This window comes from Pelecanus crispus, chromosome Z (assembly GCF_030463565.1).
Source record: "Pelecanus crispus isolate bPelCri1 chromosome Z, bPelCri1.pri, whole genome shotgun sequence".
Taxonomy (NCBI): Eukaryota; Metazoa; Chordata; class Aves; order Pelecaniformes; family Pelecanidae; genus Pelecanus; species Pelecanus crispus.
In genome coordinates this window covers 85,990,218-86,051,165 of record NC_134676.1, presented here as the reverse complement: position 1 = coordinate 86,051,165, position 60,948 = coordinate 85,990,218, and the positions used below count along the sequence as shown (strand labels likewise).

Genomic DNA, 60,948 nt, shown 5'->3' with positions numbered 1-60,948 from the left:
CCTGCACTGCTACTTCTTGGCACAGCACAGACCTTGCATTTTGCTTTGCTCAAAGAGTGCATTTGTCTGCTTGTAAGTTAATTAGAGCTCATCGTTTCCAGAAAGGCAGCACTGGTGAAAGCTGAGTGCCTCCCTGCTGCGCCTGTCCTCCCGCTGTCTGTGCGGGAACCAGTTGTGAGACAACGTGCCAGCATCACAAAGAGAAGGTGACTCCAACCCAACACTGTCCTACAGAGCCCTGCGCTCTTAGGTGTGAGAGTCTGCACCCAGCCTTTCATGGAACCTTTTATCTGGTGGCCAGACACCTTATCAATAAGACTATCACAGAATCATAGAATCGTTTAGGTTGGAAAAGACCTTTAAGATCACCCAGTCCAACCATTAACCTAACACTACCAAGTCTACCACCAAACCAAGGGTAGAGTAATAATTAATTTCACGTTTCCTGGCTTGGTGGCTGGATTATTTTTTAATGAAAGTAAAAAACTAGGAATCATTAAGGTTGGAAAGGACCTCTAAGATCATCAGTCCAACTGTCAACCCAACACCACCATGCCTACTAAACCATGTCCCAAGGTGCCATGTCTACACATTTTTTGTACACCTTCAGGGATGGTGACTCCACCACCTCTCTGGACAGCCTGTTCCAATGCTTGACCACTCTTTCCATGAAGAAATTTATTCTAATATCCAATCTAAACCTTCCCTGACTATAATGCCATCTGTAACCTAGTGAAGTACTGGAGTGATCTTGGGGTGGTGGCAGAGAATGAGTGGGGAGAGCTTCTGGTCACCTTCAAACCAGGCAGCCATGGGAGCCACCCTGCTCCCACAGGAACGTTCTCCCACTCAGACAACGATGCAACCTGTTGTAGGTCCTGCCTCATCTTCCGTGCTAGCTCTGGCGTGCCAACTGCTCCCTGGCTATGGCACACACTTGCACTACGGCAGCAGTGGGCAGGGGTGGTGTTCACAGCTGGGGTCCTGCACCTGGGGAAGACCAACCCCATGCACTAGGACACAGTGGGGACAGCCCAGCCAGCAAGCAGCTTGGCAGAAAGGGACCTGCGGTTCCTGGTGGACACCAAGTTGAACATGAGCCAGCAATGTGCCCTTGCAGCAGAGGGTAACAGTGTCCTGGTCAGCATTAGGAGGACCGACTCCAGCAGGTTGAGGTTGGTGATCCTTTTCCTCAGCTCAGCACTGGTGAGGCCACACCTGGAGTACTGTGTCCTGTTCTGGGCTCCCCAGTACAAGAGAGATATGGACATACTGGACAGAGTCCGGCGAAGGGCCACCAAGATGCTGAATGGACTGGAGCATCACTCCTATGAGGAAAGGCTGAGAGCTGGGACTATTCAGCCTGGAGCAGAGAAGGCTCAGGGAGATCTCATCCATGTCTATGAATACCTGAAGGGAGGGTGCAAGGAGGATGAGCTAGGCTATTTCCAGTGGTGCCCAGTGACAGGACCAAAGTCAATGGGCACACACTGAAACACATGAAGCTCCATCTGAACATCAGGAAACACTTTTTTTACTGTGAGGGTGACCACACACTGGCACAGGGTGCCCAGGCAGGTTGTGGAATTTCCATCACTGGAAACATTCACAAGTCATCTGGACACAGTCCTGGGCACCTGGCTCTGGGTGGTCCTGCTTGAGCAGGGAGACTGGACAAGGTGACCTCCAAAGGTCCCTTCCAACCTCAACTATTCTGTGATAAAAACATTTCTAAGGTGACCTCCAAAAGTCCCTTCCAACCTCAACTATTCTGTGATAAAAACATTTCTATCTATTATCTGCTGCCTGTAAGTCCCATGGCATTAATTATCCTCCACCCAGAAAACTAGATGTTTGTGTCACTTCTAATGAGAGTGGTAAAGAGTGCATCATTAAGGCATGTAAAAAATGATGTACTAAACCCAAATTACTATCTGGAGTAAAGACACCTCAAACAGAAGACTGGTCTTGACATCCCATGCTCCTCCTGTTTCACACAGGCTTTTTCTCTTGCAGGTGATCCTCAGCTTTTCACAAGCCCCCATTTCCTACAACCTTGCTTAGTAAACAGGTGCAACGAGGCTTACAGCCCACCAGCCCAAGACTAGAGTGAAAACACAAGAGAAACTAGCACAGAAGTCTCTCTCCTAAGGACTAAGAATCCACAGCAGTGGATTCAAACTACTACTCCTTTCTGAAGACATCAGCTCTGAGTCAGCAGAATTCTCCCTCCTCCAGGCCAGAAACCAGGATAGGGAAAGTGGCAGAAATATTTTGTCTGGGTGTCATCTTTACACTTTTTCAACACAGAATTACACTGAAACTCTACAGAAACAGACACACACAGTGCCAAACTTCTATGTCAGTAATGCTTTGCTTGGTCTGTCTCTTTCTATGCTTTCTACTCTGCATGTGTGAAAAAAGGGTAAAACAGGCCATGAGCCGACAGGTCACTGCCAGAACCAACCAGACAGCAGTCAGTGGAAGACCTGCAGTTTCAAACCATGTCCTCTTACTCCAGTACAACCTACATCCTTCTTCCCTCATACAGACAGGAAAAAAGAAAGATGTTTTATTATAGCTTTTTCTACATAAATAGAAAAAAGAAGCATTGTAATGAGGTGAACATCTGTTCCAGCCCAGGCTTGAGACAGGGTTTCAGCAGGGTCATGTGCTGATGCTGGACAGCCAAATCCAGCAGACAAAAGTATCCCCATGATGCTCTGTGTGCAGAACGGCAGTAGAGAAAGGAACTGTGTCATCCCTGCTCAGACCTCCCAGACATTTTAGTCCATTTTCCTGCGCTTCCGTTGGTTCCCTGATGCCTTCGGCACAGGCAAGGGGAGAGAGAGAGTACCCAGCTTGTGGTTCTGATCATTCTCAAGTCCCAGCAGCCCCTTTGCCTTGGAGATCTTCAACCGCATGGCCTTTGCAATGTCCATCATCCTGGAAAACACCAGAGAAATACTGTGTCAGTGGTGCGCACAGGTCTTCTGTAGCGTGACACTGCACAAAAGATCAACAGCCTTGTGCCGCAGGGGAGAAGCCAGGAGGCACCAGCGATCAGGATGCATTTTCTGCATCTCAGGGATACCATGGAGACAGAAGCTGGAAGCATTCAAAGACTACAAGGTAAAGCCTTCCTGGGGAGGCTAGAATGCTACTGAGCTGTGCATCACCACCTCAGAGAGCATTATAAACCTATGTCACCTTACTCAATGGCCAGCTGACTTGAGAAAAAATAATGCTGTTCTCCACTTCCCTATGAAGAAGAGAACAGGCGTAATTTGTGTTCAGCTGCTACTGCTGGCAGCCCATGTTTGCTTCCCAGTGCACTCATCTCCTGTGGTGTGGTACAATGAATAGAACCTAGTACAGCAAAGCATCTCCTCTTAGCCACTAAAATTCAGCATCCTTAGCTCTAAGAGGGGCTTGTTTGAGGTGTGCATTCTTGCTCAAGCTCTTCATCCTACACAAGCCAGAACACACCTGGAGGCTTGTCAAACAGAGAGAACAAAGTGCATCTGAAGGGAAGCTAGCAAGAAAATAGATGTGCCAGCCTCACCTGGGGTCCTGAGAACACACAAGCCCCAGAATCCTCTAAGCTGACTATATTATCTTTGATATACAAACAGATTCAGTTGGGAAGTGTTCTTCAGTCAAACCTCCTACTCCAAGCACGGGTCATCCATCAGGTGGCTCATGGCTATGTCTCTCCTCAATTTTTCCAACAGGTCCCAGCCTCCTCAACCCTTTTCTCAACAGCATCCTATGCCCTATGTTCCCAGCTCCAGTACAGCAGTTAAGAACAAAACCTGGGCATCAACTGTGAAAACCAATGTAGCTTCCTTAAAAAGCTTAGTTCCAAAAAGGAGAAAAGGGGGGGGGGGGGGGGGGGAAGGAAAGAAAATGGATCGAAACCAACAGCAAATACTGCTGTTGTGTTAAACCCACTACTACGCATCAAAGAATAAAAAGCGTAACTGGGGACAAAATCAGAAGTCATTGCATGAAGGCTGACTGGGGAGCCTGCAAAACCAAGAGGTCACTAAGGGCTCTGATAACTTCCAGTTATTACCAGACCTTAACATTACATCCCTCAGCCAGAAACCCCAGGATAGTCCACGTTTTTCTCAGTTGCAGTGAAGGGTTTGTGTCCTTCTGCAGTTCCTACCCAGCCACATGACCTCTAAGCAATCCTGTTAAGAAACACCAATGTGACTGAGTTAGGAAGCACATACCTTTGCTGTCACTATTGCCCACAGAACAGGACAGGGTGGGAGAGATACACTAGAGCATGGCTGAACAGTCACTAATGGGGCCACCTGACCCCTTCCCAGACAGCGTTAACAAGCTGCCTGCTGAGCTGATGTCTGCTTGCTGGGAGACTTCCCAGCAAGCACAGTGGACTGGCTGACCGGAACTGTTCAATTCCTGATCTATTCTGCAGGGGCCAGAGACAGCACAGTGCAAACAGCTCTCAAAGCTGGAGGAGCTGGCAGCAGGCTCTGGCTGACACCTGCTGGGAAAAGCAGGTCTTGCAGCTAACAGCAGGTGCACACCACTTACGTATTCTTCTACGGAAAATTAAAATACAGAGAACTGCCTCCAAAAGCTAACACAGCAAGGGTTGTTTGCCCTGAAGCTTCCTCTGCAAGCTGTTTTCTACCCATTCACCTTCACTAACCCTGATCTGGCAAATTCTTATTTCAAATACTATGGCCAGCAGTTCTGCCTACAATCTCTCCCCATGATGCTTCGCTGCAAAGTCAAGTCCATCAGTATTTCAGAAACAATCTCCTCAGTGCCAAGCCCAGAGTGGGTAAATTTCAGGGGCCTGGGATTCCTCCATGTAAACACCAACTACATGCTCATAGTGTGATAGTGAGAAAAAAATCCCTGTTCCTAGCTTTGCTGCTGCAGTCAGGCACAAACCTTCACTTACACCCAGACCGGTACCTAACAAGGACTGAAGATCTGCAGGAAGAAGGCACACAGAGGACAGGAAGGTGAAGAGTGACATGATTTGTCAGGCCAGAAACGGGGCTGGGTGGCAGTGGATAGGTCTTGCCCTGGAATCTGCCCAGGCTGCCCATTTTGGTGCTGCCTACCTCAGTTTCCTTCCCTGCACAATAGCTGAAGAGCCTCTTGAAGCACCTGAGGACCTCGTTGCGATAAGTGACCTTTCAAAGTTTGAGACGTATAACCACCCTCCTTTATGAACATCAGGGCTTCAAAATAAAGCTTCAACACACTCACAAAAGAGTCCAATTACAACAAAAGGGACTCACTGGCAGGTAACCCAGCTCCCAGAGAGACTCCAGAGCTCTTTCCCTAGTGGCTCTTTGTAGGAGGATCACAGCATATCTCAGCAGGTATGAACAAACATGACAACTCACCTGCTTTCTTGGAGCTTCATGTCATTCTGCAGGACGGTGAGGTCTATTTGGAAGTTGTTAATGTGCAGAGCCAATGCAATGACGTATGCTGTGATTTTAGCCTTCATTGATGCAGAGATCAAATTCTGCACACTGCATGGCAAGAACACACAAGATGTGGAGTGTCAGTGAACCCAAAACACAACCCCCATGAGATGCAGACAGAACTGGAGCCCCAGTTAGACATGACTAACTTTTCTGAGACGCCAAAAAAGAGCTCAAAGCAACAGAGACCTCTGATCACAGGAGCCTACCAGGCTTCTTTGTCCTCCTCACATGCAGTGAGACAGCACTCAGCACTACACAAGTGGCTCTGACACTGCTGCAAAAGAGGACCTTGCAGTAGCTTCCCAGCCTCTGCTCCAGTCATGGGGTGGTGGCTTCTCCTCACTGACCTCCACAGCAGGACCAGACCCTACCTTACTATACCAAACTTTGTCACTGCTGGTGGGCCAAGCCTGGGCAAAGCTTAGGCAGAACTCTTTGGCCTATACACATATAGGTGCAATGGTGTGGGTGTCAGCCCGGCACAAGTTAACCAGTGCAGATCTTTATGCATTTTTGTCTGTGTAGGTTTTAATGGAGAATCCAAATAAGTCAAGTCAGGTCTAGGTTCTTGTAAAAGCGCCCCTGTTACGCTAATTAAACTATGTGAGTGTAAAAAAAAATCACCATTATTTAGCCACTGCACTGTGGCTAAACAGTGCTAAACAGACAACCTCTGTCCTGATCTGGGATGGTGGAAGAGCTGACACATCCATCTGTCAGCTGCCTTGGTTCACAGTGAAAATGTATGTGCGGACAGCTGCCCGTTAGCTGCACAGTCGAGAGTCAGCTGCAAAGCAAGCACCCATTCTGCTGTCCTGCATCCAGAAATGGTCAGGCAGATGGCTGGGCATCCCACTTGGTGGCACTAGCTAACTCCACAGGTGCAGGCTTGCTTTTGCACACATGACCCTGCTTCTCCCAGCCACATTTTAGACCCGTACTGTCTAAAATGGACTATCACCAGCCACAACTCAATGTTCTACAGAGCCAGGGGTGTGAAGCAAGAGAAGCTACTGCCATCTTCCATTTTGGTAGGAGGTTTCCTGATAACGTGTCCATGGCCCTTCAAGCTGAACTCTGCCATATCTCTGCGTCAAGAACATCAAAGCAAACACAGTTCCTTACCTGCCATTGTTGTAGGTCAGTGAAGTGAAATTCTTCATGAGTTTCCTGCTAATAATGTGTGGGCATTCAGGACCCAATGGATCTAGGACAGAAAGGCGTTTTGCAGTGAAATGAGAAACACATACTCTTCCTTGTACTGACCATCTCCAGCTATCATAATAGTACATTTACTACCATGATATTTATCACCTCTTCCCAGGAACAGACAACCTAAAAGGAACCTGGACAATTGATTTCTACGTCTCATCATTTTTCAGGTCAGAAAGAGGCTCCTAACACCTTTTATTTTCTTTACAAATGGGATCTTCCACTTCAATACTACACAATCTGAAATGTGTGCATGTATGCCTACACATATATTTCTTTTCCTGCCTTTTAATAGATGGTCCTGTCACAAAATATTATTAAAACTGAAACCACACTAACAAATTCCTATTAGCACCAAGACTAGTCATTTCCACATCTTCCTTGACTAAGTCCTACAGGGTGACTCCTGTGTCTCCAGCAATGCAGGAAGATATTTACACACAGGCTTGCCACTTCCTCCTCCATCACACCCCTGCCATTGAAAATGCTAACAATGACATTTTCAGCACTGACAAGGAGACTTGGATACACAAGTTCCATAGAAGATGGCAAGTCTTGAAAATCTCAACCAAAATATTTTATGCAGTGCTTTTGAGAACAGCAGTTCCTGCTATTTTGAAAGAAAGATCCTGAAGAGAACAGAGGTATGATCACTGTGATCCACACATTGAGCTAATAAGCAAAGGATGATGAAAACATTCTCAAAAGCACAAAAGGAGATACAAAGGATGTATTGTGTACTGTATAGCTCTTGCACCTGGAATATGGAGGCTGGATGAGGGAGAGAGCTGATAGTTTCCAGCCTCTTGGCTTAGGACTAAAGTGTGAAAATATAAAACAAGTTTTAAGTACAGAACTGTTGATAAACTACAAAGAATCTCAAAATTTCCAATGTAAGCTACCCTGTCTCCTACCAAGAGGATCCCATGGTGCCATCCTGATGCATGGCAGCTACAAAGGGACTGAAAAGGATTAACATACATCTCCCAGCAGACACAGATGTAACAGCCCTCAACAACACGGAGATCCTCAACCTCAGCATGAAAGAGGCTGAAAGCAACTGCTGCAGCTAGCTGTTTGATCACAGCTTGTTCTGCGCAGCTTTAATGTTTTCTACTGCAGTTAATTACAAATCAAGTCTCAACAGGTAGCTTAGAAGTGGAAGAGCTGAAAACTCTCTTACGCTTCTTCTTGATGACTTTCAGGTAGCTGAACTTAATAAGGGTGTCTAGGAACCAGAGGCATCGGGCTTTGTGATCTCTGCTCTTCTCAGCAGGAGGCAGGAACTTCAGCTCCTCTAAAACAAAGGAGCAATGGCTGAAGGAGAAAGAGGGGGAAGATGAGGCTCAATCAACCAGGAACCAGTTTACATCATCAGGAGGACAGGACACACCTGTAACTTCAATGCTCAGCTGTTTGAATATTCCCTGGACACCTATAAAGGATAGCCCAGGAGGCTGCTTTGTGAGTGCACCATGTTCAGCCAGCCCCTTTCAGTGTGCAGCTACTAAGAAAGTCCCTGCACTCCAGAAACTGCAGGCTCTCTACATAGCACACAGACACACTTCTACTCCAGCAATGGCAGACAGGAAGCACAGGTGTGGTTTGTGCTTTTCGTGCTCACTTCAGCCCCTCAGCACATGGGCTTAACAGCTCTAAGTGCATGTCTGTGTCAGCTTGCCAAGCCACAGCAACTACCACAGCAAGTCAGTACTTGGCTGGGACAGTGCCCAGCCACAGGCACACCATGCTGAGCACAGCTCTGCAGTCCCCCTTCTAGGCACCTGCCTTCAGACCCCACTCTGGATTTCTCCACTCTCTTCCTCTGCAATCAGTTCCCCAAAGAGCAGCCATGCTGCTGTGCACACAACTTCCTCACATGTAAAACTATACCCCACATTCCCCAAGGTAGGTTGCTCAGCTGTGTTTGGATCAAATGTCCTCCCTCTGCACTGAAAAGATCAGCCTGGGTATTGTGGAGCTGGCAACACTAGCCATCCTGCCCCACAGAAAAACTACAGTTTCACAGGGCCCACCTCGACTGTAACAAGGCTGTTTGCAGCAGCATTACCTTTTCTCTTCTGTTTTCTTGGTGATTTCTTCTGGAGTGATGTTAACAAAGACTTCTGCTGGAACCCGCAATGCTTCATACTCTGCTGGGGACAGGACTGGAAAGATTTTAAAGAAAAAGAACACGCATGCCTTCGCTCTCCCTTCTGGTCTAAACAGCCTGCAGCGAGGTAAGCTCTATCCATTCTTGCTTTAGGAGGTGTGGGGCAGGGAAGGAGGGAAGGAAATTATAAATAGGCAGGATGTAATGACAAGACTAGGAAGCTGGCCAATAACAAAGGTCTCTAAAGGACTGTGGCTTGACCACAAGTGACTTCTCCTGCATAGCTGACCTCATTACTATTCCCAGACAAACTGCTGCCAAGGAGGAGGCACAGCATCCTGCTCTCTGTAGGAAATAGGCAGGATATGGGAGTTGCAGGCCCAAAAACCTCAACACAGCATGTCCCTGCTCCCAGTTTTTGGCTTGTGAGGAGAGAAGGCTTGGCTCATTGACACGCCTGTCAGCACTCACTCCCACGTGCCAGACCACTGAAATCGAGGCTTACAGGTGTGGGAAACCACTCTGCCACAGAAAAAGATACTGTCCTCAAACTTGTAAACATTTTCTGGTTTGTCAGCATCTTCATTACACGGTGGGAGGAAGATGGAGATGTTCTGTACATCATCCTGGGCCACATCCTGGATCAAAGCTTTGGAGGGAAGCAGGAAAGAAGAGAGTATTTGGACCATGCAAACAAAAACACAGAAAACATGACCGCAACCCAGACCCTTCCTTTAAACACAAGTCTACTCAATGGTGGTTCTTGGGTTAACACCAGTTTAGTCACAGCTGGATTTTTAAAGGTTTAATATACCAGTTCAGTTTATCTCACTTGGGACAGTAGTAAGGAAAAGGCTACAGCTCTTCCCTATTTTGTTTCATTACTGCCACATGTAGGTGCTGACTCTACAGAAAGCATTCCAGTAGGCACAGAAAGGCCGAGAGCTTCTGATATGCCTGCTATGTATTGAGCATGCGGGGTTTTACACTGGTGTCATCACTTCTACCAAGAACTTTCTGCTCTTTAGAATTTAGAAAAGCCACTCCAGGCTAGAGAAGAATCTAGGAAAGAAGTGCACCAAGACAAACTGGTTGCTGCTGCTGCATCTCTTGTGCAGAATATGGTTTTGGCACCCTGGATTCCACTGGACGTCCATTTGGCACAAAGCAGCTCTGAGAGCATAGTCAATATCCAACCTGGAACACAAAGGATGATTGCTGACTGGTTCCATACTCAACAAACGTGTCGTCTCCCATTCATAGCCAATGAAACTCAGAATCCCAGAAGTGCTGGTGGAAAGGAGCTCTGGAGGTCTCCTGTCCAACCTCCTGCTCCGAGCAGGACTGTCTACAGCACTAGATCACGGCAGCCCTGGCTTTGTCCTGCCAAAGTTTGAAAACCCCCAAGGATGGTGACTCCACACCTCTCTGTGACGTGTTCCAGGGCGGCAATACCCTCCAAGGCAAGAAGGTTCCCCCAGTATCCCATGTGGACCTCCCAAGGTCCAGGGACCACTGCAACTTGTGCTGTTGACCTTTGTTGGCACTGCTGAGGTGGCTTTGGCTCTAACTGCCCTTCAGGTAGCTGTGGGCTGCTGTTAGATCCTCTTTGACAGACTAACCAAGCCCAGCTCCCTCTGCCTCTCCTTGTCAGTTGTGTGCTCCAGGCCCCTGCCTATTCTTGTTGCCCTGCCATGACTCCTCTGTCATTTCTCCACCTTCTTGATCAGGGCAGGGGCACAGCGGGGTGGCACAGGCTGCACAACATAATACAGATGCAGCCTCACCAGCACTCAGTAGCGACGTTATCAACTTTCCTTGAAATATCACCTCAGTGTGATGCTTTGGAGCGTGAACTTTCCCTGCAGTAGTGACAGTAACTAAGGCCACGGCAGACTCCTCTTTGCTGCAGGCTCCTCCATAGCAGAAGCCTAAGTCAGCCTGGCTCACAACAGCACTGGGGACGGCACTTGATGGGGCTGTGACCTGGTTTAGGGTATGGGCCAAGGTACAGTTCACCTTAATGAACATTCAGCATCTCAGTTCAGACCAGGTGAATGTACTGCCTTTGTCCCAGTAAACTGATATCCATGGACTCCCAGAAGAGCTCCCAACAATGGGCAGGGATGGACACTGATGCCACAGGGACCTTCCCTCATTCAGGCAACACCCACACTAAGTCTAGCAGAATCAGAAGGAAGCAGTTCCTTTTCCATCAGAAAGATCTGCGAGTTCCTCCACATGTGCCCTTCTCAGCTGTTAGACCAGCTGCTTCCTTGGTCACTCGAAGAAAACCCCTTTCTTCTTCCTACCATACTTGGCAAGCAACAGACAGAAAAAAAACATTTCTGGTTACCTTCATTAAACCCTGAGACAACATTCTTACCTGTTACTCCCTTTGCACCTATAATGTTTGCTGCTGCTTTTGTCACAGCAGTATTCAGAATATCATTGCCCACAGCATTCATTCGCCGAGAGTTCAGAGCTCGCTTCTGCTTACTGGTACCAAAAGCCTCAATGCACAAATCCATCTGTGCAAGAGAGAAGCAAATTAAAACACCTGTTGAACTGAAGACACTTTGCATTTAAGAGGAAAACTCAGCTAACCACCACTTGTTCCACATTCACAATTCTCTAAGAAAACTTCAAACATTTCACTGGGCACAACCCAACCATACAACAAGCACTGATCTGCAAGGGGGCAGGCAATAACTGGGCTTGTAATGAAGTCTGAAATAATTATGAAAATACTGCCAAGTTAGGCACTAATAATGCACTGTCTCATAGACCTCCAAGGCACAGAGAGATTGTTGAACCTGCATAGGTTTACCCTGCAGGAAACCAAACATCACAGGTCTCAGACAAGTATCATCTGCCACTGTTAGCTGGATAATCACAGTAGAACATGATATGGGGTTTCAACTTTACCTTCTCCCTGTAGGATTTACTCTGATAATCCTTCGTGTCATCAGGCATTAAGTTATCTATAAAAGAACAAAAGTTAGTATGCTTGGCTTGCAGCAGCCAGGACAGCATACATATTCGGTATCCCTTTAGCTCTAATCCATTACTGAAAGACTTGGCACAACACTTCAAGATATCCTCCATATGACATGTCAATTAAAGAAAGAACACACTGAATATAAGAGTACGTACCTAGAACAAAAAAGGAAAAGCAGGCCAATTTTTGCTATAAAGCCTATGACTGTAACACAAAGATTGCAGCAATACTCAGGTCCTGCTGCACAGGTTAATAATAAGCTCCCAAAAGACCATACTCTTTGGGCTATGCTCCTACGTTCAGTAACAAGAAGCGTTTCTGCTGAAGAAAAAGCAGTTTTGCTTTTCAGTGATCCAGTCCCTTGACCTGACAATTTCCAGGCTTCCCTCAGCAGAGCATACCCAGACAAGGCTGCAGTTATTCTGGACAGTGACAACTTTGTTACTCCAGCACTTCCACCCTCCCACCCATAACGCTCTCTGCTTAACCTTCACCCTAAATTTCACCTTGTTTCCTTCTCTCTGTTTTTCACATCGTGCAGTGACTTAGAAGGAGGATCTAATGCTTTAGATCCTCTTTCCTCCACATGGAGAGAATAAGGCAGAAACAAGGAAGAAAGAACAGCCAGTGAGACAAGAGAGAGCACTGCTGTCAGCGACCAAGCAGTCAACAGATGAATGCATATACAGGTCTAGCATACTGTGACTCTGGTGCTGGGGTTAAACACAGTATCTTCCTACCTGACAGCAAGGGCTGCATGTTGAATATTTCAGCATTATAGACTTCCATTTGCCCAGAGTCCTTGTCTAACACACCAACAAAATACCTGGGAAGAACAGGGGCATGCGATTAGCGAGAGACAGTCCACTGGAAGTGAAGTTTTAAAGTAAAAGGTGCAGAGTCATGTGTATTCCCCATTCCTTGCCAATTCTTTTGCCTTGCAAATACAAGTTTTCCAAGCACATTCAGAATGTTACAATAAAACAAGTTACCTCCAAGGCAAGCACTATATATATAGTCTTGTTGCTTTATATAAAATATAGACTTGTTGCTCTAAGTAAATATAGAAGTCTTAAGACAACTAAATTAGCTCCAAAATGCACAGACAAAGTCTACGTGCCAGAGTGCTAGCTGCTACTCTCTTTTGTCTTTTCTGATGTGTCAGGACTCATTGGTTTCTCAGTGCTTCTATGCAGTTTCCTGTGTTTTTAAAACTTGGGGTCCCTGTGGCCCATTCTCTGCTTAGTACTAGTCACTTTAAGTCCTCAGACCTTCTCAGAAATGTGAATTTATTGTCTCTAAAATAGAATAATTTCTCTTACATAAATTCCTTTTCATCCTACATTTCAGAGGGGCAAGCCCAAAACGATTTGTGCTGCTCCTCACCGTGTCTCATGACCCACCGGGAACAGGCTGTATGTCACCCTTGGCTGAAGCTGATCAGGGTTTCAGCTGCACCAGTTTCTTATGCAGCCAGAACAGTTCATGCCACATGATCCCTTCTGACTAGTGCCTGAACTTGCTCTGCTTGGTAACACATCTTCCTAAAACTCAGGACACACCTTCTGAAGACAAAACCCGCTTGCACGACAGGCTGCTTATTGCAGTGGGAGCAACACTCTCTATGCAACTGCTCTCAGAGGAGCTGCCCGAGTACAGTGGGAATCACAGCACCCCACTGGCCAGAAAGGATCTCTGGACAGTTCCTGCTGTCCCAGGAAGCCCAGAGGTTTGGCAGACTCATTGACTTTCCACTCAGAATAAACTGGGCTGTTTGCTCAGAGGTGGTTTCTGCTCCCTGTTAATACCCACATTAGCAGTTGTGAGTGCACAGTTTTAGGCCGATAGCTGCGAAGAGCTTTGGGAATGGATCCACTGGAGGAAATCCTCATGCATGCAGCTGAAGCAGATGTGGGAGGAACGGGACAGAAGGATGGGGTGGGAAAACTTTAAAGAAAAGCAAGACATGACTTAATTGATTCTTGCTTGCATCTCTGGAGATCCTGAGGCATGTGCACACCTAATGCAAAGCTAATACGTGAAGCTGAATGCGTATCAGCAGTTAGCTTGCCTTGTTAGTTTCCATAGCTCAGGATCTCCAGAGGTGCAGGCAAGAACCACTCACTCCACTAAAACCATCTCTTAATCAGCAGTGTGAAGTGTTCAGAGATAAGAGTGCTAAATCTGCCTAGAAATAATACTGCATTGATACCTGTATTATACATATTCATTAAACTAAATTTGTCTCTCCAAACTCAAGAAGAAAAAGCCCCTTGGTGCCGTTTTTCAGCTACAGCATCTTAAACTGAAGACCTACATCTGTAGGTCCAGCTCTCCTGGTTCCACTTCTCAGAAAGAGGAACAAAGATTAGTATTAGCATGTTTTGACATACTATTTGCAGAGGTGAAACCAGTTTCTTTTACAGAACTATGGAACACAACAGAATAGTGTATTTCAGTTGGAAGGGACCTACAGTGATCGTCTAGTCCAACTGTCTGAACAATTCAGGTCTGACCAAAAGTTGAAGCAAATTATTGAGGGCATTGTCCAAATACCTCTGAAACACTGACAGGCATGGGGCATCAACCACCTCTCTAGGAAGCCTGTTCCAGTGTTTGACCACCCTCTCTGTAAAGAAATGCTTCCTAATGATAAGTCTTATTCAGAACATAGGACCATCAGGGCACTAACATCCGAAAGCACCTCCTCTTCCTAATAGTTTTACACAACTCAAGTTTGCTATTCACTTCCTCACCCCACCTGTATTTTAACTAGTCAGACATGATCACGTCAGGGCAGTTGAACTAGAGAAGAGATGAGCTATGTAAGCAAACTGCACGCAACAACTGGATTGGATCTACAGAGCAGAGCACTTGGTACCAAGAGCTTGACATGCACTCTGTGGAGGCTAGTAGGAGCAGTAACAGGCATCAAAGGAGAAAAGATACTCCTCTGGGTATAACAAGGCAAGATTATTTCACATTGGCTCTCCACCCATTTGGTGGTTCTCCTATTAGAGAACAAGAAAGCTCTCACATACAGAATACTTCTTAGGAGGCCAAGTGGGATCTGCCCCAATGCGACAAAGGTCACATTCTTAAACCAGGACATGTAAAGGCTGGTGGTTTCACCAACACTTCCTTTTATAGCACGTGGCACAGACAGTTTATTAGTTCATATAGCAGCATCACGCTGTGGCCCTGAAGTTAAATGGTGATTAATGACCCAAGGATTTCCTGGGCAGCAGATGATGATCTTGGTGATTTCTTAATCTTAATTTCTCAGTTTCTTAATAACAAAGCTGTTATTCCTAGGTTTCGGCTACATCAAATCACCTCCTCAACCTTTCCTTCACAAGACCTTTTCAGATACACTCTATTTGTATGTAACATCACAACTTCCAAAGGGACGTAATGTGCACAAACAATGCAGCTGCCAGGTGCTGGAGTCTCCTGTCAAAATCCTCTTGATTCAAATCATGGCCTCAGTGGGACCTTCTGAGCCAGCTTTAAGAAAGGCTACCAAGAACTTTGTATCTCTATATGTACAGAGCAATTCCTCTACTTCCACCTCCACGTTCCTGCTCCCATTTTGCCAGCAACCCATACCTGCATAGGGAGTTACACTTCATAACACCACTGCCGAAATTATTCCCAACATATGAAAGCCTTTCAGTTTCTGAGACCTGAAAAACAAAGAAAAATTAATTGAATACAGGGCTGTGAAAAACCTTCTCTGCATCCACTTTATTTTCCCTGGTGCCACAAAGCTCTATATTCCCGGGCATCCGACACTAGTCATGCGTAGGCAAACTTCACTTTGCCCATTTTGGGTACATTTTGCATCAGCTCAAAATCCTTAAAAGACAGACAACATTTCTTGAAGCTGAAACTACCCATGATATATAATTCTACCTCAGCTTTCACTGGGCCAGAGAATGAGGAACCATTGCAAAGAAATCATGGCAATCACAATTTAGAGTTTATCAGTGTAGCAAACTTGGGTGTCACTGCAGTTAAAATGCCTCGCTGTGTTGATGACCGTACTTTAATCCAGAAGCAACAGTCTGTGAAAGAAACTGGGTTTACTCACAAAGTCATTAGTGAAGACAGATCAGGCCTCTCTACCAGTCAATCTAAGACACTATTTCTAATGCTTTAGGGTCCTTAACACAGTTGCTCAAAGCGTCTCTAAGCTTCCAGCCAGGACAATCCTTGCAGAGTTCAGCCTGGGCCAAAGGCACACATCAAGCAGAGCCACCGCTACAAGTGAGAGGAACTCAGTTTAAAATGTAATTTTCAATGATCCATTTAAAGCTGTAGTACTGCCAAGGGAAAGAGCTAGCACTACTGAGAATGGCTCAACCACCTAAATGTATTTCAAAATGTTTGTGTCTCTACTATACTGTAGTATATTTCTCCTGACGATTTTGGCTGAAAAGTCATTTATTCCTCAAGCGAATCATGCATGTAAGCAGCTGTAAAACTTAACAATAGCAGCAGAAAGCACCTTCTGACTTTAGGCTTGGTTCTCTCTTCACTGAAAGAAACAGAAATCTCCTTATAATGTAATTTAACAACAACAACAACAAACACTTTGGTAAATCATAGAACCATAGAATGGTTTGGGTTAGAAGGGACCTTAAAGATCATCTGGTTCCAACCCCCCTGCCATGGGCAGGGACACCTTCCACTAGACCAGGTTGCCTGAAGCCCCATCTAATTGGGCCTTCAACGCTTCCAGGGATGGGGCATCCACAACTTCTCTGGGCAACCCGTTCCAGTGCCTCACCACCCTCACAGGGAAGAATTTCTTCCTTGTATCTAATCTAAATCTACCTTCTTTCAGTTTAAAGCCTTATCCCTTTCCCTACCACCACATGCCCTTGCAAAAAGTCCCTCTTCAGCTTTCTTGTAGGCTCCCTTCAGGTACTGGAAGGCTGCTGTAAGGTCTCCCTGGAGCCTTCTCTTCTCCAGGCTGAACAACCCCAACTCTCTCAGCCTGTCCTCACAGGAGAGGGGCTCCAGCCCTTGGATCATCTTTGTGGCCCTCCTTTGGACCCGCTCCAACAGGTCCAAGCCCTTCTTATGCTGGGGGCCCCAGAGCTGAATGCAGTACTCCAGATGGGGTATCACAAGAGCAGAGTAGAGGGGCAGAATCACCTCCCCTCAACCTGCTGGCCACGCTTCTTTTGATGCAGCCCAGGATACGGTTGGCTTTATGGGTTGCAAGCACACATTGCTGGGTCATGTGGAGCTTCCCATCAACCAAGACCCCCCAAGTCCTTCTCCTCAGGGCTGCTCTCAATCCATTCTCCACCCAGCTTGTAACTGTGCTTGGGATTGCCCCAACCTACATGCAGGACCTTGCACTTGGCCTTGATGAACTTCATGAGGTTTGCACAGGCTCACCTCTTCAGCCTGTCAAGGTCCCTCTGGATGGCATCCCTTCCCTCCAGTGTGTCAACCTCACCACACATCCTGGTGTCATCAGCAAACTTGTTGAGGGTGCACTCAATCCCACTGTCCGTGTCGCCAACAAAGATGTTAAACAGCGCCGGTCCCAATACTGACCCCTGAGGAATGCTACTTGTCACTGGTCTCCACTTGAACATCAAGCCATTGACCGCAACTCTTTGAGTGCAAACATCCAGCCAATTCCTTACCCACCGAGTGGTCCATCCATCAAATCTGTGTCTCCCCAATTTAGAGACAAGGATGTTGTGCAGGACAGCATCAAATGCTTTGTACAAGTCCAAGCAGATGACGTCAGTTGCTCTTCCCTTATCCACCAACACTGTAACCCTGTCATAAAAGGCCACCAAATTTGTCAGGCACGATTTGCCCTTAAGTGAAGCCATGTTGGCTGTCACCGATCACCTCCTTATTTTCCCATCTGCCTTAGCATAGTTTCCAGGAGGATCTGCTCCATGATCTTGCCAGGCACGGAGGTGAGACTCACTAGCCTGTAGTTCCCCTGGTCTTCCTTTTTTCCCTTTTTAAAAACAGGGGTTATGTTTCCCCTTTTCCAGTCAGTGGGAACTTCACCAGACTGACACGCCTTCTCAAACATGATGGATAGTGGCTTAGCAACTTCACCCACCAGTTCCCTCAGGACCCACAGATGCATCTCATCAGGTCCCATGGACTTGTGCACCTTCAGGTTCCTTAGATGGTTTCAAAACTGATCTTCTCCTACAGTGGGCAGTTCTTCATTCTCCCACTCCCTGCCTTTGCCTTCTGCAACTTGTGCGGTGTGGCTTGAGCGCTTGCTGTGAAGACTGAGGTAAAAAAGTTACCGAGTACCTCAGCCTTCTCCATATCCCAGGTAACAAGGTCTCCCATTTCCTTCTGGAGAGGGGCCACATTTTCCCTAGTCTTCCTTTTATCACCGACACACCTATGGAAGCTTTTCTTGTTGTCCTTGACATCTCCAGACAGATTTAATTCTATCAGGGCTTTAGCTTTCCTAACCCAATCCCTGGCTGCTCAGACAATTTCTCTGTATTGCTCCCAGGCTACCTGTCCTTGCTTCCACCCTCTGTAGGCCTCCTTTTTGTGTTTGAGTTTGTCCAGGAGCTCCTTGTTCATCCATGCAGGCCTCCTGGTGTTTTTGCTTGAATTCCTCTTAGCATTGCTCCTGAGCTTGGAGGAGGTGATCCTTGAATATTAAACAGCTTTCTTGGACCCCTCTTCCCTACAGGGTTTTATCCCATGGTACTCTACCAAACAGATCCCTGAAGAGACCAAAGTCTACTCTCCTGAAGTCCAAGGTAGTGAGCTTGCTGTGTGCCCTCCTTGGTGCCCTAAGGATCTTGAAGTTCATCATTTCATGGTCACTGCAGCCAAGGCTGTCCTTGAGTTTTGCATTCCCCACCAGCCCCTCCCTGTTGGTGAGAACAAGATCCAGCATAGCACCTCTCCTCGTTGGCTCCTCTATCACTTAGAGAAAGAAGTTATCATCAACGCATTCCCAGAACCTCCTGGATTGCTTATGCCCTGCTGTGCTGTCCCTCCAACAGATACTGGGGTGGTTGAAGCCCCCCATGAGGACCAGGGCTTGTGAACATGAGGCTGCTCCTACCTGTCTATCTCTATAGCGGCCTCATCCACTCACTCTTCCTGGTGGCCTGCAGCAGACCCCCACTGCAATGTCACCTGTCCCTGCCCTCCCTTTAATCCTGACCCATAAGCTCTCCCCCAGGCAGAGCTCCATGCACTCCAGCTGGTCACTGACACAGAGGTTGACACCCCCTCCTCATCTCCCCTGCCTGTCCTTCCTCAAGGGCCTGTATCCTTCCATTCCAACACTCCAGTCATGGGAGCCAACCCATCACATCTCCGTGATGCCAGCAAGATCATAGTCCTCCAGGCATGCGTAAAGAATTCACTGTGTTCGCTGTGTAAACACAACAGAACAGAATTTGTGATCAAATGGACCTGACCAGTTGTTAAGTAACAGTTCTTAATTTTCAAATATTATTTGTCTTTAGGTTATTAAAATAAATCACGAGCACACACAACTTCAGTATATTAACCTTTGTCTGAGAATACACAACCATGTATCAATCAAAATTTTTCAAATAAGCTTGTATTCAGTTCTGGTGGAAAGGTTACTCTCACATATCACTCCCAATATCATTAATCCAACTGTCCCCCACTGCACTATTCAGGTTCTGTTCTGTCCCAAAAGTCAACCTGCAATGCCAAGCCTGAGATGGCACAGTCTGATCCTGTGCTCTCCACAGAAACCACCGTGACCTGAGACTTGGCAGGGCTGCAGGACCCACACCTGCTTCTCTGGGGTCCAAGGACACCTTGTTGGTCTCCACAGAAGCATGGGCAGCCTCAGCAGGGAGCCTGGCATACCAGCACAGAGTGCTTTACAGGGTAAGGGAACGGCTCTCCCTCTGCCCACCCCTGTGCAGGGCTTCCCTGAGCATTAAGCGCTTCCCTATTCTGCCACCCACAATCACACCCACCTCCACTGTGCTGGCAGGCCACATAAGAACCAGAACTTCCTCTGAAATCCCAGAGATTTTGTGAAATTTGGAAAATTGTTCTCTCTCTCACACAGGCTGGCCGAATATTTTTTTAAATTTGCTACAAAGGAAAGCTCCATGCAGAATTTCCGAGTCTTGCTCACTACACGGTAACAAGAGCAGCTGGTGCAGGACAGCAGGCAAGAGCTTGGAGAGGAACGGCGGTCTCCCTGAAATGGGACCACAGGGACCGTGTGCCTGACTGAGGTTTTCAGTTCCTACTTGCAGGAGCTGCCATGACCACAGCCATAACGGGAATAAAGGATGAAAACGCGTCACTACGGCCCGAGGTGGGAATTACCCGCGCGCCCTCGGCACGGGTCCGGGTGCAGCTCTCACCCTGATCTCTAACAGAGGCCGCACCGCTGCAGCCTCCCAATGCGCCGCTCCCTGCGGCTGCCCAGGCTATGGCGGAGCATTCCTCTTTTCACGGCGAGCCACAGGCGGGTGGACAGTGTTAGCGCTGCACCCGCCGCCAGGGCCCGTTTCGGAGCAGGCGCAGCTCCGGGCTCCCGCGGCCGCCCGCCCCGCATCCGCCGACGCTGCGAACACGAGGACTCGCGCTCCCCGGGCGGGCCCTTACCAGGATCCTCCGGTGCTTCTTCCGGGGATGGGCCGTGTCCCTATTTCGGTAGACAGTGAACCGCATGGAGTCGGACCGCTGCAGCCTGCCATTGGCGAACTGCACTGCAAGGCGGTGGGGAGAGGCCGTGAGCCCGGGCGGCGTGCCCTGCCCCGCGCCCCCCGGCCCCACCGGAGAAGGCCGCCCGCTGCGCGCCCGCCCACGGCCCCCGGCCTCCGCCCGCCCTGCGGCGCCCTCGGGCTCGGCCCGGCGCCCGCCCCGTCCCCCGCCTCACCCAGCACCGCCGGCTGCTCTGCCTCGGGATTCCCGCGGTAGCGCCAGGTGGCGGCGGAGGCGGCGGCGGCCATGGCGCGGGGCAGCGAGGGGCGGCGGCGGTGCGAAGCTCCTCCCGGGGCGGGGCGGGCAGCCCCACCCCCTCTGCCCGCCTCCCCGAGGGGCTGTACGCGAGGCCCCGGCGCCCGGGGGCGGCAGCGGCGGCGCCCACGGCGGGAAGGGGCTCACTGCCGCCACCAGGCCCGCTTCTCCTCTGCCTGCCGCGGCGCACCCGGGAGTGCGGGACGGTCCAGCCGGAGGAGGGCGCCCCTCCGCGCCCTCTGGGAAGCGGAATCCGTCCAATCACAGCTGTGCTTATTGCCGAATCCTGGGCGGGGAGGGAGGGGCCGCCGTGGCTTATCAGTAAAGAAATCGCTGATTGGTTAGCGGCCGGGTAGGCGGGCTCGCGCTGGCGCCCTGCCCACGCGCGCCGAGCGGAGCCGCTGCGAGATGGCGTCACTTCCGGCCACCGGCGCGGCCGCCGCAGCGCAGGGCCCGTGGGGGCGGAGCCGCGCGAGCGGGGGACGGGGCCGCAGGGCCGAGGACGACGGCCGTGCCCGGCCCTTCCCGCCGCCCGGGGCGCCCCGCCGCGGCCCTTCCCGCCCGGAGAGCAGAGGCAGCGGCGGGGGCGGGGACCGCAGGTGAGCGGGGGCGGGGGCGCTGGCGGGCCCGGCGGGCGGCGCCGGGCAAAGGTGGGGGGGCGGCCAGGAGCGCGCGGGCGGGGGCGCGCGGGGCGTGCGGCGGGTGACGTGGGCGGCCGGGCCGGGGCTGGGGCCAGGCGGGGCGGAGAGCGCGGCTGCTCCGGCCTGCCGCTCCGGGCAACCCCACCGGGCCAGCTGGAAGCCCCGCGGGAGGCGGAGGTGCCCAGGAGGGCGGCGAGCTGCCGGCGGGCCGCCCGCGGCCCCGGTGCATGCGGGAGAGGACGGCCGCCGGAGCCTGCCCGGCGCGGAGCGCAGGGGATCGGCATGCCGCCGGTGGTGCTGCAAGGCTTGGCGCGGCGGGGCCCCGCGGCCGTGCGGCGGGCGGAGCGGAGCGGAGGGCTGTGGGTGGCAGCAACGGTGGATACTCCGCCGGGTGGCGGGGAACGCGGTTCTGCTGTGCTGGAGAAGAACCCGTAGGACAGCACGCCGTCCCTGCGGGCCGGTGGGGGCCTCGCTTCTCCCACACCCGCAGCTCCTTTCGCGGGGTTTCCATCCACTGGGGACTCGGGGGTTCCGTAGGCCTGTTAAGGCGCGGGCTTGTGACGGCAGGGTCACACCGGCTAGTACAGAGCCCCTGCGGTGGTCGGGCGCTCCTTCTGCCAGGATCCCGTGGAACAAAGCTGGCGCTTGGTCTCTGTGTCAGGACTCCTTGAAGTGCGTTTGGCTCAGACCTGGTCGAGAGACACAAAACTGCGCTGCTGAGTGTGAGATGCTGCGCTTGACGAGGAATCTCTGGAAGGCCTTTTTGTTGTGTGTACAGTGGTGTTTGCGTAAGATACAAAATTAAACATCTGGATGTATTTTCAGCTACTGGAAAGATGGGACGTAGATGTTATCTTGAGTCTTGAGGGGGATGTAAAACTTGGATATTTCAAGTGATGTTAAAAAAAAAAAAGAAAAAAGAAAAAAAGGTACAACTCCATTCTTCCATACTGTGCCTTTCAGTGCATTCAGGAATGAGCACAGGAACAACAGCCTTTCTTATCTGTCAGTTAATGTTCTGCAATTTTCATATCTTCAGATGATGTGTTATAAATTAGGCTTTACTTTCTTGTACTTGGTGTAATTATTGAATCATAGTTCATCTTGTGGAGGACGGCATGCAGGTGGAGAGGTGTCGCGTGTACTGTTGGTATGCAGAAGTTGCGTGCACACCAGTTGCTTCTCTGGAGCGTGTGTGTGGTCTCTGTGGCATTGACCGAACTCACTGCCAGTTTTTCTTATGGTTGTGCTCACAAAGGCAAACCCTGCAGTGTTCAAGCTGGTAACCGTTTTGCACTCTGCTGTAAATCCGTGTGTTATAAAGGAAGGGTAGACTTGAAGTGGTCTGTGTGAAAACAGAGAAAGAAGTTACCATCTCTGAACTGACAAAAGCTCCTTAATTTCTTCTTCCGCCTCTTAAAAATTGCTCAGAAGGAATTTAGTTAATTCAGCGTAATACATTCAAATAATGTAAATTGTTACCCTCTAGTGTGACTTTTAAACCTTGATTGAGACAATGTTTTATTTTTAATTCTGCATTAGTGTATGCTTGTATTCGATTTCGTGGCAAGGTTTTGGTAGCAGGGGGGCTGCAGGGGTGGCTTCTGTGAGATGACACCAGAAGCTGCCCCGTATTGGCCAGAGCCCATTCCAGCCAGCTCCAAGATGGACCCACTGCTGGCCAAAGCTGAGCCCATCAGTGACGCTGGTAGTGCCTCTGTGGTAATGATTTTAAGAACGGGTAAAAACTGCTTTGCAACAGCAGCTGAGAGAGAGGAGTGAGAATATGTGAGAGAAACAGCCCTGCAGACATCAAGGTCAGTGAAGAAGGAGGGGGAGGAGGTGCTCCAGGCGCTGGAGCAGAGGTTCCCCTGCAGCCCATGGTGAGGCAGGTTGGCCACCCAAAGCCCGTGAAGGTCCACAGTGGAGCAGGTGGATGTGCCCTGGAGGAAGCTGCAGCCTGTGGAGAGCCCACGCTGGAGCAGGCTCCTGGCAGGACCTGTGGCCCCATGGTGAGAAGCCCACACTGCAGCAGTCTATTCCTGAAGGACTGCACCCTGTGGAAAGGAACCATGCTGGGGCAGTTCTTGAAGAACTGCATCTAGTGGTAAGGACCCATTTTGGAACGGTTCATGGAGGACTGTCTCCTGTGGGTGGGACCCCACACTGGAGCAGGGGAAGAACGTGAGGAGGAAGGAGCAGCAGAGATGAAGCGTTACAAACCGACTGCAACCCCCATTGCCTATCTCCTGGTGCTGCTCAGGTGGAGGAGGTAGAATTGTTGCGAGTGAAGTTGAGGGAGAAGGAAGAGGGGTGGGAGGGTTTTTTCTTTCCTTCTATCCTACACTGTTATTTATTGTCAATAAATTAAATTAATCTTCCCTAAGTTGAGTGTTTCGGATGGTGATTGGTGAATGACCTCCCTGTCCTTATCTCAACCCACAAGCTTTTAATCTTTCTCCCTCATCTTGCTGAGGAGGGGGAGTGAGAGAGTGGCTGGGTGGGTGTCTGATCAACACACCACAATGCCAAAAGAGAACTGTGCAGTACATTCATGTAGAATTTTTCTCTTCTGAGGGCAAAATGATAGTGTTAGAAGATGAGTCTTTGAAACGAGTTTCAGAAGATTGGAAGCAGGTAATTCAACAGTTCTCATTGGAAATATAGTAGTCATCTATTGAATCAGTTATGTGGATATAGTTATTTGCTTAGGCTGAAGAGGTGTCATACTAATGAATCCATTGTGGTGGTAGCAAACTAATGTTTGTTACTTCTATCTAAACCACTTGCTGGCAAAAGTAGATTTATTCATTACGCAGTTAACCCTAGTTTCATTGGGGTTAAAAGCTTAGGCAAAAGAATCACCAAGGAAGGTGGTTGGATGGGGCTGTTTAAAATTCTTGAATCTCTGGTAAATAGTGAAGTTGAAGAGCTAGATTTAGAAATGATTGCTGTGTTGAGCAAGAAGACATCATGCTGGCGCCGAGCTGTCTGTGGCTGCCCTTTCCTCTGGGATCCTTGCCTGCAGACCTTTGGTTCTGTGTGGTGTTTGTGGTTTCATTCATGAACTGGGAGTGATGGTAGGAAGGAGAAGCTGGCAACTGAGTTTCCTTTGCATTGCTGGGCATTCTTGTAAGAGGACAATGGCAGTGACAGAGACTGCCATGGTACCCTGAACCTCAAGAGAGGTTTTCTGAACTGATAAAGTAACTGTGAGTTCAGATCAGTCCTTGTTGATGGCAGTGTTTGTCTTTTCATGCCCTTAAATGGCTTTTTTGCCAGTTCTGTGTAGCAGTGTTCTCTGCTTTTCCCTTTGTAAATAAATAAAATTGTGATACTGCCCAAACAGCATTATTCAGGTGTTTCACTGTGCAGTGGCTAAAAACTCGTGCTCTTTGGAACAGCTGTTTTCTCATATCTAGATACAGTTTTTTAGCTTCATAAGATCAAGAATAGAATCCGTGATCATCTTTTGCTGTTTCTTATTGATATCTAGAAAACACTGTGCTTTTGTAAGTTGACCAGAAAAACACGTCAGCTCTTTTGAGAGAGAGACTGACACCTGTGAAAGCTATGGTACTGACCTTGAATTAGCCAGGAATTATAAGGAAACACTGTTCAGAATATACAGCAGTACAGGTGTGTTAAATAGTGGAATTACAACAAAGAAACAACCCCCCTGGTGACAAGCTGAGATGGCACATCAAAATGCAGGATTGTCACATTTCAGTCTCCTCCTCTGTGTCTTCCTCTGAACTATCACACTCTGCTGCAGGATCTGGAGACCGAGAGATACATCGCAGCGTTGGGAGGAGGTGAGTGGAAATGTGAGGAAGCAGGAAGATGGCCATGTCACAGGTAGTGTCCATTTCTGCAGATAACTAAGAGTGTCTAAGAAAAATCCAGCCTTTTTAAGGAAGCTTTTTGTTGCTCCTTTCAAAGATGCTCTTTGCAGCTGGCAGGCTGTGCTGTTACTGTTTATTAATGAGTTGGTGTTGCCATAGGTTGGACTATCTATTTGCAGTACCTTTCAGATGATGAGAAAATACAAAGCCATATGCTAATCTCTTATTCTGCTCTGGAGGGCTGATGCAACCAGCAGCAGCTTTTGCAGTGCAGTTTATCCTTTCTGATTCTTAGACAAGTTGTAACTCATCCTCCCTGACAATAGGGAGATAAACTGTGTGAGTTGAACTATATATAAAATCTAGCTAAGGAAACACCTCAAATGAGATGCTGTTCACTCAACTGTCAGTCATCAAAGTCACTAGTTGCAGGTACTTGTCAGACACACACAAAAAATGCCTTTCATGGCTGGCACTCACTGTATTGTTGCATACATGAAAGCGATGTAACAGTGGAGTCTAGTTGTATAGGTCAAATCCAGAAATCATTTTAACTACTGTTAACTAAAATTCCACCATATGTTCAGTTTGAAAACACTCTCAGAGCAGAGAATGGACACTGTTGGTGTTTCAAAGTGACAAAACTTCCTGAAGATGTCAAAGAAAGTGAAGACTTCCATTTCTTCCTGCCTCTACCCTCCCACCATCCTGCTGGGTTGTTAAAAAACCAATGTAACTGATAGTAGAAAGTGTTTTCTAAAATAATGCTCGTATCACTGACTGGTATCTAGATTTATGTTTATGCTTCAGGGAAGCTTTTTATGAGATGTATTATTTCAAGCACAACGGTTAAGCACAGTACAAGTGTATTGTAATGTTTTGTAAAATGTAATTTAAACTAAGAGGCAAACAGTTACTAATATTATATTGGCATGCTCTCAAGTTCTGGCTCTATGCCAGGGATTCCTGCAGGCTTGTTACCTAGACTATCAAATGCGTTTAAATACAGATTGTTGGGAATGCAGTTTGAGGTGCAAGTAATAAATTGTCCTTTGTGTATCTGATAAAGAAAAAATAAGTACCCAGTCTAAAGTTTTCAGTAGTGTATTTGTATGTGAGATTTCTTCTGATATCATTCTACTGAATAGTATAGTTGAGGCAGCTTTTGTTGTTGGTTTTAGTAACAGAAAATCAATTACTTTGCAAACTTTTCAAAAGCTTCTTCAGGGGGAACTTGAGGTTGCTTTTAATTTTTTTTGTTTGCTTGACTATGTATGTTTGACTTCTTGACAGTGGCTCAGGATTGCAGTGTAATCTAAAGTGTCCTTTAGTATTCGACATAGCAACAAAATTTTAAATAGACCATTATTCAGAGGTTTTTTTTTTCCCACACTGTTTTATAGTGAGTTAACTTTTTTTTTAAAGAAGCGAGAGAAAAGTTTGTGATTGTGCAGTAGTTTCAGTGCAAGTGTACTTAAATACTTGCCTTGTCCCAACTTGCTGCAGCTTAAGTATTAGAGCAGAGGGATTTGATGGAAAAAGGGGCTGTAAGTCTACAGAGTACTATCAATGCTAATCATTCAAGAAATAGAAAGAAACCACATGAAGAAATTTTTACCATTAAAAGTAGTAGAAATAAGTGCTAATAAAACCTGAATTCCAATGGAAAAATCTGTAGTTTCCCTTCTGCTGTGTGATTGTGTTGCCAGCTGTCTCTTGTGTTTCTACCTGCCTGGCTGGGTAGATGGCAGCACCAGTGCCTCATTCATAGCTGTGTGTGCAAAATGGCCAGCTGGCTGATTTTGAGTTTGGGTGTTTTGTGTTGTTTAAGAGAATAAGGGAATTAATAATGACTCTGTGAGAAGTAGTCCTTCTAAATGTGGCTGCTTCTGTAACCAGACACCAACTTCAATAAAAAATGTGGTAATTCAGCGTCTAATGTCCTTTGTTAAATTTGGTTGGAGTTGACAGAGGGACTCTGAGGTTAATAACTAATGGGAGATTAATAAACAGGCTGTGTAATTGTAAATTGTAGGTCTTTTTTCCTAGAATTTCAAAACACTTACACATCATCTTCCCAACTAGGTATTTTTAATCCTGATACTTTCTTAATATGGAAGGCTCAGTTTTAGAAATTTAAGCCTTATCTTCATCTGCATATATGAGGAATATTTTACTATGTGCCACCATGAATGTTCAGTTATGTGAACAAGCTCCTCTGCACTGCCCCAAGGGAGCCTGGAGAGGCAATGGCAGGAGCGGGAGCCCAAAGAGTACCCTGTGGGGCTGCTCCCAGGCTCACCCATGGAGCAAGCCCATCGCAGGCCACGAGGAGCACAGGGGCACAGGTGGGAACCCAAGACAAGGACCCAAAGGAAGGAGCACCCTGTCCAGGCCCTGCCAGGGCAGTCCCAGCAGAGCCTTTGCCCAGTGTCCCAGTGTGACCCATCACAGGTGAGTCGCAGAGCAGCTCTGTCAGACTAAGGGGGTTGCTGCTGGCTGCTGGGACAAGGACTTAGTACAGGATGCTTAGGGGAGGAACCAGAGGTGGGGCAAAGGAGGGGTTAGGGGATTTGAGGAGGAACATATGTGGAAATACAGAGCAGTAAGGGGATGAAAAGGGTTGGTTGCATGTAGCCAGTTGGCTGGTCAGTGCGCTTGCCTGGCCATGCCCTGCACCTGATCAGTGCCGTCTGTCCTGCTCCCAATTAAATTCCTTCCTGGTTCTGTCCTGGGTGAGGGCTCTCTGGTTGGTGTGAGTGCAGCCATGGGGGTCAAGCCACAGGGCAGAGGGTCCCTGTGTCCATGGGGCATTGACTGGAGCAAGTGCGGGTGTGCGAGTGTCTGATGGCCAGCGAAGATCAACCTGGAAGAGCCAGTGAAGTGGCCTGGGACCAAAGGGGTCCGTGGGTCCTGAGGGCAGCTCTGGGTGTGAGAGTACCTGTGTCTATAGGGGCGAGAACATGGGAGGGTCACCTGTGGGACTAGGGGAATCCTGGTTGGCTCTGTGTACCTGTGACGGTCTGTACTGCAACTGGAACCAGGCTGTGGCCTCAGGGGCCCATATGCCTGCAAGCTGGGGGTGGGGAAACTGGGACCCAGGAGACAGCTGCTGGGAGGGCCAGCTGCTGGAGGGGTCCACCTCGTATGCCAGTATGTATGTTCTCACAGGTGGACTTCCATCCTGCCCTGACAGAGAAAGCAGCAGAATGAGGTGTCTGTTGCTGCCTGTGTTTGTGTGGGTGCTGAGTATCTCTTGTGGCGTGTACGGGTGCTCTGTGCATTTGTCCCTGCTGGGAATGCATCTTCTCCCACTCTCCTTCTGGGACCTGGGGACATTTAGCAGCAGCAGCCTTGCCTCTCTTGGGCTTTTGGATCTGCTGTGGTATGTTTTCCTCTAGCAGTGAAGAGGCAAGTTAAGTATTTAAATATCTACTGAGCACACTTTTTATTCAAAGCTTAATTATCTTTTTAAGTGTATAATCAAAATGTTAAGGAGAAAATGCTTCCTTATTCATTTTTACCAAATCAATCTTCCATTAAAAAAATTCATAGTTCTCTCCTAAAACTCTTCCGAAAATACCAAAGCAAGCTGTAAAATTGAAAGCCAGAGAGGTAAGTGTATATGAAACTACACCTCCAGTGACTTGTTGTTTAGTGCCTTCCCCAGCTAGAGGTGGCATCTGAATATTTAATAACTCTTAATTGTTTTTTCTTCAATGAATCTGTGTAATGGCTGTTGAATTCACACGTACTTGCCCATGGCAAGGAGTTCAGTAGCTTTACTGTGCTAGGGGAAGGAGTGTTTCTTTGGTTCTGACCCCGCTGGTTTCATTTCATAGGCCTTAGTCCAGGGACAGGCAGAATAGTTGTTTTCCAGTCAGAATTCCATGGATTTTTTTTTTTTTTTGTTGCTTGCCTTTAAAATTTTCATGCCTCTGACTATTTGTGTTTATAGTAAAACTACTTGTAGCTAAACAATTTGATATGGTTTCTTTTCACTTGTGGTCATTTGTTTGATTATAGAACTAAGCTGTTTCCCTTCCCGCTGCTCTCCAAAAGGCCACTGGACTCGATGTCTGCTCTTTGTACGACTGATGGCTCCCCTGAGTCCCATTGACTGGATCTGATTCAGCAGAAGATTTCATCTAACATTCTCTGGGTCCCCAGGATGTTAACTGGAACTGGCTGTGAGCCTCACAAAGGCGGCAGAGACTGGCTACTGAAACCACTCGCTACTCAGTTGGGAGCGTCTCTGTCCTTCATCCCAATAGGCATTTGCACACCATGTGCTGCGATGCCACCTGTCATGTGCTGGAGATGTTGGGTCATTTGACAGGGGAATGATGGGGATGTGCAGCCCACGGGTGGTTCAGGGGAGTCTTTAGGGCCAGCTGTTGCTGAAAGGTGAGGTATCACCAAAGCAGGAGGGGAAGACAGACCAAATGTGCGTATCCAGAAATAAGTCACTTATATATATTGACATTGACTTAGACACGTTACATATATTTCGTAACCTGAAGTAGTTGATTGTCTCACTGAATGTGGTGTGTGCATAGTATGCAATATATACGACTCAAATGTAGTTTTATAATTTTCAGTTGGTCTTGTGTAAGATCTCAGCTTCACTGTGGGGACTGTGTTTGTTGATTCTGGTTTGAGGACTTCAGCCTTTATGGTGTAGTAAAAGTTAAATACCAAACCAAATGAATGTTACTGGAAGCAAAACTGGGGTTTGTCTTGTTTCAGGTGCACGAAGGATGCAATCACTTTTTGTGACTGTAAGCAAGGACTTTCTCTGAATTCTGAATCCCAAATCATGGGTCAAAACGACGACTCTTGCCTGTTTTCTCTGGTTCAAATACATATTGCTGCCTGGGCAGAAATACCTTGGACCACCCCTGAAACCCATCTTCCTTTCTGGAGTCCAGCTCAATCTTTTTGCTGATGTGAAATCCTGTCCTCATGCAGTTTGGCATTTTCCACCTCCAGTCTTCTCTGGATGTTGGTTCGAATGCATTACTACGTAGTCTTCTGAAGCATACCACCTCCTGGGATTGGCTTGATAAAGGCAATGCATGAGCTCTCAGGTATTTTGTATGTTCTACAGTGCGTTTCCTAAAATGACCTAAAGCAGTGTGCAGACTGGGAACTGCTTGGGTGCTTGTGAACAGCTTGCTTCTGACAACCCTTGAAGCTGGAGCAGTCTCTGCTGGGCCCTGTGCTTTCTGCAGTGAAGTTACAAGTGGAATGATTTTGTTCTTGGTTGCAGATGGGGCACAACAAAGTGCTCCCATCTTAGCTGCCTTTGTAGGTGGTGGTGGTTATGGTTCAGCACTGCTGCATTTTTGGGAAGTCACTGTAGTTAATGCCATGGCGTCCTGCAGTTCTGGTCCTTAGGAAAGCAGATCCCTTGGCTTTCCTGGTGTGGTGGGTGCCTGGTGTTTTTCAGGGTGTCTGCTGGTGGGCTGTAGCATTGTACACTATGTGGATCAGCCCTGCATATAGCCATACAGCTGTGAAATGGTTCCTTGGAGCTGTCATTCTTAACTGGGGAGTGAAGTGAAAAGAAAGTCAACCAACATCCAGGCCCCCCAAGAGCACACTGTGGTTATAGTGATGGTTCTCTAAATGGAGCAAAAGAGAGAGTTTCTTTGTTGCTCTGGCACCTGTTGTTCCCCCTGCCCCTCCCCCCTCCTCCTCCTCCTCTCTCCAAATTCCCCCTAAATCCTGTATTTTAGTCCTGTGAAGCCAAGGGTGGAGTGTTATCTCTGGCATAACACCTAGACCATAACAGAGGTGAGCAAAAGAAGATAAATTAATTGTTTGTCAGTGCCCTCTCAACTTTTCAGAGATGCCTGTCCAGAGGGCAGCTTTTCCTTACAGAGGTTGTCCGTGCACGGTGCTTGCAGGAACAAAGAAGAGCGTGAGTTTAACCAGATGTGCAGGAGCAGCAAAGGCAGACAGCGACATAAGCAGCACTGCTCACAAAGCAGCCCTGGCCTCTGCCACATTCCAGTCCGCTCTTTTGTTCCTCCCGACTCCTACAACCACCAGGAAGCATTTTCTCACTTACTCTTGTGTTATACTTCTCTCAGAGAAAGTGTGTAGAAATGAAAACTTTGCAATTCCAAAGTTTGTCTTGTTTAACATTTTTTTGTTTGAAAATATCATCTTATTTTTACTGTCAAATACACATTGGTAGTGAAAGATAAATAAAATCACCTATGATCTGTATTCCTATTTCTTATTTGAAAGAAAGCATCAAACTCAAATTCTTCTGGTTTATTACATAACTTCATTTATAGGGATAAGGAAGACTGTGACACAATACTTAATTGCATTATGGTGCTTATTTCAGGCATTCAGGCATCATAGCTTTATTGCTGCCAAATTAGTGGATTTTTGATGCCACGGTAAGCCTGGACGCTCAACATTGCCGGAAGGCATGAAGTGTAATTTTTTTTTTTTTTCTTTTTAAAATACACAGGAAACAATTGCAGTTGGAGGCAACAGATCTTTGCCAGCAGAAGTTTTGGCTTTTCAGTGTTTAGGTAAAACTGTGGTTCTTTGCAAGCCTGTCTCCTTTGGAGAGCGGCATGGTTCTTTGTCTGGTGGACTGGGTGGTGAAATCTTCCTCCAGCAAAGACCTGCAAAGTGTATGTCGTGTGCCTTAGAGAAGGAGGAGGTGGGTGAATGCCAGCTGCCTCTCGGCTGGGGAACAGCAGCTGCTCTTACATTAGCTCCAGCCTGGCAGCTGAGGCAGGCAGGGCCTGTTTTGTGAGATTTTTTTGATGACCTAAATGGCTTTAGTCTTTGTGCTTTTATGTTAGTTTGCCACGTCTTCTGGCATGAATTCAGATCTCTTTGCCTACTATACTACTGATTCCCTTAATTTTCTGTAGCCTGATGTTAGTCCAAGTGCAGCAAAAGCTGCAAACTTGAGCACGTCCCTTTGTCCAGGTTGCCCCTAAGAGATTCATAAGCCTGGGAATCAGCAAATCGTAGCTGTTTATCCCACAGCAGTGTCCATAGTAGCCTCAAGACAGGCTAAAAATGGAGAGTATCTGCATCTAGGGCTTTCCCACCCGATAGCTGGCTGTAGTCTCCTGTCCCTGACAATGCAAAGCTTTTGTTATTTAGTGACAGGTGTTACAGGGCACAACTGCTCTGCCTATCCGTTCCCTAGCTATTGGAGACACTGGCAAGTTTTGACTGAGGAGACTAGTATTTTAAGTCCAACAAGGTTTATAGCTGTGGGCCTAGTAGAAAAGGGGAGCTTAGCTTTGTACCCTCGCTGGATGGAGAACTGGGCATGTGTTCAGTTCGTGCTTGTTCTGCTCTGCCAGTGGATGGTGTGACTGGGAAACCTTGCTCAGCCCCAGGCCTAGCCTGAGCTTCCTCTGGCCTGGGGGGATTCAGTGTGATGGGGTGCAGCTGGGGAGCAAGTGGGGTTATTGTGCAGGGAGCAAGGGCACACAGGGCATGTGTTGTTTCCTAACAGGAAACCTAATCTCATGCTGCTTGCAGAACTTCTGAACTAGTTCAAAAGATGTGTATCCTTTATAAAAGAGGATCGAGAATCCTTCCACTTTCCCTTGACATGTTAATGGTGATAGTCCAAGGCTGGGGAACATTGCAGATGTACTTTCTAGTTTGAGCTGAGTTGCTGCTGGAAGCCCATAGAGTTTCTGAATTCTATAGCTGCCTGCTTACATATGGATAAGTGTGTAAATCCATCAGTGACCTTCTGTGTACTGCTTGGCTTTTGACCTTTACCAGCACGGTCTTACAGCAGTATGTGTCTTGAAAATGGTAGTCCCTAGTCTGACCTGCATCCCATTCTGCCTTTTGCCTGGCAGCAGAGTGCAGAGCTTTGAGCTGGTGCAGGCTGTGTGCTTCTGCAGGCTGAGGGAGCCTTTGTTGCCATGTGCTGCTGTTGCTCCATACCTGCAATCTCGGGAGTTGCTCTTTGCATTTCTGAGATTTCACTTTTTCTGCTGATCCTTCCAAGTAAATAGTTAATCTATGTCCATCCAGGTGAACAAGATTGAAAAAATATTAACAACCTACATCAACAGCTGTACCTGTTTTCCTCCAAATGAATGTGTGTACTTGGCAGCCACTGTCTCTGGCCTGAGCATACCTTCTGAGCAAAGTCGTGAGAAGTGAAACACCTGTGGAGAGTTTGAAATACAAACATTATTTCTGAGCAAACTTTTCTTTACTGGTCAAAAGTGACTATGGGAAGATTTGTATGCAATTTACTCACATAGCTTGTGACTGTGCAGATAGGCAAATAAAGCATATGGTTTGTTCACAATGTCTGCATTTGAGGACAGAATTTCCAAATTGGCAGATTCACATTTGATACCTCTTCAAAAGTATAATTCTTTCTGTGTGACCTTTTATTTTAGCTGCTTTACACAGTCTTCTTGTGTTACATGATACTGTGCTATTGCTATTGAAAAATAAATGTGAACACAAAAAGGTGTGTGTGTATGCCCCATACACGCAACCTTTCTGTTCCTCAAATCTTATACTTTGTTGATTTGTCATGAGAAAAAGTAGAGATATCACTGAAGGTCACCTATTTAGTCTTAAGGTGAGTCTACTAAGATTTGACTTATGTTCTGTTAACAGAAATTTAAGAAAAAAACACCCCTGAGTTTGTCTCATTGAGTAGTACATCATTTTGTCAAAAGCTTCCCATAACTTCCTTATTGACCAAGAAGGTTCATAAGAAATAGCAAGTACAGAGACAGCTCTTAACGTTGGCAAACTTTTCTGTCTTTCTACCATTTTATTTATTTTGTGGGAAAAACAGAGGACTTCCAGTGCATCCCAGCTGATAAACTATAGTGAATAAGAAAATTGTATTGCACTTCTGATAGCTAAAGGTGGCAGTTTGAGATAAGAGCTGACCACTTGTTCCAGTGCAGAAGTGTCTCCCTTCTTTTCCATTAACTCTCTTTTGTGTGTTTCTGTGTGAAAAACAGATACTTGAATGACAGTTCTGCACAGTAGCTGAGAAACTGTGCAGAAAGTCATTTGCAGAAGGTGAAGCTGGATTAAATGAGATGAGAATTAAAGTTCAGACTTTTCAGTGGGAGGTTATCTAATAATGTGAGCAATTTATCAAAGGTTGCAGTAGATTATTCACAATTAGATTTTTTTAAAAAAACAGGATTAAATGTTTTACTAAAGAGTGTGTTTTAGTTTGGACAGGAGCTAATGGAGGTGAAATGACCTGCATTATTCAGTTTGCAGCAGAGCTGCCTGTGACGTGTCTGATGCTGAGGTGGCTGTAATACTAGGTCAGCTCCATGACAGAATCTGTGTTTTCTTCCTCATCCTCCTCTGCAAGATTGCCAGCTTTGATACAGTACCAATGTGACAGTGGTAAATTAAGATCAGTTATTGTTCATCTGTCTTTCAGCTATCATCTTTCATTTTTAAACCCAGTTTCACTGTGGTCTGAATAGAACTTCAGCCATTTTTAATACTATAGTTTCTTCTGTTTTGTTTTACAGGATCATGGATTTTCCAGGACACTTTGAGCAAATCTTTCAGCAGCTCAACTACCAGAGGCTTCATGGCCAGCTCTGTGACTGTGTCATTGTGGTGGGAAACAGGCATTTCAAAGCCCATCGCTCTGTTTTGGCAGCATGTAGCACACATTTCCGAGCTCTGTTTACTGTAGCAGAAGGGGATCAGACTATGAATATGATTCAGCTGGACAGCGAAGTGGTGACAGCAGAAGCTTTTGCTGCTTTGATAGACATGATGTATACTTCCACACTAATGCTTGGGGAGAGCAACGTTATGGATGTCTTGCTGGCTGCTTCTCACTTACATTTGAACTCCGTTGTTAAAGCATGCAAACACTACCTTACTACCAGGACGCTGCCAATGTCTCCACCAAGTGATAGAGTTCAAGAGCAAAATGCACGCATGCAGAGGTCTTTCATGCTCCAGCAGCTTGGACTGAGCATCGTGAGCTCTGCGTTAAATTCCACTCAGAGCACAGAGGAACAACCAAATGCTATGAGCTCCTCAATGAGAAATAACATCGAGCAGCGCACTACTTTTCCGATCCGTCGTCTTCACAAACGTAAACAGTCTTCTGAAGATCGGGCCAGACAGCGCATCAGGTCTACCATGGATGAGTCTGTTTCTGATGTGACTGCAGAGAGCGGGCAGTCAGTAGTTCATTCACGGGAAGATTTCTTCTCACCTGATTCACTGAAGATTGTGGACAACTCTAAGGCCGATGCTGTTGCTGATAACCAGGAGGATAATACTATTATGTTTGATCAGTCTTTCAGTGCTCAGGAAGATGCTCAAGTGCCCAGCCAGTCTGACAACAGCGGAGGAAACATTTCACAGATGTCCATGGCATCCCAGGCAACGCAGGTGGAAACCAGCTTTGACCAGGAGGCTGCTTCTGAGAAGAACAACTTCCCATGTGAGAATCCAGAGGTCAGTCTGAACGAAAAAGAGCACATGAGGGTTGTGGTGAAGTCTGAGCCCTTGAGTTCCCCAGAACCCCAAGACGAGGTGAGTGATGTCACTTCCCAAGCAGAGGGCAGTGAGTCTGTTGAAGTGGAAGGAGGAGTTGTGAGCGCAGAGAAGATAGAACTGAGTCCTGAGAGCAGTGATCGTAGCTTTTCTGACCCACAGTCCAGTACTGATAGGGTGGGAGACATCCATATTATGGAGGTGTCAAATAACCTAGAACACAAGTCTGCTTTCAGTATCTCAAATTTTCTAAATAAAAGCAGAGGTGGTGGCTTCAGTGCTAGTCAAAACAGTGATGACAACATTCCAAATACCACCAGTGACTGCAGAATGGACAGTGATGCCCCTTATCTGATGAGTCCAGAGTCGGGGCCTGCTGGTGGCCATTCATCTGCCACTGTCTCTCATGTCGAGAATCCATTTAGTGAGCCTGCAGACTCTCATTTTGTTAGACCAATGCAGGATGTGATGGGTCTCCCCTGTGTACAGACTTCTGGGTACCGGGCAGCAGAACAGTTCAGCATGGATTTTCCACGATCGGGCTTGGGCTTGCACTCCCTGTCAAGGGCAATGATGGGGTCAGTAAGAGGTGGAGCCAGCAGCTTTCCTGGCTACCGCCGCATAGCCCCCAAAATGCCTGTGGTGACCTCTGTCAGGAGCTCCCAGCTGCAAGATAACTCATCCGGCTCCCAGCTTATCATGAATGGGACCACTTCTTTTGAAAATGGGCATCCGTCGCAACCTGGTCCACCACAGCTGACGAGGGCATCTGCAGATGTCCTTTCAAAGTGCAAGAAGGCCTTATCTGAGCACAATGTCTTGGTTGTAGAAGGTGCCCGCAAGTATGCATGCAAGATCTGCTGCAAGACGTTTTTGACCTTGACAGACTGCAAGAAACACATCCGTGTGCACACAGGAGAAAAGCCTTACGCCTGCCTGAAGTGCGGCAAGCGGTTCAGCCAGTCCAGCCACCTGTATAAACACTCCAAAACAACCTGCCTGAGATGGCAGAGCAGCAATCTGCCTAGCACTTTGCTTTAACCTTCTCCACCCTGGGCCTGAAGGAGAATGCCAGTGCAGACATCTAGCTCCCTGTAGCACTGCAGGAACATGAACACTTATTTTCTTCAAGGCTGCAGGCTCAGAGGCTGCTCTTGTTGGTCAGTGAACATTTACGTGTGATTGTGCCACACACACAAAAGTCTTGGTTCTGTCAATTGGGGATATTACTTTACCTACCTCACAGGGGTGTTGTGAGGCTTAAACAGCTGTAAGCAAAGAACTGGGAGATCCTCAGAAGTCGCACTCTATATGTGTGAAGTGTTACTATGATGTACGTTCAGGCCTTGGTCTGATGGGGATACAATCCCTAAAGCTAAGCAGTTCCTTTGCAGGGCAGAGGGGTGAGAGCGTAGTTATCTCATGAAGTAGCACGTTTCAAGAATGAGAAACTGAAGTGCAAATTTCCTCTTTTTTTTTTTTCCTAAAGTATTTTGTAAAAGTGAAAGCATTTAAATAAATGACCTGTAAAACAAGTTGCTGCATTATGTATGGACAGTAATGCAAGAGCTGTTTACTGTAACTAACACAAACTGTGTATCTTTAAAAGAGAAAACCAACTTTGGATGCACCTGTCTGACATAATGCTTTAAAATATGCTAATTATAAAACTAGTTCTAGGGTTATGAATGTATGTTTGGCTGTTTTGTAGTAAAGGACACTGTGTAATGAAGGTGCTTAAATTAAATCCAAGACAAGTAACTTTTGGACTGCCAGATGTATGTATACTTTGAATACAGCAAGATCTAGATGTTTGACTGATTTTTTTTTTCTGTAGAAACTTGTATTAAGTGATAAGTGAAGTACTGTTTCTTGTTCATGCTATTCTTAGCAGTATTTTAACCAATTTGTATCTCCTATGTTAAAATTCTATATACACAGAAGTCTGAAAAGAGCTTGTCTTTGTCTGCTTTGTTATTTTGAAGGAAAGAGATAATTTGTGATGGCTTTTTTTACTGTGTAAGATAGTCTCTTGCTGTTTCCAGATGCTGATAGTCAATCTGATCCCCATTGTTGCGTAAGCATGTTGTCCTTTTCTGACACTTATCTTCAGGCTTTAATTTCCTCCTCTGTACGCTTACTTTCCTTCACAACTATGAATTGTTCCTCAGATCAAGCCAGTCAGGAATGAGCCTCATTTGCCATATTTATTTATGTCTCTCTATAAAATGTAGTTGTCAAATCCAGTCCTTCCACTTAAAGTAGTGTCATAAATGTACTTTTCCACATAAATTAAAAAAAATCTAACAAATTTAATTTAAAAAAATAGCACTGTACACTTTGTATAGCAGAAATTCAGTGATCGTTATTCTTCAAGTGAATCATGTAAATCTTGTTTTAATTTCCTCTTCTTTGATACCATTGTAACTAATACTGTCTGCAGTCTTTTTTTGTTAAAGATGCACATGAACTAACTACTGGCATTCAGCATTATTAGGTTTCCAAATAAAATTTTGGAGCACTTCTGTTGATAAATGTTGCTCTACCATGTAGGAGCTGGGTCAGGTCTACAGCATGTCCATTCTGCTCAGGAGAGACAGAGGATTTGCGTTTCCTGGTATCTAAGTTAGAGCAACAGCTTTCCATTAATATTAAAAAAAAAAAAAAAATTGCAAACCTTCCCCTCTTTATTTTATTCTGTATAGCAAATGTATCCTGTGTGATGATATTCAGCAGTTTTATGGAGTTCGTGCTACCTAATAGTTAGCTGCCTTAAACATCTTGGATTTATATTTGGATAAACTGAAGATAAAATCCTAATCCACAGTCCTGCAGGTCATTTAACAGGATGAACTATCATAACTTCTGAAGCACAGAAACCAAACGGTCATTGTCAGACCAAAGGAAACATGGAAATCTTTCTGTACTTGGCTTTACGTGAAACAGTAGTCCACTAATGAAGAAATGTGTCTTCATCTCTAATTACAGCACTTCACATTAAAAAAAAAAAATGCCAAATGTCTGTCAATGTGTCATTTGCACCTTGAACATCCAAGGTAAACAGGAACATGGAAACATAGTGAATGATTGGATTAATTCCTTTAAAATGTTAAGATTTTGTTACAGGATTTATTTAATGGTCATATTTCTGGCTCTTGATTTTATAAGCATTAAGGAAATGTGCTGCAATTTTTTTTAAAGCATTAGGATATGCCACATTTTGTTTGATAATAATTTTGATATCAGGAGACTAACAGCATTGAGCTATACTAAACAATCTCACTGAAACAACAATAAAATGCAGTATTTTATACTTTAATATTTTCTTGTGTTGCGTTATTAGTAATGTTGATTGTTTCATCTTCCTTGCATTTCTAGTGTTTTGTTTTAAAAATAGGGGGGTTTTTACATTTTCTATCTGTTTCTTATATCACATCTGAATTCCTTGAGTTCTTATAATGCATAGGAATAAAGCATCTGAGTAAAGAGATTAGAGAAATTAAAAACTAATATGAGCAGATAAACACATTTAACTGTACTTTTGATCTGTTTTATAAAAATTTTAATGTCATTGTGAAATATCAGACCTTGCGCAGGAGGACTTCTGTCTTTCTTTAAGAAAAAATTCAACTTGGAGCATTTTTGGAAGTAGCAACTTTAAATTTCATTATTCATTGACATCTAGTGCATCTGGAGGAGCACACTGCAAACCCAGGAGCCTGTGGCCGGCTTGTTGCTTTCCTAGTCTTCCAGTATGAAGCAATATCTCAGAATGGTATCTCCACTTAGCTATCCCCTACTGTAAAATGAGAGTACCTCACTTCAAAGCCTGGTAACATTGTCAAAGAGCTTATCACCCTGACTTTTGTTCAAAATTTAACTTCACAAATGCTACAGTGAGATCTCATGTGAAGATGTCAGTATGTTAGTATTATGAAACATCTGAAAATAAACCCTACATTTTTGTGCTGCTGTGTCTGACTTGATTTACTTGTTTATGTTATCCTGGTGTCTTTGCAACAGCATATAATGGATTGACTAAACAAGTAATGCTTGTGTGTTAGCTTACTGGGCTCTTTGTGTTACTAGATCACTTGGCAGTGCAAAATAATCCGATTGAAATACAGGCACACTCGTAGGCATTTTTGTCAAATGAGGCCAAGTACATAGTGCTGTCCTTAGCTGGCCTCCTGCTTCATGCTGAGGCTTTGCCGATTTTGAGAGGACATGTAATACCTAATCAACAAGAAGTGGGTCCATATCTGAGCCAGTATAAAGTCTTGAAGGACTGCATTGTCCCATCAACGCTTTGTGAGCTAGTTTGAATAAGTAGAGTGTAGCTGGACTTCACTGTAGTGGCTTTGATCAGGTTCAGAGTGGGTTAGTGTCTCATGGAGCTCCTCTGTCAGTGTGGTGGGCTGTCTTCTGGCTAGCTCTCTGCTCTGGAGATGACATTAAAGATGTTTCATGCAGAGCATTTGAGATGCCCTGCGGCTGGCTGACCTACTTGCAGGGATCCTTGCTCCTGCTGCAGCCTTGATGGGAAGGAGCACGTTGCCTGCATCTCCCTCATCAGACAAAGGCTGGAAAGCCTGGGGCTTCTGGGAGCATTCCCGTTTGTGCATGGGAATTATTGACATCTTTTTCAGATGTATCTGTTCCCTGATGAGTTCACTTTGTGACCGTGCAGGTGCTTGTGCTGGCAAGGGAGCAAGGAAAAGTGGCTGGGTAATGGCATGATTATTTTTGGTAACAACATCTGAATGCCCATCAGTGACCCAGATCTGCAGCACAAGGCAGCTAACAAAGGCTGGTTGGGTGACTTGCTTAATAAAATCTATTAGTGCTGACGAGACTAAATTACATGACATGATAGCATAATTCACGCCTTGAATAGATACCAGGGTAGTTAGATTTTGAAAACGCATGAAAGCAGCAGTCTGTAATTTAAATGCTATATTGCACTCTCTTAATTTGTCTTAATAATATATGAAAATAAGTGCATTCTGGGGCTTCCTATAAAAAGGGATGACTTTGAAATAATGTAAGATGTCAGTTGGTAGAAGCCATATATCAATACTACATCTGTGTAACTGTGTTTGTAGGAGTGCATGGTTAGCTGAAGCCTTATGTTCACGTATGCTGTGGAACCACTTTTGAAGGCTTGCTGTTCCTGCCAGAGATAATCCTGGGAAAACTGTGGCAAAGTTTCCTGTTGGAAAACTTGCATAGAGGCTAGGCTGTGTGCTCTGTGCTCTGCCAGTTGTCTCTGCAGACGGCTGCTGCAGGTCACTCACGTCAGTGACTTCCAGCAGGGTACTGTAATCTCACTAGGTCAGTCCATGAACATCTCTTGTTCATAATTCAACCTTGTAAAACACTACCAAACCACAACAAGAATACCTCTGTTCAGGAAGTCCAAGGAAGAGGTCTGTCCTTGGCAATGGTTTATACATCGGTAGATGCTTCCAAGTGCTGAACTGCTGCAGTGAATACTCTCACTTCTGTGGCAGTTTTACCACCTGTACTGCTTACGTGCTAGGTGATGGGTGCTGACTCTTGCAAGCAGCTGAAAAGAGCAAGCATGACACTTGGCTCCGCAGCCACCAGTTGCCTGCCCAGAGGGACAGTGTTCCCATGCCTCTTCCCTGCTGTGCTCTGGGCTTTTCCTCCTGCTGCGAGCGTGCAGCGAATGACGAAATCGCTCCGCTGGTGTGAAATGCTGCTTCCCCCACAGCAAGGCGAGTGCGAGTCTCCTTTTTTGCACCAGCACTATCAGCCAAATAACCACCAAAACAGGCCACTTGAAAGGCACCTGCAAAGTGATTATTACTCTTTATGCCAGCCTGTAAAGAAATACTTGTTCTTAGCAAAAAGGAATTGTAAAAGCGTGGACTTTACTCAGTAACAATTTTGTTCCTGGTAGAATATACTCTTCCTAAGAGCTTATTATTATGGTTGTTACTGAAATAATATCTATGCAACATCTGTAAAATCCATAATCCATTGTTATCGTTGCTCTCTGAATTCCTTGTGGGAAGACGTTAACCCAATGATCTGGAGGCCCAGCACAGCTACTCTGCCCTAGGAGCTGCTGCAGCTCACTGCACTGGCTACCTATTTAGCTGTTGGTGGCACGAAGTTTTGACTAGTGATTGTTGGCACAAAGTATGTCCAGAACTTACTGAGCAAGAAATCCTGTTAAGAGGTGTTTGCCCTTGGACAGAGACCCGGGAAGGTTTACCTGTGCTTTGCTGTCAGTAGGTTAATCTCTGACCAGCCACACTCAGACTTGCCTGAAAAACTACAGGTTCCTTTAAGCAGGGGCAGAGACATAAGGTTAACATTTTATCATTTACAGCTTTTTAAGAATTTTTAGAAAGCAAAATCTTTTCGGTAAGGGCATACTGATGATTTCTGTGGCTGACAGAGCAAAATGGTCGACATCTGTGGAAGGTACTCTTCTTGAAGAAGTTCCAAGATGTGACACCTGAAATGTGCTTCAGTCACTCTGGCAGCCTTATTTACAAGCTCATGTCTAATTCTTAATGTACTTGGGGTATCTAATACAAGTGCTCAGATACCAATTCATTTACACTTAACTATTTCTTACATCATTAGGGGTCACAATAACCTCCTGAATATTTTGTCAACATCCTTCAGCATTACAGTACTTCACCAATACCAGAATCTTTCGTGTCAAAACTCAAAAATCATACAGACCAGCAAACTAACCTGATGGACTTGTGCCCTTGTAATACAGCCAACATTTCCACATCAAAGTAAGTCCTTTTGATTTCTGTTATGTCAATTGGAAACTTCCCAGCCAGCTGAGATGCTCAGGAGTCCGCTGTCTTCCTATCTACCACCACGGCTACAAACCTTTCCTTGGTCAGCAGAGGTCTCATTAGAAACTTCCCAAACACTTTCTGCTTCTGATGGCAGGCATACAGTAATCAGCAAGGCTTGTGAATCAAAATGTATTGATAAACATGTCAGAAACTCTCTGAGGCATGAAGCAAAGGTCTTCCTTTGGCTAGCCAGCATCAATAACTAATTAATGAACATCTTCCAATAGCTATTATTGCTATCAGAGTATGGTTCATTTAACATCAAGAGAAATTCAGCGTGAAGAACACTTGCCATGGGACAGAAAGAGAGGTACAGAGCGTACTAGATGAACTTTAATTCCCAAGCACAGGCTTTTCTCCGTGTATTTCAGCTCCCTCCCTGCACTAGGCTTATGACACCGCCAGCTGCTGCGCTCCCCTCTCATCTCTCAAGAAACATTTCTGATTATTATGCAGCACCCTGCTCAGCTTTTATACAGGATGAGAGTTGGAGAAAACAGTACTCTGCTGGTCTCAGAGATGCAGACTCATGCACTTTCTTTTACCCTTGCCAGAAACCTTCCTATGCTGTACAGTAATGAATGGTGAATCGAGCAGTTCAGGCATGTCATGGCCGGTTACTGTCCTGGGCTTTCCTCCAGAGGCTGTTATCTGTCCGTCTGTCCAGCTGCAGCACAGTGCTTGCTGCCTCCAGGCTGTCACCTCTGGCAGCGTGGCCGCCTGGCACGCACCGCTCGCCTTGTGCCCAACTCACTGGGAGGAGAGCGGTGAAGCTGTACTGGGTGCTGGTTGCCTTCCAGGAGGGGTCTGGCCAGGCTGCAGCCCCCCTGTGTGAGGAAGCACAAGGCTCTTCCTCCTCCTGGCCTGTGGGCGCTGAGAGCCCCTACCCAGCACTTGGCAGAGAGGGGCTGTTGTCAGCGCTGCTGGGAGCACCGCCAGCAAGCTCCTGAGCTGGGAATGAGACGCTTTCCTCTTGCCTATTGCAGCGCCCTCCCCCCATCCCCTTGTACTGTCATTTCAGAAAAGCATTCGGAAAAGCACTGGTCTTGTGTCTGTCCAGCAGCTGAGGCTTTGTGTTAGATCTCCTCTGTTTTTCAGCGCAATTTCTACAGGCATGAGTGACTCTCACTAAGACCTGAAGTGTGGTGGAAGCCTTTGGGCTGCACGAGGAAGGCTCTTTCCTCCCTGGGTGCGGGGACACTGGCTGGGTGCAGAGAGTGGCCGGGCAGAGCTGCAGCAGGGAGGTGCTGGGTGGTGCAGGCACAGGGTTTGTACTAGCTGAAGGTCCCAGGCCACCCGCAGCTACGGGCACCTTCTTCAGTTGCTGTAGGAAGCAGGCGGCTGGCCAGCAGGGAGGAGAGGGCTGCATCTGGTGCTCAGACCTTGTCCCTGGTCCATCCCTCTGGGCTGGATGCAGAGAGGTGTCCGGGTCAGTGAGGCTGACGCTGCGCCATCAGGGCAGCTGCTCCTGGGAGGTGCTCCAGGACAGACACAGCAGGCATGGCCAGGGGTGAGGCAGGGTCGGTGACCAGCGGCTGAGCTGCTGGGCAGGGGGAGCTTTACCCCATCTTGCTGGTGAAGGGTGGTGTTTGCTGGGGCTGGGCAAACCTGAGCCCCAAGGTGGAAGTGGACCCATCGAGCGTTGAGCCCATGGGCATTTGCCCAGCTGCAACATTGCATTGGTGCTGGGGACAGGGGCACGAGTGGGGCCCACGCTGAGTGTGCGCCTGCCCTTACACAGGCCCAGCCACCCCTGCCTCCAGGTCTGAGGCCTCTCAGCAAACCCTGCAAAGGCGAAGGCGCAGAGGAGAGGGCACGGGTGGCTGCAGAGGCAGCTGAGCTGATCTCAATGCAAAGGGCCAGGGGCCCTTGTTGTATGAACATGCCTCTCAGCTGGGGGGATCAGCCACTTGTGCCACTGTTCACCCTGAACATCACCAGAGGAGCTCAGGTGTCCTCCTGCATGAGCCTGGCCACCATGGGAAGGCTCACCTGGATCAGCCCAACATAGAGTGCAAGCACTGAACAACAGCAAAAAGAGCATTGTAGAGAGCAACAGGCTTGAGCTGGCTCCAGCCCACGTGCTCCCTCCTGGCAGCTGGGGATGCCCAGCATGGTGACAGTGGAGCATGTGGAGACCAGCGATGGGCATCATGTTCTACTGCAGTCCCACCATATATCACAATTGCAGTACTGTGTTTGTACTGCAATTTCAATACATTGCTGTATCACTCTGCTAAATCAAAATCCAATGTAACGTCAAATGCCTATAGAGAAGTAAATTTGGTATTAAGCACCATACTGTCCTTGTGTGGATTATCTAAAAGAACACACTCAGAGGGTACCAGGCTCTGTCAGGCACTGGGTTGGGGCAGGGGGGGTGAGTGAGAGTGAGATCACTGGTCAGGAGATTGCACTGGAGCCTGCGTGGCTGGAAGCAGGGTGCCCATGCCCACCCACCCCATGCACCAAGCAAAAATCCCAGTGCTTCGCCCTGGGATGAGGACAGCTTTTCAACCTTGCTTCAAGCTGCAAGGCACTATCTCTAATCATGCTTAATCTCGATTGAAGGTGGCTCCTTCAAAGCCACAACCTCCCAAGTTACATTTATGTATTGCGCTGTGGAGCACATTGTGGATTCCCTGGGCCCTTGAGGCCAACAGAGCTGCTCCAGTCTCGGCTTTGGAAGGAAACACAATGGAGATGACCCAGCAGCAGCCACGTTGCTGGTGCAGGTGCTCTGCTGCTGGCAGAGCTTGTCGCTGCTCAGCAACTTCAGCACCTGCCCTGGCTGACACACTGGGTGTGCTTTGTGTTCTGTGTCTGTGGGACGGATCCCCCTGGTGTCAAGCGAACCAAAATCCTTGCCTTTTATTCTGAAAATCCCAGTTGGGTGTTTTCCTTTGCTGTGTAGTGACCTTTTCAGAACTGCTCCCCAACTGCTGGCTGCACAGGAGGGTGGGAAAATTGCTAGCCTAGACCATGAAGCGGCAGCTGTGTCTCCCAACCACAGAAGATTCCCCAGGGCCCCCAAATGGCTTCGTTTCCATCTGAGGAAGAGCAGACCCCTAACCTGGGCTTGCTTGCAGCAGACTGGGAAGAACTGCCACAGCTGCAGGAGACTCTGAGGAAAGCTGCCCCTTTCAAGCAACATCCCAGAGGAAGCAAGGTAACACTGGGAAAGGGGCTCACTCGCTCCTTATTTTTGGGAAGAAAACTGCAAGTCCACAGCCAAGCCCCCTGCTGAAGAAAGTGAGGAATGAGCTGCTCCTGTCCTCAAGAGCATGGCTGGATGCTGCAGTGCTGCCCACTTGCCATGCAGGGTCCTGCTGCAGATGGCTTATGGGCATGCCCCCTACAAAACCAGAAAATGCCCTTCTTGACCCTTTTCACCCTTGCAGCAGGAAGGTGCTTGGGGATCAGGCTCAACACACATGCATTCAAAGCAGGATTTCTGACAAGCTTTAAATGTGTTAAATTCCTCCTGCACCTGCAATGCAATGTCACAGCCACCTTTCTCTTTTTTCTTAAGGAAACAATGTTATCGGGGCATGCTGCCCTCAAACAGGCATGGTAAGCAGCATGCCGGAGCAATCCAAAGAGCATGCCTCACTGATTGTTTCACCAGCTGGGGCAGGAGCTTGCTGGAGAGGACTGGCAGGGAGAGATGTGTTTCAACCCCCATTTATAGAAGTGGGACAGTCACTGCAGGAGAGATGGAACCCCCAAAGCCCCTGAAATGTGCTCATCCAGGCCTCTCCTGGCAGCTCAGTTTTCCTTTGCACTAACACATATCATTGCATATCTGGGGAAGAAAAACAAACTGGGAGTCGGTTTGAGGCTGGAACCAGTGGGGGAGTCGCAGAACCCCCCAGCATGAATTCCAGTTTGCAATCCACTTCAGAGCCACGCCCAGAATTAGTTAACAGATACAAAAGGCAGAGCTGGAGATGCCAGGGGAGCCATACACGCGTTTTTTGCTTTTCTTTAGACACCTGAAGAAGAGAAACATCATGCCTTGGCACTGATTCAACAAGACCTTTTAACGTGTGTTTGGCAGTGGGCTGGCAGCAGCTCCCTTGGCAGCAGCAGGCCTGGGCCAATTGAGCAATTACCTCTCCTCCCTGGCTACAAGCTGGGAGCTCAAGTACAGAACTGCCTGGCCTCTCGCTGTTACCCCAGGAGCCAGGCTTTGAGGACAGGTGCTGCAGCAGCAGCTCCCTTATGGTACGGCACATGCTGGCTAGCAACATACGCAACAGTCCCGACACTGTGTTTTCTGAATCAGGGCCACACACCATCTATACCCTGCCAAATGCAGCAGTGATGTGACTGTGGGACTCGCAGCACTGTGTGCTCCTCTATGCACCTGGGGGCATCCCATTCTCAAATGAAATGAGCATGACACATTCATTGCTTCTCTTTAATGGCTACGGTGCAGTTCCCTCACCACAGGCACTGCTGGCGCACTGCTGCAGAAGCAAGGCACGGGACTGGTCTGCGAGGCTTCTCCAGGGGAAGGTAACACCAAGTCGCGCCGCCCTGCAGAAGCGGGGCTCTGGCCATCACAGCAGCAGCTCATGGGGCATGGGCTCCCCTCGCAGCCCGGCCAGCAGGTTGTTGGCCGCCAGCACTGCCATGGTGCTCCTCGTGGCGTACGTGGCACTCCCGATATGTGGCAGAATCACTGCAGGGGACAGGGAGGGTTACTTGCTTGTTTCTTACCTTCACCGACCTCTTACAGCCTCTTTCAGGGTATTCCTGTGGGGGGGCAACCTGGGTCCTGCACCAGCCGCTGCTCCACCAGAAGCTGACATCAGACATGGAGCATGAAACAAAATCATCAGCCACTGAGGACTGGAAAAGGCTTCTGATAAATGGCTGAGATATTTTTTAAGTCCTCCAGGCCAAAGACAGTTAGCCAAGAGTGGGTCCTCCTTTCTGTGTTCAGGTTTGGTACTCACCTTCCTGCACGGACTCAGAATTGCTGGTAGATATAAAATACTATCCCTGCAGCAGACAAACACGCAGTGAAATTTGCACACTGTTGCCTGATTGCCACACAGCTTTAGGAGGTTCTGCTCACTGACAGGCATGAACCAGCACATTACTGGGGCAAGAGCCTGAAGACTGTTGTGAAACATCATGGTTTACAGACCCCTGTGTGCACTGGAAAGGCACGTGTGGGGGCAAACAGCCTATGCTAACAGAGCTGGCACACTGTGGCATAGTCAGGACAGGGATTTTTATCCACCTATGTGAAAAGGGTCCTTTTATGCAATGAAAAGGAACAAGCCAAAACTGCTTTAGTGGTAAATTATTATAACATTAGTAGTGGACAGTACTTGCCCAAGGTATGGATAAAAGCCTGCACTGCAGATGCTGTTTTATAACAGAGAGCATCTACAGACGATGCAGAAGCCTGGACACCCAACACACGGTTGCCCCAGAAGGAGAAGGCTCTCCCAAGGAGGACTGTGGGGCCACATAGGTCCTTCCTCCTCCAGTCGAGAACCAGCCTGGGTTCCTTGTTTGCTGTGAAAGTAATGTCAAGACTTCCTCCTCCTCTACTTATTCCTCCAAATGCTGAAACTATTTGGCAGTTTTCAGTGAAATCTGTGAATAGTTTCAGAATCATCAAAGCTTCATTTCTGTGAAAGTAAATACATGTGTATTTATTTGTGTCTTGCTTGGTGTTGTTCCCGAGCTCTAAGATCTCCGAGTCCTGCAAATATTTCCAGAAAGTCTCTGCTTTTATCGTTTCTCATGCTGTCTACTATGGTAACCAAAGCAACAAATAAAAAATAGTTTTTAGCAAAAAGATAATCAAAGCAACAGCTGTAAACTTGTTTTTTGGAAATGGACACTCCATCATGGGCAGTTCCAAATTTTCATGGATGTGTCTATGGTTTCTTTTTGGAACAAACTTCTCCTACTCCAAAAACCTCCTTCCTGGAGAGAGGACATCCTGCTGCCACCTGCACAGCTGCTCTGGCACTTTGCCCATGCAAGTGAAGACACAGACATCAGATCTCATGCTTGGGGTGCAGCTTGAGCAGCCAAGGCACTTGAGGGTGCGAGAGGAAGCTGCTCTGGCCGAGCTCATGCCATCAGCTCTGAGCAGGGCTGGCCACCCTCGCAAAGCTGAGGTAGGAACAGGCACCCTGCCATTCCACTGGCGACGGGGTCGCAGACACTCACACACATTTACTTTCTAACTAGAAAGCAGTGCCTTCTCCATGTTGCATTTCTGTCTCTTTTCTGCCTTGAGGGATACAAGTGAGCCTGTCTGGCTTGTGTCCGAGTCAGTCCCGCTCAGTAACCGGCCAGACCCACATGCTCCCTGTCTGGAGGAGGAGAGGAAAGCTCCTGGCCCTGCTTTACAGGGGACAGGCCAAGTTGCTCACTGAAGGCCACATGAGGGAAGGCAGTAAACATACCAGAAGCTGTCCCTAACTCGTCCCAGGCTGCTGGCAGGCCTGTGGTGCCTGCGATGATGGAGCTGCACCAGTGCACGGCAAGGCCATGGGAAACAGCCCCTCACACAGCCCCTTCAGTCTGCAACGAGGATCCCAGGAAAACACTGAGGGCTGCTAACATTCTGCACTAAATCATCATCTGCCCCACGTGGCAGCTATCAGCAAGCTTTTGGGAAAGCACCTGTGAAACTAACAATGATCAGCTACTGCCCCTGCTTGCAGGCACTCCTGCCTCCACTCCAACAGCCTGGTGATGCTGAAGCACAACAGCAGCTGAGTAAGCCCTTTCCTAAATGGCCTTCCTCATCCAACCTAACCTCCTCCAGAGAAGACATGCTCACGGTCCTGGGACCAGCACCTTCCTATCTGCCTGATGTCCATTACTATCCAGAAAACAGGCTGCCTGGGCTCATCAGGCTCCACTTTCCCAGTGAAAGTTACCTTGGGCTGTCCACGGGGTGCAGCTAGACCATCTGCAAAGAAACCTCTGTTCATCCCATAGCATGAGCACTTGCTGGCCTCTTCAGCTTGGGGCTGTCTAATTTGCTGACATCCACTGGAAAACATGGATGTCAGGACAAGGCCAGCACTTAAATGAACTGTGCTTCTGAGCACACGTGCTGAACCTGCGCCTGGCAGGCTCACAGTGGATGGGCTAGCTGGCGAGTCCTGCAGTGGCTGCACTGCTGCCAAGGCTGATTCCTCTAGGCAGACTCAGCACCCAGCTTTTTAGCCATATGGGCAGCTTTTTTAGCAGAATATACACCCAGAAGCTTACAGAATACCAGAGCTTGGCAGTGCGTGATCAGGGACTTGGTTTCTCATTCAGGCACCAGGTGGTATCAGACTCCTCCATGAATTTCACCCCATGCCTCGGCCCATTGAATGGAGATCCATCAGGAAGGTGTTAAAAAATGAGCCCATCTCAGCTGCTTTCTGGAGAATTAAAGTACCTCCCATGCTTGTTTTACATCACATTGATGAGGTCTTCCCCTCTAGCAGCTCCCTGCATTGTATGGTGGCTACCTACAGTCTGCTTAAATACGTTTGACCTTCCTGTCTGTCCTGGTTTCGGCTGGGATAGAGTTAATTTTCTTCCTAGCAGCAGGCATAGTGCTGTGTTTTGGATTTAGTAGGAGAAGAATGTTGATAACACACTGATGGTTTAGTTGTTGCTAAGTACTGCTTATGCTAGTCAAGGACTTTTTCAGCTTCCCATGCTCTGCCAGGCGCACAAGAAACTGGGAGGGGGCACAGCCAGAATAGTTGATCCAAACTGACCAAAGGGCTATTCCATACCATATGACGTCATGCTCAGTATATAAACTGGGGGGGGGTTGGCCGGGGAGCAGCGACCGCTGCTCGGGAACTGTCTGGGTATCGGTCGTCGGGTGGTGAGCAATTGCATTGTGCATCACTTGCTTTGTATATTATTATTACTATTATTATTATACTGTTATTATTATTATTTTACTTTATTTTATTTCAATTATTAAACTGTTCTTATCTCAACCCAGGAGTGTTTCTCACTCTTACTCCTCCGATTCTCTCCCCCATCCCATCAGGGTAGGGGGAGTGAGCGAGCGGCTGCGTGGTACTGAGTTGCTGGCTGGGACTAAACCACGACACTGTCCTTCCATGTTTCAGTGCTTGTTTGCACTGGCAGGCTAATGGGGATGGGGAATCCTCCTCACATCAGCTAGCAGGTCCCCAGCTGTGGACACACAAGGCACCTGAAGCACAGGCTGCCAGAGCAGAGCAAGGGCGTCCACTTACCGCAGTTCTTGAGGGAGAGCAGGGGGTGGTCAGGGGGCAGCGGCTCTGGCGTTGTGACGTCCAGGCCCGCTGCTGCGATCTGGCCATGGGCCAGTGCATCGTACAGGTCCTCCTGGTTCACCACGGCCCCCCTGGCAAATAAAGAGGGAGAGGCCTGCGCTGCTGCTGAGGGGTCCCATGGGCTCCCAGGGGCGTGTGGCCAGGGCACACACCATGTGGGACAGCCTGGGCGGTGGCATCCGGGTCCCCAAGGACTGCCTGAGCAGAGGTCAGACCCTCTCTGGATGCACCTGAACCTCCCAGTGCAACGAGCTGCTCCCGTTCCTGCTCTAGGCTGCCCACCAGCAGGGAGAACAGCCAGGTGCTCAAGCGTGGAATGACCCCAGCGCAGCTGAGGAGGGAGGTGCAGGCAGCCCAAGGCATCCTGAGCAGCTGGGCAGATGCTGTGTGTCAGGCTGCATGGGTTCTGCCCTGCCACCGCGCTCCGCAAGAAGGCAGTGGGAACAGGAGGCTACCGATGGACTTGGCCAAGGACCCCTGTCACAGCTGCCTCCATCCCAAGAGCAAGACTTCTGGCAGTCGCAGCCCTCTCCTGGGCAATCCCGCAGCCTCACCCTCCCATCACCCAACAGTCACCCATCTGTCCATCCCACTGGGGTGGGACACGGGGAGGAGACAGAGGCTGCAGTCCCCTGAATAACTTATCCTGCCTTTGGCTTGATCCCAAGAGACCTTGGGCTGGAGCGAGAGGCCACACACTGGGCAAATGGTCCCAGCGGCTGCAGCCATGAAGGCTGTACATGCTGTCTGGACTCCCAGTGGAAGCACATCTCACAGCCTACCAGATCTCCCCTGCAACCACAGCTGTTGTCAGGGTGACAGTCACCTCCCCATGCAGGAGACTGGGTTGCGATTACCTGCTTGTGTTGATGAACACAGAGGTCTTCTTCATCCTGCTGAAGAAGTCCTTGTTGCACATTCCCTGGGTGGCCGGAGTCAAAGCACATGTCACCACAATGAAGTCGGACTCTTCGGCCAGCTTCATGAGGGGGACTGAGTGGAGAAACACAGGTCACAGCTCTGCTGGGGGACCTCACCAACACACCTCAGCAACCCTCTTATCCGTAAGGTTTGCCAGCAGGTGAGTGCTGCTCTGGAGAGACCTGGCCGACCCTTCTCCACAGACGGGGAGACACAAGGACCAGCAAACACCCAACAGAACGCATGCACATTCCTACAGATACTACAGCAGTGTTTTGTTTCGCTTTTGAACTAAAATCAAGCTGAAGGAGAATATCGCAATGCTTCAGCCATCTGGCCCAAAGGAGGCTCTGGTATGTATTTCATGTTTAGACAGCAAAACATGGCAGCAGCAGTCTATACCAGCATTAAATCTCTCTATACAGTACCTACAGATGATGACTTGTGCCACTTTCACTCCTGGAGGTGAGAGGAAAGTGCAAGGAGCAGGACAAGTTCTGCCAACAACTTTATGCAAAAAAGTACCAACTGAAAATGTGCTGGCTTTGGAGTGAAAAGCCAGCACTTGATGCAAATCTTGGGACTCTAACAGGGCTACAGAAAAGTCCTGTTCAGCAACTAGGAGACATTCCCAGGCTTGGTTGGACTGTGACATTTATTTTAAGGCAGGAGGTTAAAGCTGATGTTTGTTTCCAGCAACTAACACTCAGGGAAGATCTGCGGTCAGCCTCAGCCTATCCTGCAGGACCATCCCATGGGGGATGGTCGACAACACCCTTCCCCTCTTCCCACAGGCAGCCACTGCTTTCCCCTCCCTGTCCATTATGTTCCACTTCCTTGTGGGAATGCAACTAACTGGAAATCACAAACAGATGGCCACAGGGGGAAGATGAAAGGCAAAAGCAGCAGAAACAGCCACAGTCCACAATTATGGTGGGTGGTCAGTTAGAGCCCGGGTGTGTCCAGCCTTTGGCTGGAATCGCCCAGCTCAAAGGAGGCAAGCTTCCCTCCCTGCCATCCATCACTGCTGCACGCGAAGTGTTTGGAATTCTCCATTCCCTCTTTTGCTGCCCCCACAGTGGTTCACACCAGCTACAGCAAGGAGCTGCTCAAAACCTCCAGCTCGCACCTTCCCTCCTGCTGGCCCACCCCTGTGGGGTGACACCTCCCTGGAGCCATCCCAGCCATAGTGCTCTGTGCTGCCCTGCAATGGACGACTGACCACCCACCCTGCTCCTGGTGCCTTTCTTACCAAACTCAGCTTCAAACTCTGCAGCACTCTCTGGTTTCGGGTGACTGCCAGTGTACAAAAACTTCTTGACCCCAAATGGCTTTAGGCGGCGGGCAACTGCCTGTCCTAGGAACGAGAAAGAAGACTGTCCAGCTGCTGTGCCAGTGCCTGCCTGAGGCATGCTGCACAGAGATAATGCAGGGCCGCAGGGGTCCGTCAGCCCTCTCCAGACGGTCCATCCTTCGGCAAGCTTGCACTCGGTGCAGCTGACAGCGCAGCGAGCCAGCAGAGCACATCACTTGCTAGCAGGTTGCTGTGGTGGGATCGCTCCTGTCAGGCTGCTTCCAGGCCTGAAGTGTGGTGGGCATGGGGTCGGGGGTGGATGTCTTCTGCTGCTCCTCATGCGAGCAGGAATGAACTCCATGCCAGAGTAAAACTGTGGAAAGGGAGTCGCAGGATATTAAACCTGAAGCTACCCTAGGGAGCAAACTGGAAAGTGAGGAAAAAAATACCCATCTGCTGACAAAGTCCACAACTGAACGGATGACAAGCACGTCATCTTGGACTTTGTCAAGGCATTTGTTTAACTGAAAATCAAGAGGACGACGTCCAGTTTGCTGTAGCATTCAGATGTAGTGGATGTGTTTGAATGCTTTAAACTTTTAAGGTTTAGGCCTGATGAGTCAAGATAGCTGTTCAGAGAGGCTCTACACAGCTCTCCTTGTTGCCCTCATAGATTTTAAAGAGGTGAGCACCGGGGACACCACCTTGGCTGAACCTCCAAAACCACCCTGCCATCACTGGCGACACATAAATCCTGTGCCTGACCTGCACTTACCTATTCTCCCCAGACCTATGATGCCCACCGTACTATCAGACAGACCATAGCCACACATCCATAAGGGCTTCCACGTTGTCCAGCCACCACTAGCAGAGAGAGTGAGATAGAAACAGATGTCAGACAGCAGCAGTGGAGGGCCTGCTCATAGCCCAGACCAGCATTTGGGCAAGTACGCCAGAGTACAACGCTGTGGGCAGCCAGCCCCTCTGACACAGACAGATCACCTTACAGCCAGCCTCTCTGAGGCTCCTGCTTCAAGTGACCTCGCTGGTCTCCTGCAGGAATCTGCTTGGACCTCGGGTGCACAGCAGCAGCCTTGAGACTCATTTAATTTAGGCACTGCTAACCACACCCCTGGAATGACTGCTAGTCAGTGAGCTCTGGCGAGACCTTCCACGCCCGCCCTCCTCAAGGGGTCTGCAGTGGCCTTGGGTGCCCTCTCCCACAGGTCCTCTACCTAGCACACAGAGGGGAGTTCTGCCCCTCTCACAGCCCCTGAGCAGCTCGTCTCCAAAGAGTGTCAGAACTGCAGGGGACTCGACCTTGGCCTGTAAGAAGTTTGGTGCAAGCCATGTGAAACTCTGGCTTCAGCCCCGTTTCATCTGTCCAGTGTGGCATGCTTTCTCCTGCAGCTCTCAACCTGGGGGCTGCCAGGCTCAGGAGCCAGCCCTTGCTCCAGCTGGCAGCTGCCGATACTCACTTCTTTACCTGCTCCACTGCCTCCAGCAGCCGGCGGCACGTAGCCAGAAGTAAAGCTACAGACAGTTCTGCAGTGGCGTCGGTCAGGACATCGGGGGTGTACCCCACACGGATCCCTCTGCAAGGCAAGCACAGGTCTCTGGGGCAACGCTGCCAGCCTTGGGGTGCTACTTCAAAATTTCTGGGCAAGCTTCTGATGCTATACCTCTTCTAGGTCTCTGCAGTACCATGTGCAAGAGGACATCCCTTTCAGCTCCTCAGCCCTTCCTCCAAAGACTTTTGTCAACTGCAGTTGGGGTAGGGTTATCCTAGCCTTGCCCTAGCATCCAAAGACTCCTCCTCCTCTGGGTTGGGTTGGGGGTGACCCTACCCATACCCTAGCAAGAGGGAGGTGCAGGTTGCAAACCCCGTCCAGCCCCACACTCCGCAGAAGCCCACCCGCCAGGCCTGTGCCGAAGCCACCTGCAGCTCTGCTGCATCAAGAGCGGGACGAGCTCTACGCTTCATCCTCCTTCCCCGCTGCCTCCCTCAGCTGGGCCCCATCCCTCACAGGGGCAGGGCGAGGGGCAGAGCAGGTGAAGGTTACCGCTTCTTAATTTCCTCCAGGGCGAGGTGGTCGAACCCCACGGACATGGTGCTGATGACTTTCAGGCCGGGCCCTGCAAGACACCACCAGCACACCGCTGCCCAGCCTCGCCCCGGGGGGGGACCGGGACAGGCCGGGCCGGCAGGGGAACGGGAGGGGAGGAGAAGGGAACGGGGCCGCAGCCCGCACGCACCGGCGGCCTCCAGCACCTCGCGGTCGATGCGGTCGGAGAGGAGGCAGAGCAGCCCGCGCTTCCCCGCCACGCCCGCCAGCAGCTCGGCCCGCGGCACCGGCTCCTCCGAGTCCCACTGCTGGACGCGGCACCTGCGACGGGAGCGCGGCCCGTCACCGCGCTGCCGGCACCGGGGCCGGGGCCGGCACCGGGGCCGGGACCGGGGCCGGCACCGGGGCCGGAGCCGCCCCCGCCCCTGCCCTGGCCCCGCACCCGCGCTCACCCGCCGGCCTGCGACAGCACGCGCAGCCCCTCGGCCGGGATCCGCCGCGTCACGAACACCGCCATGGCCGCGCCGCCGGCCCGACCCGCGCCCGCCGCCGCCGCAGCGACCCCGGGCGGCCGCTCCGCTCCGCTCCGCCCCGGCCCGCCCCCGGGCAGCCCCCGGGCAGCGCCCGGCACGGCGAGCGGCGGCGCTGGGCACTCGGGGAGCGCGGGCCGGGCGCGCCGCTGCAATGCCCCGTGCAGCGCGGGTGGGCAGCACCGCTGCAGCGCGCACATGCGGCGCAGGTGCGGAGGGGGCACGCAAGGCCTGGTGGCTAACCCACCATGGAGAGCTTACAGCCTCTCTGCAGCTCCTCCCTCCCACTAACGCTGCCTTTTCTTTCTCTGGATTAAGGTGTGCGTTCAGGCTGCGGGTGGACCGGCAGCTTGTCATGAGAACAGATGGTAAATGATCATAAAGTTTCAGGTGTGGGTTTCCCCTTGCAGAGAGCTTTGCCGTGCTGACCGACAACAGCAGCCCGTCTTTGCTTTGGGAAGCAGCTGGTTTGGAGGCCTGGGTGGGAGCTGGCGTTCCGAACCGTGCCACCACCTCCGCCTCAGAGGAACCCTTCCCTGGCAGCATTGTGCTGCTGTCAGCTGCGTGTGTGGCAGGACCGCAGAGCCAGGAGGAGCCAGCAACATCTCTGCCCCATGTCAAGTCCTGCAGGGGCTGCTGGTGGGTGTCCCTCAGAGAAGCCACTCCACATGCAGCCTCCCACCCCCTGACTTGCACAGGACAGATATCCCCAAGCCCTAGCACTGGCCGTGGGACGGAAAGGCTCATAGAATCATAGAATCATTTAGGCTGGAAAAGACCTTTAAGATCATCAAGTCCAACCATTAACCTAACACTACCAAGTCCACCACTAAACCAGTTAAGGATAGAGTTATAATTAATTTCACGATTCCTGGCTTGGTGGCTGGATTATTTTTTAATGAGTAAAAATAGGAATCATTAAGGTTGGAAAGGACCTCTAGGATCATCAGTCCAGCCGTCAACCCAACACCATGGCTCCTGGCTTTTTGAGCCACTGGATCAGCACCCTGGGGAAGCGCGGTCTGTGGGTACCCGCACTGCCTAGCCTGGAGGTAGGCATCCTGCAGGGTGGGAACAGCAGCCTGACTGGGACACTGACGGGGAACATTTAAGGATGGGAGAGGGGAAAGGTGGATTGCATCATGGAGTGGGAGATGGGACCTCTCCATAGGCCTTGTGGAGATTAGGTGTGGAGACTGCAAATCCCAATAAATGGAGTACCGGTGGATGGTGGAGGAGACCTACCCGCTGTGTTACAGCTTGCAGACGTCTGCATTCAGAGCACACCTGCCACGGATCTGCCTGCCTGCTCTGTTCCTGCGATCTGGCAGGGGACTGAAATTTACAAGAGTCCTGCAGGGGTTTTAAAAGATTTTTTTTATACCTGAGATGATGTTTTAATCAAATCTGGCTGGATTCTTACAGATGTCAATGTGCCTGTGGCTCAGAAAAGCAGAGCAGGTAAATGGAAGGACAGATAGAACAAACTGTTTGGGTGCATCCCTCTGTCAGTCATTCACATGTGTCTGTGTGCATACAGGTACGCATGCCAATGCAGAGGGCCAAGCAGCCCTTGGTTCCAGGGGGCACCCTGGTGTGAACAAGGTGTTCACACACAGGTGAATTCATACACATGCATACATGTCTATGTGTCTATATATTTGCATACATTTATTTGTGTTCCTTTTGACTTTTTTTCAAATTCAGGTTATTGTCCATAAGCCCTGGTGTCTTCTCCAGAACTGGCAGAGGGGCTACTACCAAATATTGCAAACTATGACACTAAAGTCTGTTCATCAGCATGGTGATAATTTCATACCTTTGTACAGGAAGTACCACTGCAATGCTATAATGTATAATGCTGTATAATACCATCACCAATCAGCCAAGGGCCTGGTAATCTAAGTAAGCAAGTTAGGGTGGGAACTACATCAACCAGCTTTTAGACATGGTTTTGTGCCAGTGTCATTAAAATTGCGTTGGTGATGACCTATACCACTTTTGCTGGGAGATGGTGGGTTTCTGGACCAGTATACAGGGTGACAGGTCCTCCCAGATTCTGTTTTGTTCGGGTGGTCACCAAACCTGATCCCTGACCAGAACTGTTTTCTGAGCTCTGATCACTTTCAAGTCTATCTCCTGAGGCATCATTTAAGCACTTCTCTCTCTGCTGGCCGAGGAGGCACAGAGGAGCCATGATGATCCACCCTGCTGGGACCCAACCTGTATCTCTAAGCAGCACATACCTACTCCAAAGCAAGAATGAGAACATGCCAGCCAAGAGGAACAAGCCACCCAACTTGCAGCTCCAGGAACAGCATTCATCTCCTAAAGGTCACTCTGTTCAGCGACTTGAAGAGACACCACAGAGCAGCTCCAATTCTGACACATCGCCCACACAGCAAGGGCCTAGGCTGAGCTGGTTGCCTAAGCTTCATTGATCATAGAATCACAGAATGCTTTGGGTTGGAAGGGCCCTTTAGAGGCCACCCAGCCCAACCCCCTGCAGTGAGCAGGGACAGCTTTAACCACATCAGGGTGCTCACAGCCCCGTCCAACCTGGCCTGGGATGGTGCCAGGGATGGGGCCTCCACTGCCTCTCTGGGCAACCTGTGCCAGTGTTTCACCACCCTCACTGTAAACAATTTCTTCCCTATATCCAGTCTAAATCTCCCCTCCTTTAGTTTAAATCCATTACTCCTTGTCCTGTCACAACAGGCCTTGCTAAAAATATTCTCCCCACCCTTCCTGTAGGCCCCCTGTAAGCACTGAAAGGCCGCACTAAGGTCTCCCCGCAGCCTTCTCTTCTCCAGGCTGAACAACCCCAACTCTCTCAGCCTGGCCTCACAGCAGAGGGGCTCCAGCCCTCGGATCATTTTGGTGGCCTCCTCTGGACCCGCTCCAGCAGGTCCATGTCCTTGTGCTGAGGGCCCCAGAGCTGGACGCAGTGCCCCAGGTGAGGTCTCAGCAGAGCAGAGCAGAGGGGCAGAATCCCCTCCCTCGACCTGCTGGCCACGCTGCTGGGGATGCAGCCCAGGATATGGTTGGCTTTCTGGGCTGCAAGCGCACATTGCCGGCTCATGTCCAGCTTTTCATCCCCCAGTACCCCCAAGTCCTTCTCGGCAGGGCTGCTCTCAATCCCTTCCTCCCCCAGCCTGCATTGATATTGGGGGTTGCCCCATCCCAGGTGCAGGACCTTGCACTTGGCCTTGTTGAACCTCATGAGGTTCACACAGGCCCACCTCTCCAGCTTGTCCAGCTCCCTTTGGATAACATCTCGTCCTTCTGGTGTGTCAACTGCACCACTCAGCTTGGTGTTGTCTGCAAACTTGCTGAGGGTGCAAGGAGAAGGATTGATGGAGAAGGATTGCCACCTCTAGCCGGCAATTGATGCTACAGGTATTGGGTAGTGGTTTAGGATGAGCGTTTCCACCTCAGACCCTCCAGTGACTACTTTGGGAGGTTTTCAAAGGCCAGAGATAGGCACAGTAAACCTCTGCCAGTGTTAAACAGACTTTGCTTGTTAATAGCCAGATTTAAATTTGCTGGACAGCTGATTGGAATGTGCTTTATGATCACAAAATGAACACAGCTAGGTATAGGAGTGTGTGTGGGGAGCTAAAAGAAGGTGTGAGCTTGTATAGGAAGGTGGAGTAAAACAGGTGTATTATCTCTGAGAATGAGCACAGAATCATACCAGTAAAGAAAACACATCCACGGACAGAGGGAAAGTGGAGTTTAATGTCCCAAAATATCTATCCAGGATTCTTTCTGCTGCTCCCCAGCAGGTGCTCCACAGGCTTGTGCCATGCGAGAGATGGGGATGGCTTGCAGCACACCCCCACAGGTTTAGAGTTTAGAAAGAGGACGATCTGTAGGCAGAGGCTCAGGCCCATGACTCCCGTCCAGCAGCTGCGATGTGACCGCGGGGCAGAGCCTGGCTGGGTCACCATGGTTCATTGCACTGGACCTGTTGGGAAAACAAAGAGTCTATCAGCTATGGGTCTTTTTCCTCGTCATTGCCCTGGGAGATAAGAGCCTTTGTTATCTGATGGAAGCTTTAACAAGAGGGCTGGAGAGAGCCAGAGTGCACAACTGTCTGATCTTAATGGGAATTTTATAGTAAACTCGGAGGCCAGGGACTTAACAGTGCTTTTCTCTGGCACAAATCATCAGTGCTATATGAGGTATCAGCTTATCTAATGAAACTGTACTCTACTGGTGGTATTTTCCTTTATCGTGATGCATGTCCGCTCCCACAGTCAGTATGTTGTCAGATTATGCCAGCAGAATCCATTTTATTTTTTAATAATTGCTTGAAAGTTTATTTTATTTTATTGAGCTGGGTTATCATTAGAGCTGACATCTTATCTCCTTCCCTGATCATGTAAGGATTTGTGTCAGGAGTATATGCTCTCCAGCATGACATCTCCATGCTAATCTTGCAGTGCAGTGGCTGCAAGGGTTTTCCTTTTCCCTTTCCTGCTGCCCTCCCTTGCCCATCCAGGTGAACGTGGTGGAGTCACTCATTCAGGAGAATGTGCCACAGCTGTCAGTACCCCATGTTGCTGGAGCCAGCGCACCACATGCAGTGGCAACTTCTGAACGCCTGGCCAGTTCCTCCAGTGGCACCCATACGAGCAAAATGGACATCCCCAGAGAAGATCTATTTACAAAACAAAACACATGATGCTGGCAAAAGTGTGGTTTTATCGATATACTTAAATGCACAGAACACCTATAAACTGTCTCCTTAGCTGTGTGGCTTCAGACTCAAAGTCTTTACTATAAATGTGCAGAAACCATTTCCTGGAGTGCCTTGGCTTGTCACCACCCTTCTGGGCCACCAGCTCTAGCCACTGGCATGCAGTGGTCTCAGGACCTGCTCAGCAAATGAATCCTGTGCATGATCTAAGATGTCTCAGAAAATCACTGCTCAGTGGCAAAGGCTTGTGACAACATGATCTGGGCAAGGACAAAGGAATGTGTGCTTCCCTGCATGCAGCTGGCAGTCAGCTCCAGCAGGACAAAGCCAGCCTCTCATGCCAGACCTGAGGATATTTTGCTTGCAGACTCAGCCTTACTGCTTTGGATCATGTCACTCGCACAGTTTGGTGACAAAATCCTTTCGCACCATACGAGCTGGCGGCAGCCCAGCTCTATGTGCCTCTTT

The 60,948-nt window shown here is 48.6% G+C and overlaps 3 protein-coding genes across 10 annotated transcripts; 1 reads left to right on the top strand and 2 right to left on the bottom strand.

Annotated features, from left to right (window-relative positions):
• Positions 1-2,379: 2,379 nt before the first annotated feature.
• POLR1E (RNA polymerase I subunit E) lies at positions 2,380-20,784 on the bottom strand. 5 transcript variants are annotated; one of them, XM_075726389.1, is made up of 13 exons: positions 20,712-20,784; positions 20,438-20,541; positions 15,422-15,498; positions 12,553-12,638; positions 12,220-12,248; positions 11,740-11,769; positions 11,198-11,342; positions 9,353-9,460; positions 8,770-8,866; positions 7,882-8,015; positions 6,612-6,693; positions 5,400-5,531; positions 2,380-2,946 (listed from the first exon to the last, which is right to left on the bottom strand). In XM_075726389.1, exons 1-13 carry the CDS (start codon positions 20,782-20,784, stop codon positions 2,787-2,789), a joined length of 1,257 nt encoding a protein of 418 aa, XP_075582504.1. In that variant the 3' UTR covers positions 2,380-2,786. The 5 variants fall into 5 exon arrangements, with proteins under 5 accessions (XP_075582504.1, XP_075582508.1, XP_075582507.1 ...); XM_075726393.1 differs by lacking the exons at positions 12,220-12,248; positions 20,438-20,541; positions 20,712-20,784 and adding exons at positions 15,906-16,075; positions 19,050-19,063 and having other exon boundaries at positions 11,740-11,795; XM_075726392.1 differs by lacking the exons at positions 12,220-12,248; positions 20,438-20,541; positions 20,712-20,784 and adding exons at positions 15,906-16,075; positions 16,976-18,618 and having other exon boundaries at positions 11,740-11,795.
• Positions 20,785-21,381: 597 nt separating this feature from the next.
• Positions 21,382-39,784, top strand: ZBTB5 (zinc finger and BTB domain containing 5). 4 transcript variants are annotated; one of them, XM_075726527.1, is made up of 4 exons: positions 28,964-29,684; positions 30,027-30,367; positions 31,768-31,965; positions 34,811-39,784. In XM_075726527.1, exon 4 carries the CDS (start codon positions 34,815-34,817, stop codon positions 36,837-36,839), a length of 2,025 nt encoding a protein of 674 aa, XP_075582642.1. In that variant the 5' UTR covers positions 28,964-29,684; positions 30,027-30,367; positions 31,768-31,965; positions 34,811-34,814; the 3' UTR covers positions 36,840-39,784. The 4 variants fall into 4 exon arrangements, with proteins under 4 accessions (XP_075582645.1, XP_075582642.1, XP_075582641.1 ...); XM_075726526.1 differs by lacking the exon at positions 31,768-31,965; XM_075726530.1 differs by lacking the exons at positions 28,964-29,684; positions 30,027-30,367; positions 31,768-31,965 and adding an exon at positions 21,382-21,390.
• A 7,430-nt stretch (positions 39,785-47,214) lies between these two features.
• GRHPR (glyoxylate and hydroxypyruvate reductase) lies at positions 47,215-55,762 on the bottom strand. Its single transcript, XM_075726784.1, has 9 exons — positions 55,698-55,762; positions 55,436-55,566; positions 55,243-55,315; positions 54,658-54,774; positions 53,955-54,043; positions 53,138-53,242; positions 51,822-51,957; positions 50,905-51,035; positions 47,215-47,336 (listed from the first exon to the last, which is right to left on the bottom strand). The coding sequence occupies exons 1-9, from the start codon at positions 55,760-55,762 to the stop codon at positions 47,215-47,217; spliced, it is 969 nt and encodes a 322-aa protein (XP_075582899.1).
• Between the last annotated feature and the right edge of the window lie 5,186 nt (positions 55,763-60,948).

Excerpts from the sequence above, each read along its gene's own strand:
- POLR1E (XM_075726389.1), bottom strand. The coding sequence starts at position 20,784 with ATGGCCGCCGCCGCCTCCGCCGCCACCTGGCGCTACCGCGGGAATCCC. Across the intron at positions 12,639-15,421 it reads AAGTGTAACTCCCTATGCAG|GTATTTTGTTGGTGTGTTAG; the intron begins GTATGGGTTGCT and ends TGTTCTTCCCAG. Across the intron at positions 5,532-6,611 it reads CTGACCTACAACAATGGCAG|TGTGCAGAATTTGATCTCTG; the intron begins GTAAGGAACTGT and ends CTTGCCATGCAG.
- ZBTB5 (XM_075726530.1), top strand. The coding sequence starts at position 34,815 with ATGGATTTTCCAGGACACTTTGAGCAAATCTTTCAGCAGCTCAACTAC.
- GRHPR (XM_075726784.1), bottom strand. The coding sequence starts at position 55,762 with ATGGCGGTGTTCGTGACGCGGCGGATCCCGGCCGAGGGGCTGCGCGTG. Across the intron at positions 53,243-53,954 it reads CATAGGTCTGGGGAGAATAG|GACAGGCAGTTGCCCGCCGC; the intron begins GTAAGTGCAGGT and ends TCTCGTTCCTAG. Across the intron at positions 47,337-50,904 it reads GCTCTCCCTCAAGAACTGCG|TGATTCTGCCACATATCGGG; the intron begins GTAAGTGGACGC and ends TGTCCCCTGCAG.